This window comes from Papio anubis, chromosome 8 (assembly GCF_008728515.1).
Source record: "Papio anubis isolate 15944 chromosome 8, Panubis1.0, whole genome shotgun sequence".
Classification (NCBI taxonomy): Eukaryota; Metazoa; Chordata; class Mammalia; order Primates; family Cercopithecidae; genus Papio; species Papio anubis.
Genome location: NC_044983.1, coordinates 41689685 through 41761773, shown reverse-complemented (window position 1 = coordinate 41761773; position 72089 = coordinate 41689685).

Sequence of the window (72089 nt, the reverse complement as noted above, 5' to 3'; positions counted from 1 at the left end):
TTCAGATAGGAACTGGAGAAAAGCTTTCCAAAGAGTTGCTTTGTGACGTGTGCATTCCACTCACAGAGTTATACCTTTCTTCACTTAGAGGACTGGGGAATCCCTTTTCGAGAGAAAGTTACCAAGAGACATTCGAGAGTATATGGATGGCTATCGTGAAAAAGGAAATATCCTCAGACAAAAACTGGAAAGAAGCTTTCTGTGAAACTGCTTTGTGATAGATATGTCTATTCATATCATATAGATAAAACTTTCTTTCTATTACACAGCTTTGAAATTTTTGAGAAACAGCCTTGTGATGTGTGCATTCCACTCAGGGAGTTATACCTCTTTTCTCATAAGGCAGTGTTTGACCTCCGTTCCTGTAAAAATGAAAAAGTGATATTTAGGAATGCATTGAGGACTATGGCAAAAAGTGAACTATCCATAAAGCCCAGAAAGAAGCATTTCAAGAAACTACTCTCCTTTACGTGCATTCATGTCACAGAGTTAAAGATTACTCTACATTACCGTGTTTGGAAACTCTGTCTTTGAGGAATTTGCGAAGGGATATTAAGTGGCACCCAGAGGCCTGTGGTGAGCAAGGAAACGTCTTCCTATGAAAACTGCAGAAAAGCTGTCTGAGAAACTGCTTTGTGATGTGTGTATTCGTCTCATAGACTTAAACCATTTTGGGTTTGAGCAGTTTGAAATCACTATTTCTGTGAAATCTGAGGAAGGATATTTGTGAACGCTCTTTAGAATATGGAGAAAGAAATATCCTAAGATAAAAAACACAAGGAAACTCTCTGTGAAACTGCTCTGCTTCACGTGAGTTCCACTCTCACAGTTCAGCATCTCTTTACACTGAGCAGTATTCTAACACTGTGTTTAGTCTGTGAAGGGATATTCAGTAGCTCTTTTAAGCTTATGATCAACGGAAATATCTTCAGATAGAAACTGGAGAGAAGCTTTTTGAGGAGCTGCATGTGACATGTGCATTCCACTCACAGAATTATACCGTTCTTCTCATAGAGGATTGGGGAATCCCTTTTGGAGAAAAAGCTACCAAGGGACATTCGGCAGTATATGGACGACTACGGTGAAAAAGGAAATATCCTCAGACAAAAACTGGAAACAAGCTTTGTGTGAAACTGCTTCATGACAGATATGTTTATTCATCACACATAGATAAAACTTTGCTTATATTACACATCTTGGAAACGCTGTCATTGATGGATATGCGAAGGGATATTCGGGAGCACATTCTGGCTTATGGTGAAAAAGGAAATATCTTCAGATAAACACTTGAAAGATGCGTTCTGTGAATCTGCCTTTTGCAATGTTTATTCACCTCACATAGGTAAAGCTTTCTTTGGATTTCACAGCTTGGAAACTCCATCATGGATGGGTCTGCAAAGGAATGTTCGGGATCACATTCAAGTCTATTGTGAAAAAGGAAATATCTTCAGATAAAAACTGCAAAGAAGTGTTCTGTGAATCTATTTTTTGCTCCGTTTATTCATCTCACATAGAAAAAGCTTTCTTTACATTATGCAGCCTGGAAACGGTATCATGGATGGATGCATGATGGGATATTCGGGATCAAATTCCGGCCTATGGTGAAAAAGGAAATCTCTTCATATAAAAACTGGAGAGAAGTTTTCTGAGAAACTGCTCTGTGATGTGTGCATTCAACTCCTGGAATTATACCTCTTTTCTCTTAAGGCAGTGTTTTAACACTATTTGTGTAAAACAAAAAAGTGATATTTCGGAGTGCATTGAGGACTGTGGTGAAAATTGAAATATCCTCAAATAAAATCCAGAGAGCACCATTGCAAGAAACTGCTCTCTGATATGTGCATTCATTTCACAGAGTTCAAGCTTACTCTACATTGCCCACTTCGAAAACTCAGTCTTTAAGGAATCTGTGAGGGGTATTAAGTGTTGCCCAGAGGCCTGTGGTGAGCAAGGAAATGCCTTCTGGTGAAAACTGTAGAGAAACTTTCTGAGCAACTGCTTTGTGATGTGTGTATTAATCTCAAAGAGTTAAAGCATTCTTTGGATTCAGCAGTGTGAAATCATTATTTCTGTAGAATCTGATGAAGGGCATTTTAGAATGCTCTACAGAATATGGAGGAAGAAATATCCTCAGATAAAAACCAGAAGAAAGCTTTCTGTGAAACTGCTATGTAACATGTGAATTCCTCTTACTCATTTAAGCATCTCTTTTCATTGAGCAGTTTTTTAACATTGTTTATGTTTAGCATGCAAAGGGATATTCAGGAGTGCTTTGAAGCTTACGGTGAAAAAGGAAGTGTGTTCAGATAAAAACTGGAGAGAAGCTTTCCGAGGAATAGCTTTTGACGTGTGTATTCCACTCTCAGTGCTTTACCTCTCTTCTCATACAGCATCGAGGAAACCCTTTTAGAGAAACAGGTACCATGGGAAATTCAGGAGCATATTGACGCCTATGGTGAAAAGTGAAATCGCCTCACACAAAAACTGGAAAGAATCTTTCTGTGAAACTGCTCTGTGATATGTGTATTCATGTCACATAGTTAAAGCTTTCTTTACATTACACAGCAGGAAAACTGTCATGGACGGATACACAAAGGGACATTCGGGAGCACATACTGGACTATGGTGAAAAAGGAAATATCTTCAGATAAAAACTGGAAAGAAGCTTTCTGTAAATCTACTTTTTGCTATGTTTATTCATCTCACAAAGATGAAGCTTTCTTTACATTACTCAGCTTGGAAACTCCGTCATGGAGGAACTGCAAACGGACTTAGGGAGCACATTCAGGCCTATGGTGAAAAAGGAAATATATTCAGATAAAAACCGGAGAGAAGCTTTCTGAGAAACTGATTTGTGATATCTGCATTCCACTCAGGGAGTTATTCCTCTTTTCTCATAAGGCAGTGTTTGAACACTGTTCCTGTAAAACTGAAAAAGTGATATTTTGGAACACATTTAAGACTATGGTGAAAAGTGAACTATCCTCAAATAAAACCCAGAAAGAACCATTCCAAGAAACTGCTCTCTGATATGTGCATTCACTTGACAGAATTAAAGCTTACTCTACATTGCCCAGTTTGCAAACTGTGTCTTTGAGGAATCTTCAAAGGGATATTAAGTGGCGCCCGGAGGCCTGGGGTGAGCAAGGAAATGTCTTCCGTTCAAAACTGGAGAAAAACTTACTGAGCAACTGCTTTGGGAAGTGTGTTTTCATCTCATAGAGTTAAACCATTATTTGGAATGAGCAGTTTGAAAGTACTGTTTCTGTGAAATCTCAGGAAGAATATTGGGGAACTCTCTTTAAAATATCCTGAAACACTGCTTAAAATATGGAGAAAGAAATATCCTCAGATATAAACCAAAAGGAAGTTTTCTGTTAAACTGCTATGTGTTATGTGCACTCCACTCACAGAGTTATACTTTCCTTCTCATAGAGGATTGGGGAATTCCTTTTGGAGAAAAAGCTACCAGGGGACATTCGGGAGTATATGGACAGCAATGGTGAAAAAGGAAATATCCTCAGACAAAAACCAGAAAGAAGATTTCTGTGAAACTGTTCTGTGATAGATATGTTTATTCTTCTCACATAGATAAAGCTTTCTTTCTACTATGCAGTTTGAAACTCCGTCATGTTCGGATAGGCGAAGGGACATTCTGCAACACATTCAGGCCTATGGTGAAAAGGGAAATATCTTCAGAAAAAAACTCGGGAGAGGCTTTCTGAGAAACTCCTTTGTGATGTGTGCATTCTATTCAGGGAGTTATACCCCTTTTCTCATAAGGCAGTGTTTGAACACTGTACCTGTAAAACCGAAAAAGTAATATTTCAAAGCACATGGGAGACTATGGCAAAAGGTGAAATATCCTGAAATAAAACCCAGAGAGAAGCGTTCCAAGAAATTGCTTTCTGACATGTGCATTCATTTCAAAGAGTTAAAGCTTCCTCTACATTTCCCAGTTTGGAAAGTCTGTCTTTGAGGATTCTGCGAAAGGATATAAAGTGGCGACCAGAGGCCTGTGGTGAGCAAGGAAATGTCTTCTGTTGAAAACTGGAGAGAAGCTTTATGAACAACTGCTTTGTGATGTGTGTATTCACCTCATAGAGTTAAATCATTCTTTGGATTCAGCAGTTTGAAATCACTCTTTCTGTGGAACCAGAGAAAGGACATTTGGGAATGGTCTTAAGAATATGCTGAAAAAGAAATACCCTCCGATAAAAATCAGAAGGAAGCTTTCTGTGAAACTTCTCTGTGTCCTGTGAATTCCACTCACACAGTTAAGTTTCTGTTTTCATTGAGCAATATTCTAACACTGTTTTAGTTTAGTCAGCTAAGGGATACTTGGGAACGCTGTGAGACTTATGGAGAAAACGGAAATATCTTCAGATAGAAACTGGAGAGAAGATTTCCGAAGAGCTGCTATGTGACGTATGCATTACACACACAGAGTTATACTTTTCTTCTCATAGAGGATTGGAGAATCTCCTTTGGAGAAAACACTACCAGGGGACATTCAGGAGTATATGGACGGCTATGGTGAAAAAGGAAATATCCTCAGACAAAAACTGGAAAGAGGCTTTTTGTGAAACTGCTTTGTGATAGATATGTTTATTAATCTCACATAGATAAAACTATCTTTCTATTACGCAGTTTTGAAACGCCATCATGGATGGATTCACAAAGGGATATTCGGAAGCACTTTCAGGCCTGTGGTGAAATAGGAAATGTCTTCACATAAAAACTGAAGAGAAGCTTTCTGAGAAACTGCTTCATGATGTGTGCATTCCACCCAGGGAGTTTTACCTCTTTTCTCATAAGGCAGTGTTTGACCATTGTCCCTGTAAAACCAAAAAAGTGATATTTCAGAGCGCATTGAAGATTATGGCGAAAAGTGAAATACCCTCAAATAAAACCCAGAGACAAGCGTTCTAAGAAACTGCTCTCTGACATGTGCATTCATTTCAGAGAGTTAAAGCTTAGTCTACATTTCCCAGTTGGGAAAGTCTGTCTTTGAGGATTCTGCGAAGGGATATTAAGTGGTGATCGGAGGCCTGTGACGAACAAGGATGTCTTCTGTTGAAAACGGGAGAAAACCTTTCTGTAAAACTGCTTTTTGATGTATGTATTCATCACATAGAGTTAAATCATTCTTTGGATTGAGCAGTTTGAAATCACTCTTTCTGTGGAACCTGAGAAAGGACATTTTGGAACGCTCTTAAGAATATGCTGAAAAAGAAATACCCTCTGATAAAAACAAGAAGAAAACTTTCTGTGAAACTGCTCTATGTCATGTGAATTCCACTCGCACAGTTAACCTATTCTTCTCATTGAGCAGTATTCTAACACTGATTTACTTTAGTCTGTGAAGGGATATTCGGGAGCACTTTGAGGTTTATGGTGAAAACGGAAATATTTTCAAACACAAACTGCAAAGAAGCTTTCCGAGGAGGTTCTTTGTGATGTGTGCACTCCTCTCACAGAGTTATACCTTTCTTCTCATAGATCATTGAGGAATCTCTTTTGGAGAAAAAACTACCATGAGACATTCGAGAGTATATGGATCACTATGGTTAAAAAGGAAATATCATCAGACAAAAACTGGAAAGAAACTTTCTGTGAAACTGCTTTGTGATAGATATGCGTATTGATCTCACATAGATAAAAACTTTTTATATTACGCAGTTAGGAAACTCCATCATGGATGGATCCGTGAAGGGACATTCGGGAGCACATTCAGGCCTATGGTGAAAAAGGAAATATCCTCAGATAAAAACAGGAGAGAAACTCTGAGAAACTGCTTTGTAATGTGAGCATTCCACTTAGGTAGTTATAACTCTTTTCTCATAAGACAGTGTTTGAACACTGTTCCTGTAAAACCGAAAAAGTGATATTTCAGAGTGCTTTAAAGACTATGGCCAAAAGTGAACTATCCTCAAATAAAACCGAGAAAGAAGCGTTCTAAGAAAATGCTCTCTAATATGTGGATTTATTTCACATAGATAAAGCTTACCCTACGTTGCCCAGTTTGGAAACTCTCTCTTGAGGAATCTGCGAAGGGATATTAATTGGCATCCGGAGACCTGTGGTGAACAAGGAAATTTCTTCCATTGTAAACTGGAGAGACACTTTCTGAGCAACTGCTTTATGATATGTGTATTCATCCCATAGAATTAAACCACTCTTTGGATTGAGCAGTTTGAAATCACTGTTTCTATGGAATCTGAGGAAGGACATTTGGGAATGCACCTTAAAATATGGAGAAAGAAATATCCTCAGATAAAAACAAGAAGGAAGCTTTCTGTGAAACTGCTATGTGTTGTGTGAATGCCTCTCGCTCAGTTAAGTTATCTTTTCATTGAGCAGTTCTCTAACACTGTTTATGTTTAGCATTCGAAGGGATATTCAGAAACGCTTTGAGACTTATTGTAAAAAAGGAAATATGTTCAGATAGAAACTGGAGTGAAGCTTTAAGAGGAACTGCTTCGTGACGTGTGCATTCCACTCACAGTGTTATACCTCTCTTCTCATACAGCATCGGGGAAACCTTTTTGGGGGAAAAGGTATCAAGGGATATACAGGGGTATATTGATGAATATGGTGAAGAAGAAAATAGCCTCAGACTAAAATTGGAAAGAAGCTTTCTGTGAAACTGCTCTGTGATATGTGTATTCTTCTCATATAGATAAAGCTTTCTTTACATTACACAGGTTGGAAACTCTGCAACTGATCTCTGACATGTGCATTCATTTCACAGAGTTAAAGTTTACTCTACATTGCCCAGTTTGGAAACTCTGTCTTTGAGGAATCTGCAATGGGATATTATGTGGCTCCCGGAAGCATGTGGTGAGCAAGGAAATGTCTTCCCTTGAAAACTGAAGAGAAGCTTTTTGAGCAGCTGCTTTGTGATGTGTATATTGTTCTCATAGAGTTTAATCATTATTTGGATTAAAGAGTTTGAAATCACTGTTTCTTGGAATCTGAGAAAGGACATTTGGGAATGCTCTTTGGAATATGCTGAAAAAGAAATACCCTCAGATAAGAAACAGAACGAAGCTTTCTGTGAGACTGCTCTGTGTCGTGTGAATTCCCCTCACACAGTTCAGCTTGTCTTCTCAATTAGCAGTATTCTAACACTGTATTTCATCTGTGAAGTGATATTCAGGAGCACTATGGGGCTCCGTGAAAACGGAAATATCTTCATATAGAAACTGGAGAGAAGTTTTTCGAGGAGATGCTTGTGACGTGTGAATTCCACTCACAGAATTATACCTTTCTTCTCATAGAGGATTGGGCAATTCCTTTTGGAGAAAAAGCTACCAAAGGGACATGCGGGAGTATATGGACAGCAACGGTGAAAAGGAAATATCCTCAGACAAAAACTGGAAACAAGTTTCTGAGAAACTGCTTTGTGATAGATAGTTTATTCATCTCACATAGATAAAACTTTGCTTATATTACGCAGCTAGGAAATGCTGTCATGGATGGATACACGAAGGCACATTCTGGAGCATATTCAGGCCTGTGGTGAAAAAGGAAATGTCTTCAGATAAACACTGGGAAGAAGCTTTCTGTGAATCTGCCTTTTGCAATGTTTAATCACCACATATAGTTAAAGCTTTCTTTACATTGCACAGCTTGGAAACTCCATCATGGACAGGTCCTCGAAGGGATATTCGGGATCACATTCAAGTCTATTCTGAAAAAGGAAATATCATCAGATAAAAACTGGAAAGAAGCTTTCTGAGAAACTTCTTTGTGACGTGTGCATTGCACTCAGTAAGTTATACCTCTTTTCTCATAAGGCAGTGTTTGAACACTGTTCCTGTAAAACCCAAAAAGTGATATTTAGGGGCACAGTGAAGACTATGGTGAAAAGTGAAATATCCTCCAGTAAAACCTAGAAAGAAGCATTCCAGGAAACTGTTCTCTGATATGTGCATTGATTTATCAGAGTTAAAGATTTCTCTACATTGCCCAGTTCAGAAACTCTGTTTTTGAGGAATCTGCGAAGGGATATTAAGTGGCACTTGGAGGCCTGTGGCGAGAAAAGAAATATCTTCCGATGAAAACTGGAGAGAAACATTCTGAGCAATTGCTTCGTGATGGGTGTGGTCATCTCATAGATTTAAACCACTCTTTGGATTGAGCAGTGTGAAATCACTGTTTCTGTGGAATCTGAGGAAGGACATTTGGGAACGCTCTTTAGAATATGGAGAAAGAAATATCCTCAGATAAAAATCAGAAGGAAGCTTTCTGTGAAACGGTTATCTGTCATGTGAATTTCTCTCACTCAGTTAAGCTTCTCTTTTCATTGAGCTGTTTTCTAACACTGTTGGTGTTTAGCGTGTGAAGCGATATTCCAGAGCAATTTGAGCCTTACTGTGAAAAAGGATTTATGTTCAGATAGAAACTGGTGAGAAGCTTTCTGAGGAACTGCTTTGTGATGTGTGCATTCCACTCAAAGTTTTATACCTCTTTTCTCATACAGTATTGGGGAAACCCTTTTGGAGAAAAAGTACCAAGGGATATTCAGGGGCATAGTGATGCCTATGGTGAAAATGGAAATAGCCTCAGACAAAAACTGGAAAGAAGCTTTCTGTGAAACTGCTCTGTGCTATGTGTACTCGTCTCAAATAGATAAAGCTTTCTTTACATTAGGCAGCTCGGACTCTGTCATGGACGGAACCATGAAGGGACTTTCAGGAGCACTATCAGGACTGTGGAGAAAAAGGAAATATCTTCAGATAAATCTTTAAAGAAATTTCTATGAATCTGATTTTTGCTGTGTTTATTCATCTCACATAGATAAAGGTTTCTTTACCTTACAGAGCTTGGAAACTTTCTCATGGACAGATCTGCGAAGAGATATTCGAGATCACATTCAGGCCTATGGTGAAAAAGAAAATATCTTCAGATAAAACCAGGAGAGAAGCTTTCTGAGAAACTGCTTTGTGATGTGTGCATTCCAGTTAGGGATTTATACCTCTTTTCTTATAAGGCAGTGTTTAAACACTGTTCCTGTAAAACCGAAAAAGTGATATTTTGGAGCACATTTAAGACTAGGGCAAAAAGTGAAATATCCTCAAATACAACCCAGAAAGAAGTGTTCCAAGAAACTGCTCTCTGATACGTGCATTCATTTCAAAGAGTTAAAGCTTACACTACATTGCCCAGTTTGGAAACTCTGTCTTTCCAGAATCTGCGAAGTGGTAGTAAGTGGTGCCCGGAAACCTGTATTGAGCAAGGAAATGTCTTCTGTTGAAAACTGGAATCTTTGTGAGCAATGGTTCTGTGATGTGTGTATTCATCTCATAGGGTTAAATCATTCTTTGGTTTGAGTAGGCTGAAATCACTGTTTCTGTGCAACCTGAGAAAGGACATTTGGGAATGCTCTTAAGAATATGCTGGAAAGGAAAGACCCTCAGATCAAAACCAGAAGGAGGCACTCTGTAAAACTGCTCTGTGTTGTGTGAATTCCGTTCGTACAGCTAAGCTTCTGTTTTCACTGAGCAGTATTCTAACACTTTTAGATTAGTCTCCTAAGGGATATTCGGGAGCACTGTGAGGCTTACGGTGAAAAAGAAAATATGTTCAGACCAAAACTGGAGAGAAGATTTCCGAGGCACTGCTTTGTGACGTGTGCATTCCACTCACAGTGTTATACCTCTTTTCTCATACAGTATCAGGGAATCCCTTTTGAAGGAAAAGATACCAAGAGATATTCAGGGGCATATTAACACCTATGGTGAAAAGGGAAATAGCCTGAGACAGAAACTGGAAAGAAACTTTCTGTGAAACTACTCTGTGCTATGTGTATTCATCTCACATAGATAAAGCTTTCTTTAAGTTATGCAGTTTGGAATTTCCGTCATGCAAGCATCCGCAAAGGGACATTGGGGAGCACATTCAGGACTATGGTGAAAAAGGAAATATCTTCAGATAAAAACTGGAAAGAAGCTTTCTGTGAATCTTCTTTTTGCTATGTTTATTCATCTCACATAGATAAAGTTTTCTTTACATTACGTAGCTTGGGAACACCGTCATGGACAGATCCGCCAAGTTACATTCTGGAGCACCTTCAGGACTATGGTGAAAAAGGAAATATCTTCAGATAAAAACAGAAGAGAAACTTTCTGAGAAACTGCTTTGTGATGTGTGAATTCCAGTTAGGGATTTATACCTCTTTTCTCATAAGGCAGTGATTGAACACTGTTCCTGTAAAACCAAAAAAGTGATATTTTGGATCGCATATAGGACTATGGAGAAAAGTGAAATATCCTCAAATAAAACCCAGAAAGAAGCGTTCCTAGAAACTAATCTCTGACAATGTGCATTCATTTCATAGAGTTAAAGCTTACGCTACATTTCCCAGTTTGGAAACTCTGTATTTGAGCAATCTTCCAAGGGATATTAAATGGCACCCAGAGGCCTGTGGTGAGCAAGGAAACGTCTTCCATTGAAAACTGGAGAGAAGCTTTCTGAGCAACTGCTTTGTGACGTGTGTATTCATCACATAGAGTTAAATCATTCTTTGGATTAAGCAGTTTGAAATCACTGTTTCTGTGGAATCTGAGGAAGGACATTTGGCAATGCTCTTTACAATATGGAGAAAGAAATATCCTCACATAAAAACCAGAAGGAAGCTATCTGTGAAACGGCTATGTGTTGCATGAATTCCTCTCACTCAGTTAATCTTCTCTTTTCATTGAGCAGTTTTCTAACACTGTTTATGTTTAGCGTGACAAGGGTTTTTCAGGAGCACTTTGAGGCTTACGGTGAAAAATGAAATATGTTCAGACCGAAACTGGAGACAAGCTTTCCGAGGAACTGTTTTGTGATGTGTGCATTCCACTTACAGAGTTATACCTCTCTTCTCATAGAGCATCAAGGAAGCCCTTTCGGAGAAAAAGGTAAAAAGTGATATTCAGAAGTATGTTGATGCCTATGTTGAGAAGGGAAATAGCCTCATACAGAAACTGGAAAGAAGCTTTCTTTGAAACTGCTCTGTGATATGTGTATTCATCTCACATAGATAAAGCTTTCTTTACATTACGCAGCTTGGAAACTCTGTCATGGACAGATCTATAACGTGAAATTCGGGAGCACATTCAGGAATATGGAGAAAAAGGAAATATCTTCAGATAAAAACTGGAAAGAAGCTTTCTGTGAATCTGCTTTTTGCTATGTTTATTCATCTCACATAGATAAAGTTTTCTTTACATTACTCAGCTTGGAAACTCTGTCATGGATGGATCTGCGAAGGGATATTCGGGATCACATTCCGGCCTATGTTGAAAAAGGAAATATCATCAGGTAAACACTGGATAGAAGCTTTCTGAGAACCTGCTTTGTGATGTGTGCATTCCACTCAGGGAGTTATACCTTTCTTCTCATAAGGCAGTGTTTGAACACTGTTCCTGTAAAAGCTAAAAAGTAATATTTCGGATTGCATTGAAGACTATGGCAAAAAGTGAAATATCCTGAAATAAAACCCAGAAAGAAGCACTCCAAGAAACTGCTCTCTGACATGTACATTCATTTCAGAGAGTTAAAGCTTCCTCTACATTTCCCAGTTTAGAAAGTCTGTCTTTGCCGGGCGCGGTGGCTCAAGCCTGTAATCCCAGCACTTTGGGAGGCCGAGACGGGCGGATCACGAGGTCAGGAGATCGAGACCATCCTGGCTAACACGGTGAAACCCCGTCTCTACTAAAAAATACAAAAAAACTAGCCGGGCGAGGTGGCGGGCGCCTGTAGTCCCGGCTACTCGGGAGGCTGAGGCAGGAGAATGGCGTGAACCTGGGAGGCTGAGCTTGCAGTGAGCTGAGATCCGGCCACAGCACTCCAGCCTGGGTGACAGAGCGAGACTCCGTCTCAAAAAAAAATAAATAAATAAAAATAAAAAAAATAGAAAGTCTGTCTTTGAGGATTCTGCCAAGGGATATTAAGTGGCGACCAGAGGCCTGTGGTAAGCAAGGAAATGTCTTCCGTTCAAAACTGGAGAGAAGCTTTCTGAGCAACTGGTTTGTCATGTGTGTCTTCATCTTATAGAGTTAAATCATTCTTTGGATTGAGTAGTCTGGGATCACTCTTTCTGTGGAACCTGAGAAAGGATAATTGGAAATGCCGTTAAGAATATGCTGAAAAAGAAATACCCTCTGATAAAAAACAGAAGGAAGCTTTCTGTGAAACTGCTCTGCATCATGTAAATTCCACTCACACAGTTAAGCTTCCGTTTTCATTGAGCAGTATTCTAACACTGTTTTAGTTTAGTCAGCTAAGGGATATGCGGGAGCACTTTGAGGCTTATAGTGAAAAACGGAAATATCTTCAGGTAGAAACTGGAGAGAAGCTTTCCGAGGAGCTGCTCTGTGACCTGTGCGTTTCACTCACAGAGTTATACTTTTCTTCTCATAGAGGATTGGGGAATCCCTTTTGGAGAAAAAGCTACCAGGTAGTGGTACCTCTTTTCTCATAAGGCAGTGTTTGACGCCATTCCTGTAAAAGAGAAAGGGTGAAATTTTGGAACGCATTGAAGACTATGGCGAAAAGTGAAATATCCTCAAATAAAACCCAGAGAGAAGCGTTCCAAGAAACTGCTTTCTGATATGTGCATTCATTTCAGAGAGTTAAAGTTTACTCTACATTGCCCAGTTTGGAAACTCTGTCTTTTAGGAATCTATGAAGGGATATTAAGTGGCACCCAGAGAAGTGTTGTGAGCAAGGAAATGTCTTCCACTGAAAACTGGAGAAAAGTTTTCTGAGCAACTACTTTATGATGTGTGAATTCATCTCAGAGAGTTAAATCATTCTTTGGATTTAGCAGTTTGAAATCACTGTGAAACTGCTCTGTGTCAAGTGAATTCTTCTCACTCAGTGAGTTATATCTCTTTTCGCATAAGGCAGTGTTTCAACACTGTTCCTGTAAACCCAAAAAAGTGATATTTCAGAGCACATTGAAGACCATGGAGAAAAGTGAAATATCTTCCAATAAAACCAGAAAGAAGTATTCCAAGAAGCTGCATTCTGATATGTGCATTCATTTCACAGAGTCAAAGATTACTCCACGTTGCCCAGTTTGGAAACTCTGTCTTTGAGGAATCTGCGAAGGGATAGTAAGTGGTGCCCAGAGGCCTGTGGTGAGCAAGGAAATGCCTTCCGTTGAAAAGTGGAGAGAAGCTTTCTGAGCAACTGCTTTGTGATGTGTGCATTCATCTCATAGAGTTAAATCATTCTTTGGATTGAGCAGTTTGAAATCACTGTTTCTGTGGAAACTGACAGAGGACATTTGGGAACACTCTTTAGAATATGCTGTAAAAGTAATACCCTCAGATAAAAATCAGAAGGAAACTTTCCGTTCAACTGCTCTGTGTCATGTGAATTCCACTCACACTGTTCAGCTTCTCTTTTCATTGAGCAGTATTCTAACACCGTTTTCGTTTAGTCTTCGAAGGGATATTTGGGAGCACTTTGAGGCTTATGGTTAAAACGAAAATATCTTCAGATAGAAACTGGATAGAAACTTTCCAAGGAGCTGATTTGTGACGTGTGCATTCCACTCACAGAATTATACCTTTCTTCCCATAGAGGATTGGGGAGTTCCTTTTCGAGAAAAGGCTGCCAAGGGACATTCACCATATGGATGGCTATGGTGAAAAAGGAAATATCCTCAGACAAAAACTGGGAAGAAGATTTCTGTGAAACTGCTTTGTGATACATATGTTTATTCATCTCACATAGTTAAAACTTTCTTTACATTACACACTTTGGAGCTCCGTCATGGACAGATCCATGAAGGGACATTCAGGAGCACATTCAGGCCTATGGCGAAGCAGGAAATATCCTCAGATAAAAACTACAAAGAAGCTTTCTGAGACACTGCTTTCTGATATCAGAATTCATCTGACTGAGTTACACTTTCGTTTCATGTAGCAGTCTGTTATCATGGTTTTTGGGGAATCTGAAAAGGGATACTTTGAATCGCATTGAAGCCTACACTGACAAGGAAAATATCCTGAAATAAAAACGACAAAGAAGCTCTCTGAGAAAATTCTTTGTATGTGTGAATTCATCTCACAGTTTTCACCTTTCTCTTCACGAAGCAGTTTGCTAACATTATTTTAGTGCAACCTGCAAAGTGATATTTGGGAACACTTTGAGGCATATGTTGAAAAAGGAAATATTCTCAGATAAAAACTAGAAAGAAGCTTTCTGAGAAACTGCTTTTTGATGTGCGAGTTCTTCTCACAAAGTTACATTTTCTTTTCATGGAGCAATCTGTTACCCCTGTTTCTGGAGAATTTTTGAAGCCATATTTTGGATCACATTGAGACATATGTTGACAAAGGAAATATCCTCAGATAAAAACTAGAAAGAACCTTTCTGAGAAACATCTGTGTAATCTGTGAATTCATCTCACAGAGTTACACCTTTCTTTCAAGGAAGCAGTTTGCTAACACTATTTTCGTGGAATCTCCAAAGTGATATTTGGGAATGCATTAAGGCCAGTGCTGAAAAAGGAATTACGCTCAGATAAAAACTAGAAAGAAGCTTTCTGAGAAACTTCTTTGTGATGTGTGAATTCACCTCACAGAGTTACCCCTTTCTCTCAATGAAGCAGTTTGCTAACATGTTTTCTTGGAATCTGCAAAGTGATATTTGGGAGCACTTTGAGGGCTATGGTGAAAAAGGAAATATCCTCAGATAAAAACTAGAAAGATGCTTTTTGACAAAGTGCTTTATGATGTGTGAATTCATCCCACAGAGGTAAAATTTCTCTTCATGGGGCAGTCTGCTACCACTGTTTTTGGGGAATCTGAGAAGGGATGTTTTAGATTGCATTGAAGCTTATGCTGACAAAGGAAATATCCTCAAACAAAAACGAGAAAGAAGCTTTCTGAGAAAGTTCCGTGTGATGTGTGAATTAATCTCACAGAGTTACACATTTCTCTTCATGAAGCACTTGGATAACACTGTTTTCATGGAATCGGCAATGTGATATTTGGGAGCGCGTTGAGGCCTATGGTGAAAAAGGAAAAATACTCAGATAAAAACCAGAAAGAAGCTTTCTGAGAAACTGCTTTGTGCTGTGACAATGCATCTCTTAGAGTTGCACCTGTGTTTCGAGGAGCCGTTTGCTAGCACTGTTTTTCTGGAATCAGATAAGTGATAATTTGGATCGCTATGAAGACTCTATGGACAAAGGATATATCCTCAGATAAAAACCAGAATGAAGCTTTCTGAGAAACTGTTTGTGATGTGTGAATTCATTTCACAGTGATACCACCCTTTCATGGAGGGATTCGCTAGCACTGATGTTGTGGAATCTCAGAAGTGATATCTTGGATATTGTTGAATCCAAGGGTAGAAAAAGAAATATCCTCAGATAAAAACTGCAGAGAAGCCTTCTGAGAAACTGCTCTGTTGTAGGTGAATTCAGCTCACAGAGTTACAGCATTGTTTTCATTGAGAAGCTTGCTAACAGTGTTTTGGCAGAATCTGCCATAAGACACACGGGGGCGCTTTGAGACCACAAATAAACTCAGAAGAAAAAGGAAAGGAGCTTTCTGAGAAACTGCTTTGTGATATGTGAATTCAACTCACAGAGATACATCTGTCATTCGTGGAGCTGTTTGACAGCCCTGTTTTTGTGGAATCTGAGAACTGATATTTTGGATGGCTTTGAAGACTCTACGGCCAAGGGAAATATCCTCAGATAAAAACCAGAATGAAGCTGTCTGAGAAACTGCTTTGTGATGTGTGAATTCATTTCATAGAGTTACACCTGTATTTCATGGAGGCGTTTGCTACCACTGTTTTTGTGGGATCTGAAAAGTGATATTTTGGATCGCTATGAAGACTCTATTGACAAAAGAAATATCCTAAAATAAAAACCAGAAAGAAACTTTCTGACAAACTGCTTTATGATGTGTGAATTCATCTCACAGTGTTACACACTCTTTTGTGGAGGAGTTTGCTGGCACTATTTCTGTGGAATCTCAGAAGTGATAATTTGGATATCATTGAATCCCATGTTGAAAAACGAAATATCCTCAGATAAGCTTTCTCAGAAACTTCTTTGTGACCTGTGAATTCATCTCACAGAGTTACACATTTCTCTTCATGAAGCAGTTAACTAACACTGTTTTCGTGGAATCTGCAAAGTAATATTTGGGAGTGCATTGAGGCTATGGTGAAAAAGGAAATCTCTTCAGATAAAAACTAGAAAGAAGCCTTCTGAGAAGATGCTTTGTAATGTGTGAATTCATCTCAAGGAGTTAAAATTTCACTTCATGGAGCAGTCTGTTACCACTGTTTGTGGAGAATTTGTGATGCGATATTTTGGATCACATTGAAACCTATGTTGACAAAGGAAATATCCTCAGATAAAAACTTGAAAGAATCTTTCTGAGAAACTTCTTTGTGATGTGTGAATTCATCTCACAGAGTTACAAATTTCTCTCAATGAAGCAGTTTGCTAACATTTTTTTCGCGGAATCTGCAAAGAGATATTTGGGAGCACATTGAGGGCTATGGCGAAAAATGAAATATCCTCAGATAAAAACTAGAAAGACGCTTTCTGAGAAACTGATTTCTGATATCTGAATTCATCTCACAGAGTTACACTTGCGTTTCATGGAGCAGTGTCTTATCATTGTTTTTGGGTAATCTGAAAGGAATATTTTGGATCGCATTGAAGCCTACGATGAAAAAGGAAGTATCTTCAGATAAAAACGAGAAAGATGCATTCTGAGAAACTTCACTGTGATGTGTGACTGCAACTCAGAGTGTTGCACCTTTCTTTTCATTGATCAGTTTGCTAACACTGTTTTTTTGAAATCTGCAATGGGATATTTCTTAGCGAATTGAAACTTATGTTGACAAAGTATATCTCCTCAGATAAAAACTGGAAAGAAGCTACTGAGAAACTTCTTTGTAATGTGTGAATTCACCTCACAGAGTTATATGTTTCTCTTAATGAAGCAGTTTGCTAACATGTTTTCGTGGAATCTGCAAAGTGATATTTGGAAGTGCATTGAGGGCTATGGTGAAAAAGGAAATATCCTCAGACAAAAACTAGAAAGATGCTTTCTGAGAAACTGCTTTCTGACATCTGAATTCATCTCACAGAGTTACACTTTCATTTCATGGAGCAGTCTCTTACCATTGTTTTTGGGGAATCTGAAAGGGATATTTTGGATAGCATTGAAGCCTATGCTGACAAAGGACATATCCTCAAATAAAAATGAGAAAGAAGCTTTCTGAGAAACTTCTTTGTGAGATGTGAATTCATCTCACCGAGTCACACATTTCTCTTCATGAAGCAGTTTGCTAACACTGTTTTCGTGGAATCTGCAAAGTGATATTTGGGAGCGCTTTGAGAATTATGGTGTAAAAGGAAATATCCTCAGATGAAAACCAGAAAGAATCTTTCTGAGAAACTGCTTTTTGATGTGCGAATTCTTCTCACAGAGTTACAATTTCGATTCATGGAGCAGTCTGTTACCACTGTTTCTGGGGAATTTGTGAAGCGATATTTTGGATCTCATTGAGGTCTATGGTGAAAAAGGAAATCTCCTCAGATAAAAACCAGAAAGAAGCTTTCTGAGAAACTACTTTACGATGTGTGAATTCATCTCACAGAGTTAAAATTTCACTTCATGGAGCTATCTGTTAACACTGTTTTTGGGGAATTTTTGAGGCAATATTTTGGATCGCATTGAAACCTATGTTGACAATGGAAATCTCCTCAGATAAAAACTAGAAAGAAGTTTTCTGAGAAACTTCTTGGTGATGTGTGAATTCATCTCACAGAGTTTCACTTTTCTCTCAATGAAGCAGTTGGCTAATATGTTTTCGTGGAATATGCAAAGTGATATTTAGGAACGCTTTGAAGCCTATGGTAAAAAAGGAAATATCCTCAGATAAAAACCAGAAAGAAGCTTTCTCAGAAACTGCTTCTTGATGTGTGAATTCTCCTCACGGAGTTATACTTTTGTTTCATGGAACAATCTGTTACCACTGTTTCTGGGGAATTTATGTAGCAATATTTTGGATCGCATTGAAACCTATGTTGACAAAGGAAATATCGTCAGAAAAAATCTAGAAATAATCTATATGAGAAACTTCTTTGTGACGCATGAATTCATCTCACAGAGGTACACTTTTCTCTCAATGAGGCAGTTTGCTAACAGAGTTTTCGTGGAATCCATAAAGTGATATTTGGGAACGCATTGAGGCCTATAGTGAAAAAGGAAATATCCTCAGTAAAAACAAGAAAGAAACTTTCTGAGAAACTTCTTGTGATGTGTGAATTCATCTCACACAGTTAAAGTTTCACTTCATGTAACAGTCTGTTACCACTGTTTTTGGGGAATTTGTGAGGCGATGTTTTGGATCACATTGAAACCTATGTTGACAAAGGAAATCTCCTCAGATAAAAACTAGAAAGAAACTTTCTAAGAAACTTCTTTGTGATGTGTGAATTCATCTCACAGAGTTCCACCTTCCTCTCAATGAAGCATTTTGCTAACAGGTTTTCGTGGAATCTGCAAAGTGATATTTGGGAGAACATTGAGGGCTATGGTGAAATAGGAAATATCCTCAGATAAAAACTAGAAAGATGCTTTCTGAAAAACTGCTTTCTGATATCTGAATTGATCTCACAGAGTTACACTTTCATCAGTTACACATTTCTCTTCATGAAGCAGTTTGCTAACACTGTTTTCGTGGAATCTGCGACGTGATATTTGTGAGCGGTTTGAGACCTAGGGTGTAAAAGGAAATATCCTCAGATGAAAACCAGAAAGAAGCTTACTGAGAAACTGTTTATTGATGTGTGAATTCTTCCCACAGAGTTACACTTTCGTTTCATGGAGCAGTCTGTTACCACTGTTTCTGGGCAATTTGTGAAGCGATATTTTGGATCTCATTGAAACCTATGTTGACAAAGGAAATAGTCTCAGATAAAAACTAGAAAGAAGCTTTCTGAGAACTATTTTGTGATGTGTGAATTCATATTGCAGAGTTAAACCTTTCTCTCCATGAAGGAGTTTGCTAACACCGTTTTCTTGGAATCGGCCAAGATGTATTTGGGAGCGCATTGAGTCCGACGGTGAAAAAGGAAATGCCTCAGATAAAAACTAGAAAGAAGCTTTCTGAGAACCTACTTTGTGAAGTGTGAATTCATCTCACAGAGATAAAGTGTCCCCTTCATGGAGCAGTTTACTCACACAGTTTTCCTGGAATGCGTAAAGTGATATTTGGGAACGCATAGTGATATTTGGGAACGCATGGTGAAAAAGGACATTTCCTCAGATAAAAACTAGAAAGAAGCTTTTTCAGAAACTGCCTTATGTTAATGTTAAAATGTCACTTCAAGGAATAGTCTGTTACCACTGCTTTTGGAAAATCTCAGAAGGGATACTTTGGATTGCAATGAAGCCTACGATGACAAAGGAAATATCCTCAAATAAAAACGACAAAGAAGCTTTCTGAGAAACTTCTTTGTGACGTGTGAATTCAACGCACATAGTTACACATTTCTCTTCATGAAGCAGTTTGCTAACACTGTTTTCGTGGAATCTGCAAAGTGATATTTGGGAGCACTTTGAGGCCTATGGTGAAAAAGGAAATATCCTCAGATAAAAACTAGAAAGAAGCTTTCTGAGAAACTTCCTTGTGACGTGTGAATTCATCTCACAGAGTTACACCTTTCTCTCAATGAGGCAGTTTGCTAACACAGTTTTCATGGAAAACGTAAAGTGATATTTCAGAAGGCATTGAGGCCTATAGTGAAAAAGGAAATATCCTTAGATAAACCTAGAAATAAGCTTTCCGAGAAACTTCTTGGTGATGTGTGAATTCATCTCACAGAATTACACCTTTCTCTCAATGAAGCAGTTTGCTAACACGTTTTCTTGGAATATGTAAAGTGATATTTGGGAGCACATTGAGAGCTATGGTGAAAAAGAAAATATCCTCAGATAAAAACTAGAAAAAAGATTTCTCAGACACTGCTTTCTGATATCTGAATTCATCTCACCGAGTTACACTTTCGTTTCATGGAGCAGTCTCTTACTATTGTTTTTGGGGAATCTGAAAGGGATACTTTGGATCGCATTGAAGCCTATGCTGACAAAGGAAATATCCTCAGATGAAAACTGGAAAGAAGCATTCTGAGAAACTGCATTGTGATGTGTGACTGCAACTCAGAGAGTTACACCTTTCTTTTCATTGATCAGTTTGCTAACATTCTGTTCTTGAAATCTGCAATGGGATATTTAGCACAGTGAAGCTTATGGTGACAAAGGAAATCTTCTCAGATAAAAACCAGAAAGAAGCTTCCGAGAAACTGCTTTATGACACGAGATTGCATCTCTTAGAGTTACACCTGTGTTTCGAGAAGCCGTTTGCTAGCACTGTTTCTGTGGAATCTGAGAAGTGATAATTTGGATCGCTGTGAAGACTCTATGGACAAAGGAAATATCCTCAGATAAAAAGCAGAATTAAGCTTTCTGAGAAACTGATTTGAGATGTGTGAATTCATTTCACAGTGACACCAGTCTTTCATGGAGGAGTTTGCTGGCACTGATTTTGTGAAATCTCAGAAGTGATATTTTGGATATCATTGAATCCCAGGGTGGAAAATGAAACATCCGCAGATAAAAACTGCAGAGAAGCCCTCTGAGAAACTGCTTTGTTGTAGGTGAATTCAGCTCACAGAGTTACAGCACTGTTTTCATTAAGAAGCTTGCTAACAGTGTTTACGCAGAATCTGCAATGAGACACAAGGGAGCGCTTTGAGACCAGAAATAAACTCAGATGAGACAGGAAAGAAGCTTTCTGAGAAACTGCTTTGTGATGTGTGAATTCAACTCACTGAATTACACCTGTATTTCGTGGAGGCGTTTACTAGCCCTGATTTTGTGAAATCTGAGAACAGATACTTCGAATCGCTTTGAAGACTATTCGGACAAAGGAAATATCCTCAGACAAAAACCAGAAAGAAGCATTCTGAGAAACTGCTTTGTGATGTGTGATTTCATCTCTCAGAGTTACACCACTGGTTCATGGAGGAGTTTGCTAGCAGAAACTACTTGGTGGTGTGTGAAATCATCTCACAGAACTACACTTTTGTCTTCATGAAGCAGTTTGCTAACACTGTTTTCATGGAATCCGCATAGTGGTATTTGGGAGCACGTTGAGGTCTACAGTGAAAAAGAAATATTCTGAGATAAAAACTGGAAAGAAGTATTCTGAGAACCTGCATTGTGATGTGTGAATGCAAGTCACAGAGTTACACATTTCTTTTCATTGATCAGCTTGTTAACACTGTTTTCTTGAAATCTGCAATGGGATATTTCTCAGTGCCATGAAGCTTATGGTGACAAAGGAAATATCCTCAGAGGAATACTAGAAAGAAGCTTTCTGAGAAACTGCTCTGTGGTGTGTGTATTCATCTTGCAACTCTGTGACATGAATCCACACATCACAAAGTAATTTCTCAGAAAGCTTCTTTCTACTTTTTATCTGAGGATGTTTCTTTTTTCTCTATATTCCTCAATGCTCTCTGGAATATCTCATTGCATATTCCAAGGAAAAGATGCTAGCTAACTTCTCAATGAAAAGAATGGTGTAACTCTGTGAGATGAATTCACACATCACAAAGCAGTTTCACAGAAAGCTTCTTTCTTGTTTTTCTACGAGGATATTTCCTTTTTCACCATATTGCTCATTGCACTCACGAATATCCCTTCACAGATTCCCCAAAAGCAGTTCTACAAAACTGATTTATGAAAACAATCATGTGACTCTGTGAGATGAAGTAACACATCAAAAAGTCGTTTCTCAGGAAGCTTTTGTCTAGTTTTACATGAGGATATTTTCTTTGTAAAAATAAGCTTCAATGAGCTCCGAAATATCTCCTTGCAGATTCCAAGAAAACACTGCTAGCCAACTGCTCAATGAAAAGAACAGTGTAACCCTGTGAAATGAATTCACACATCATAAAGCAGGTTCTCAGAAAGTTTATGTCTACCTTTTATATGAGGATATTTCCTTTTCCACCATAGGCCTCAACTCACTCCCAAATATCCCTCTCTATATTCCACAAAACAGTGTTTGCAAACTATTACATGAAAAAAAGTTACTACTCTGTGAGATGAATAGACACATCACAAAGAAGTTTGTGAGAAAACCTCCTTCTAGTTTTTTTCTGAGGGTATTTAATTTGTCAGCATATGCTTCAATGAAATCCAAAATATTTTTCTTCAGATTCCCCATAAACAGTGCTACCAAACTGCTCCATGAAAAGAAAAGTGTAACTCTGTGAGGTGAATTCACACATCACAAAGCAGTTTCACAGAAAGCTACTTTTTGGTTATTTTTCTGAGGATAAATAGTTTGTCACCATAGGCTTCAATGTCCTCCCAAATATCCTATTGCAGATCCCACAAAAGCAGTGTTAGCAGACTGCTATAAGGAAACTAATGTGTAACTCTGTGAGGTGAATTCACCCATCACAAAGCAATTTCACAGAAATCTTTCCATTAGATTTATTGGAGGATATTTCCTTTTTCACTGTAGGCCTCAATGTGCTCCCAAATATCACTTTGCAGATACCACGAAAACAGTGTTAGTAAACTGCTCCAGGAAGAGAAAGGTATAACTCTGAGAGCGGAATTCACCCATCACAAACAATTTTCTCAGAAAGCTTCTTTCTAGTTGTTATCTGAGGATATGTCCTTTGTCACCATAAGCTTCAAGGCAGTTTAAATTATCCCTTCTCAGATTCCCCCAAAACAGTGCCACAAAACTGCTCCATGAAAGAGTGGTGTAACTCAGTGAGATGAATTCACACATCACAGAGTAGATTTTAAGAGAGCTTCTTTCTAGTTTTTTTTAGAGGATATTTCCCTTTTCACCATAGGCCTCAACTCTCTCCCAAATATCCCTCTGTAGATTCCAAGAAAATAGTGTTAGGAAACTGATGCATGAAAAGAAAGGTGTTATTCTGGGAGATGAATACATACATTGCAAAGCAGTTTCTCAGAAAGCTACTTTCTAGTTTTTGCCTAAGGATGTTTCCTTTGTCAACATAAGCTTCAATGCGCTTGGAAATATCCCATTGCAGATTCCACGAAAATTCTGTTAGAAAACTGCTCAATGAAAACAACAGTGTAACTCTGAGAGATGAATTCACACAACGCAAAGCAGTTTCTCAGAATCTGCTTTTTGGTTTTTATCTGAGGATATTTCCTTTGTCACCATAGGCTTCAATACGCTCCAAAATATATCATTGCAGATTCCACAGAAACAGTGTTATCAAACTGCTCAATGAAAAGAGGGGTGTAACTCTGTGAAATGAGTTCACATGTCACAAATAACTTTCTCAGAAAGCTTCTTTCTTGTTTTTATCTGAGGGTATTTAATTTTCAAAATAGACTTCAATGCGATGTCTACTACAACTTTTCAGATTCCCCAAAAACAGTGATACTAAACTGATCCATTAAATGAATCCTGTAACTCTGTGAGATGCATTCACAAATCACACAACAGTTTCTCAGAAAGCTTCTTTCTAGTTTTTGTCTGAGGATATTTCCTTTGTCACCATAAGCTTCAATGCCCTCTGAAATATCCCATTGCAGATTCCAAGAAAACAGTGTTAGAAAACTGCTCAATGAAAAGAACAGTGTAATTCTGTGAGGTGAATTCACACACCAAAAAGTATTTTCTCAGAAAGTTTCTTTCTAGTTTTTATCTGAGGATATTTCCTTTTAAATCATAGGCCTCAATGTGGTCCCAAATATCCCTTTGCAGATTCCACGAAGACAGTGTTAGCAAACTGCTGCAAGAAAATAAAGGCGTAACTCTGTGAGATGAATTCACACATCACAAAGCAGTTTCTCAGAAAGTTTCTTTCTAGTTTTTATCTCAGGACATTTCCTTTTTCACCATGGGCTTCAATATGATCTAGAATATCATTTCTCATAATCCTCAAAAACAGTGCTACAAAACTGCTCCATGAAAAGAATCAAGTAACTCTGTGAGATGAATTCACAAACCACAATGCAGTTTCTCAGAAAGCTTCTTTCTTTTTTTGTCTGAGGATATTTCCTTTTTCACCATAGGCCTCAATTCTCTCCCGAATATCCCTTTGTAGAAAACATGAAATTAGTGTTAGAAAAGTGCTCCATGAAAAGAAAGGTGTAAATCTGTGAGGTGAATTCACATATCCCAAAGCTGTTTCTCAGAACGCTTCTTTTTGTTTTTTGTCTGAGGACATTTCTTTTGTCATTTTAGACTTCAACACACTCCCAAATATCCTATCGTAAATTCCACGGAAACACTTTTAGCAAACTGTTCCAAGAAAAGAGTCATGAAATCTGTGAGATGAATTCACACATCACAAAGCAGTTTCTCAGAAAGTTTCTTTCTAGTTTTTAGCTGATGATATTTCCCTTTTCAATATATGCTTCAATGCTATTCAAATTTTCCCTTCTCAGATTCTCCAAAAAGAGTGCTACCCAACTGCTTTATGGAAAGAGTGGTGTAACTCTGTGAGATGAATTCACACATCCAAAGCTCTTTCTCAGATAGATTCTTTCTGGTTTTTAACTGAAGATATTTCCTTTTCACCATATTCCTCAATGTGTTCCGGAATATCCCATTGTAGATTCCACAAAAAAGGTGTTAGCAAACTTCTCAATGAAAAGAATGGTGTAACTCTATAAGATGAATTCACATACCACAAAGCAGTTACACAGAAAGTTTATTTTTGGTTTTTATCTGAGGATATTTCCTTTGTCACCATAGGCTTCAATACTTTCAAAAACACCCTATTGCAGATTCCACGAAAACAGTTATCAAAAAGTTCAATTAAACGAATGGTGTAACTGTGTATGACGAATTCACACGTCATGGCACAGTTTCTCAGAAAGACTCTTTCTAGTTTTTATCTGAGGATACTTCTTTTTTCAGTATTGGACTCAATTCACTCCCAAATATCCATTTGCAGATTCCTCAAAAGCAGTGTTATCAAACTCTTCCATGAAAAGAAAGCTGTAACACTGAGAAGTGAAATCACACATCAAAAAGAACTTTCTCAGAAAGCTTCTTTCTGGTTTTTATCTGAGGATATTTCCTTTGTCATGATAGGCTTCAAGGTGATCCAATATATCCCTTCTCATATTCCCCTAAAACAGTTCTACCACACTGATCCATGAAAAGAATGATGTAACTTTTTCACTATAGACCTCAAGGCACTCCCAAATATCCCTTTGCAGATTCCAGGAAAAGAGTGTTAGGTAACTGCTCCATGAAAAGAAAGGTGTAACTGTGTGAGATGTATTCACACATCACAAAGAGTTCCTCAGAAAGATTCTTTCTAGTTTTTATCTGAGGATATTTCCTTTGTCACTGTAGGTTTCAATGCAATCCAAAATATCCCTTCTCAGTTTCAAAAAAATCAGTGCTACCAAACTGCTCCATGAAAAGAATCGTGTAACTCTGAGAGATGAATTAACACATCATAAAGTGGTTTCTCAGAAAGTTTGTTTCAAGTTTTTTTTTTATGAGGATATTTCCTTCGTCACCATAAGCTTCAATGCAGTCTGAAGTATCCCATTGTAGAATCCAGAAAAACGGTGTTGGCAAGGTGCTCAATGAAAAGAACAGTATAAGTCTCAGAGATGAATTCACACATCGCAAAGCACTTTCTCAGAAAGCTTCTTTCTAGTTTTTATCTGAGGATTTTTCCTTATTAACCATGGGCATCAATGCACTTCCAAATATCCCTTTGCTGATTCCACGAAAACTGTGTTAGCAAACTTCTCTATGAAAAGAAAAGTGTAACTCAGGGAGATAAATTGACACATCACAAAGAAGTGTCTCAGGAAGCTTCTTTCTAATTTTTATCTATTGATATATCCTTTGTCATCCTAGACTTCAATGTGATCCAAAATATCCCTTCTCAGATTCCCCAAAAACTGTGCTACCAAAACTGCTCCTTGAAAAGAATCATCTAACTCTGTGAGATGAATTAACAAATCACAAATCAGTTTCTCAGTAAGTTTCTTTCTAGTTTCTGTCTGAGGATATTTACTTTGTTACTGTAAACTTCAATGCGCTTCGAAATATCCTTTTACAGATTTAAAGAAAACAGTGTTATCATTCTGCTCAATGAAAAGAATGGTGTAACTCTGTGAGATGAATTCACACATCACAAAGCAGTTTCTCAGAAAGTTTCTTTATAGTTTTTATCTGAGGATATTTGCTTTGTTACCATAGGCTTCAATGCACTCCAACATACACTATAGAAGATCCACAACAACCGTGTTATCAAACTGCTCCATGAAAAGAACAGCCTAACTCTGTGAGATGAATTCACACATCACAAAGCAGTTTCTCAGAAAGTTTATTTTTAGTTTTTCTATGGGGATATGTTCTTTGTCAAAATAGGTTCAATGCACTGCCAAATATCCTATAGCAGACTCCATGAAAACCATGTAATCAAACGGCTCAAAGAAAAGAATAGTGTAGCTCTGTGAGATGAATTCACCCATCACAAAGCAGTTTCTCTGAAAGCTTCTTTCTACTCTGTATCTGAGGATATTTGCTTTTTCACCATAAGCCTCAATGCGCTCCCAAATATCCCTTTGCAGATTCCTCAAAAACAGTGTTAGCAAACTTTTCCATGAAAAGAATGTTGTAACTCTGTGAGATGTATTCACACATAAAAAACCTTTCTCAGAAAGCTTCTTTCTGTTTTTCTTTCTGATGATATTTCCTTTGTCACCATAGGCTTCAATATGATTGAAAATATCCCTACTCAAATAACCCAAAAACACAGCTATCAAACTGATCCACTGAAAACATTGTGTAACTCTGTGAGATAAATTCACAAATAACATAGTTTCTCAGAAATTTCTTTCTAGTTTTTGTCTGAGGATATTTAATTTTTAATAATAAGCTTCAAAGCTCCGAAATATACCATTGCAGATTCCAAGAAATCAGTGCTAGCAAACTACTCAATGAGATGATCAGTGTAATTTTGTGAGTTGAATTCACCCATCACAAGGAAGTTTCTCAGAAAGCTTCTTTCTAGTTTTTATCTGAGGATATTTCCTTTCTCACCATAGGCCTCAGTGCACTCCCATATATCCCTTTGCAGATTCCTTGAAAACAGTGTTAGCAAACTGCTCCATGAAGAGAACGGTGTAACACTGAGATGAATTCACACATCTCAAAGCAGTTTCTCAGAAAGCTTGTTTCTAGTTTTTATCTGAGGATGCTTCCTTTTTAACTGTAGGGCTCAATGTGCTCCAAAATATCCCTTTGCAGATTCCACAAAAAGAGTATTAACGAACTGCTCCATCATAAGAATGCTGTACTTCAGTGAGATGAATTCACACATCACAAATAATTTTATAAGAAAGCATCTTTCTAGTTTTTATCTGAGGATATTTCTCTTGTCACTATAGGCTTCAATGCAATCCAAAATATCCCTTCTCAGATACCACAAAAACAGTGCTACCAAACTGATCCATGAAAAGAATCATGTAACTCTGTGAGAAGAATTCACGAATCACAAAGCAGTTTTCCATAAAACTTCTTTCTACTTTTTCTATGAGGATATTTTTTTGCCACCATAAGCTTCATTGCGCTCTGAAATATCCCTTTGCTGATTCCGAGAAAACAATATTAGCAAACTACTCAATGAAAACAACAGTGTAACTCTGTGAGACGAATTCACACATCACAAAGCACTTTCTCAGAAAGCTTCTATCTAGTTTTTATCTGAAGATATTTCCTTTTTCACTATAGGCCTCAATGTGCTCCCAAAAATCCCTTTGCAGATTACACGAAAACAGTGTTAGTAAACTGCTCCATGAAAAGAAAGCTGCGACTCTGTGTGACGAATTCACACATCACAAAGAACCTTCTCAGAAAGCTTCTTTCAACTTTTTATCTGAGTATATTCCCTTTTTCTCTATAGGCCTCCATGTGCTTCCCAATATCCCCTTGTAGATTCCACGAACACAGTGCTAACAAACTGATCCATTAAAAGAATCTTGTAACTCTGTGAGATGAATTAACACATCAGAAAGCGTTTATTCAGAAAAATTTCTTCTAGTTTTTATATGAGGGTATTTCCTTTGCCATCTTAAACTTCAATGTTCTCCAAAATAACCCTTTGCAGATTCCACGAAAACAGTGTTAACAAACTGTTCAAAGAAAGGAACGGTGTATCTCTGTGAGATGAATTCCCATGCCACATAGCAGTTTCTCAGAATTTGCCTTTCTAGTTTTTGTCTAAGGATATTTCCTTTTAAACCATAGGCTCCAATGTGTGCAAAAATATCCATGTGCAGATTGTTCGAAAACAGTGTTAGGAAACTGCTCCATTAAAGGAAAGATGTAACTCCTTGTAATGAATTCACACGTCATGAAGAAGTTTCTCAGAAAGCTTCTTTCTAGTTTTTCTCTGATGGTATTTCCTTTGTCACCATAGGTTTCAATGCACTCCCAAATATCCTGTTGCAAATTCCTTGAAAACAATGTTATCAAACTGCTCAATGAAAATAACGTTGTAACACTGTGAGATGAGTTCATACATCACAAAGGACTTTCTCAGAATGCTTCTTTCTACTTTTTATATGAGGATATTTCCTTTTCACCATTGGCTTCAAGGTGATCCTAAATATCCCTTCTCATAATCCCCCAAAACAGTGCTACCAAACTGATCCATGAAAAGAACCCTGTACCTCTGTGAGGTGAATTAACACATCACAAAGCAGTTTCTCAGAAAGCTTCTTTCTAGTTTTTATATGAGGATATTTTCTTTGAAACAATAAGCTTCAATGGACTCCGAAATATCCCATGCTGATTCCACAACAACAGTGTTAGTAAACTGCTCCATGAAAAGGAAGGTGTAACTCTGTGAGATGAATTCACACATCACAAAGGACTTTCTCAGAAAACTTCTTTCTAGTTTTTATCTGAGGATATTCCCTTTGTCACCTTAAGCTTCAATGCACTCCAAAATACCTGATTGCAGATTCCAAGAACACAGTGTTAGCAAACAGCTCAATGAAAACAATATTGTAACTCTCTGAGATGAATTCCCACATCACAAAGCAGTTTCTGAGAAAGCTTCTTTCTAGTTTTTATGTAAATGTATTTCCTTTTTCACCATAGAACCCAATGCATCCCAAATATTCCTTTACAGATTCCACAAAAGCAGTGTTAGCAAACTGCTCCATTAAAAGAAATGTGTAGGGGCGGAGCAAGATGGCCGAATAGGAGCAGCTCCAGTCTTCAACTCCCAGCGCCAGCGACACAGAAGACCGGTGATTTCGGCATTTTCAACTGAGGTACTGGGTTCATCTCACTGGGGAGTGCCGGCAGATCGGTACTGGTCAGCTGCTGCAGCCCGACCAGCGAGAGCTGAAGCAGGGCGAGGCATTGCCTCACCTGGGAAGCGCAAGGGGGAAGGGAATCCCTTTTCCTAGCCAGGGGAACTGAGACACACAACACCTGGAGAATCGGGTAACTCCCACCCCAATACTGCGCTTTGAGCAAACAGGAACACCAGGAGATCATATCCCACACCTGGCTGGGAGGGTCCCACACCCACGGAGCCTCCCTCATTGCTATCACAGCAGTCTGTGATCTACCGGCAAGGCAGCAGCGAGGCTGGGGGAGGGGCGCCCGCCATTGCTGAGGCTTAAGTAGGTAAACAAAGCTGCTGGGAAGCTCGAACTGGGTGGAGCTCACAGCAGCTCAAGGAAACCTGCCTGTCTCTGTAGACTCCACCTCTGGGGGCAGGGCACAGTAAACAATAACAAAGCAGCAGATACCTCTGCAGACCCAAACGACTCTGTCTGACAGCTTTGAAGAGAGCAGTGGATCTCCCAACACGGAGGTTGAGATCTGAGAAGGGACAGACTCCCTGCTCAAGCGGGTCCCTGACCCCTGAGTAGCCTCACTGGGAGACGTCCCCCACTAGGGGCAGTCTGACACCCCACACCTCACAGGGTGGAGTACACCCCTGAGAGGAAGCTTCCAAAGCAAGAATCAGACAGGTACACTTGCTGTTCAGAAATATTCTATCTTCTGCAGTCTCTGCTGCTGATACCCAGGCAAACAGGGTCTGGAGTGGACCTCAAGCAATCTCCAACAGACCTACAGCTGAGGGTCCTGACTGTTAGAAGGAAAACTATCAAACAGGAAGGACACCTACACCAAAACCCCATCAGTACATCACCATCATCAAAGACCAGAGGCAGATAAAACCACAAAGATGGGGAAAAAGCAGGGCAGAAAAGCTGGAAATTCAAAAAACAAGAGCGCATCTCCCTCGGCAAAGGAGCGCAGCTCATCGCCAGCAACGGATCAAAGCTGGACGGAGAATGACTTTGACGAGATGAGAGAAGAAGGCTTCAGTCCATCAAATTTCTCAGAGCTAAAGGAGGAATTACGTACCCAGCGCAAAGAAACTAAAAATCTTGAAAAAAAAGTGGAAGAATTGACGGCTAGACTAAATAATGCAGAGAAGGTCATAAACGAAATGAAAGAGATGAAAAGCATGACACGAGAAATACGTGACAAATGCACTAGCTTCAGTAACCGACTCGATCAACTGGAAGAAAGAGTATCAGCGATTGAGGATCAAATGAATGAAATGAAGCGAGAAGAGAAACCAAAAGAAAAAAGAAGAAAAAGAAATGAACAAAGCCTGCAAGAAGTATGGGATTATGTAAAAAGACCAAATCTACGTCTGATTGGGGTGCCTGAAAGTGAGGGGGAAAATGGAACCAAGTTGGAAAACACTCTTCAGGATATCATCCAGGAGAACTTCCCCAACCTAGTAGGGCAGGCCAACATTCAAATCCAGGAAATACAGAGAACGCCACAAAGATACTCCTCGAGAAGAGCAACTCCAAGACACATAATTGCCAGATTCACCAAAGTTGAAATGAAGGAAAAAATCTTAAGGGCAGCCAGAGAGAAAGGTCGGGTTACCCACAAAGGGAAGCCCATCAGACTCACAGCAGATCTCTCGGCAGAAACTCTCCAAGCCAGAAGAGAGTGGGGGCCAATATTCAACATTCTTAAAGAAAAGAATTTTAAACCCAGAATTTCATATCCAGCCAAACTAAGTTTCATAAGTGAAGGAGAAATAAAATCCTTTACAGATAAGCAAATGCTTAGAGATTTTGTCACCACTAGGCCTGCCTTACAAGAGACCCTGAAGGAAGTACTAAACATGGAAAGGAACAACCGGTACCAGCCATCTCAAAAACATGCCAAAATGTAAAGACCATCGAGGCTAGGAAGAAACTATATCAACTAATGAGCAAAATAACCAGTTAATATCATAATGGCAGGATCAAGTTCACACATAACAATCTTAACCTTAAATGTAAATGGACTAAATGCTCCAATTAAGAGACACAGACTGGCAAACTGGATAAAGAGTCAAGACCCATCAGTCTGCTGTATTCAGGAGACCCATCTCACACGCAGAGACATACATAGGCTCAAAATAAAGGGATGGAGGAAGATTTACCAAGCAAATGGAGAACAAAAAAAAGCGGGGGTTGCAATACTAGTCTCTGATAAAACAGACTTTAAACCATCAAAAATCAAAAGAGACAAAGAAGGCCATTACATAATGGTCAAGGGATCAATTCAACAGGAAGAGCTAACTATCCTAAATATATATGCACCCAATACAGGAGCACCCAGATTCATAAAGCAAGTCCTTAGAGACTTACAAAGAGACTTAGACTCCCATACAATAATAATGGGAGACTTCAACACTCCACTGTCAACATTAGACAGATCAACGAGACAGAAAGTTAACAAGGATATCCAGGAATTGAACTCATCTCTGCAGCAAGCAGACCTAATAGACATCTATAGAACTCTCCACCCCAAATCAACAGAATATACATTCTTCTCAGCACCACATCGTACTTATTCCAAAATTGACCACGTAATTGGAAGTAAAGCACTCCTCAGCAAATGTACAAGAACAGAAATTATTACAAACTGTCTCTCAGACCACAGTGCAATCAAACTAGAACTCAGGACTAAGAAACTCAATCAAAACCGCTCAACTACATGGAAACTGAACAACCTGCTCCTGAATGACTACTGGGTACATAACGAAATGAAGGCAGAAATAAAGATGTTCTTTGAAACCAATGAGAACAAAGATACAACATACCAGAATCTCTGGGACACATTTAAAGCAGTGTGTAGAGGGAAATTTATAGCACTAAATGCCCACAAGAGAAAGCAGGAAAGATCTAAAATTGACACTCTAACATCACAATTAAAAGAATTAGAGAAGCAAGAGCAAACACATTCGAAAGCTAGCAGAAGGCTAGAAATAACTAAGATCAGAGCAGAACTGAAGGAGATAGAGACACAAAAAACCCTCCAAAAAATCAATGAATCCAGGAGTTGGTTTTTTGAAAAGATCAACAAAATTGACAGACCACTAGCAAGACTAATAAAGAAGAAAAGAGAGAAGAATCAAATCGACGCAATTAAAAATGATAAAGGGGATATCACCACCGACCCCACAGAAATACAAACTACCATCAGAGAATACTATAAACACCTCTACGCAAATAAACTGGAAAATCTAGAAGAAATGGATAATTTCCTGGACACTTACACTCTTCCAAGACTAAACCAGGAAGAAGTTGAATCCCTGAATAGACCAATAGTAGGCTCTGAAATTGAGGCAATAATTAATAGCCTACCAACCAAAAAAAGTCCAGGACCAGATGGATTCACAGCTGAATTCTACCAGAGGTATAAGGAGGAGTTGGTACCATTCCTTCTGAAACTATTCCAATCAATAGAAAAAGAGGGAATCCTCCCTAACTCATTTTATGAGGCCAACATCATCCTGATACCAAAGCCTGGCAGAGACACAACAAAAAAAGAGAATTTTAGACCAATATCCCTGATGAACATCGATGCAAAAATCCTCAATAAAATACTGGCAAACCGGATTCAACAACACATCAAAAAGCTTATCCACCATGATCAAGTGGGCTTCATCCCTGGGATGCAAGGCTGGTTCAACATTCGCAAATCAATAAACATAATCCAGCATATAAACAGAACCAAAGACAAGAACCACATGGTTATCTCAATAGATGCAGAAAAGGCTTTTGACAAAATTCAACAGCCCTTCATGCTAAAAACGCTCAATAAATTCGGTATTGATGGAACGTACCTCAAAATAATAAGAGCTATTTATGACAAACCCACAGCCAATATCATACTGAATGGGCAAAAACTGGAAAAATTCCCTTTGAAAACTGGCACAAGACAGGGATGCCCTCTCTCACCACTCCTATTCAACATAGTGTTGGAAGTTCTGGCTAGGGCAATTAGGCAAGAGAAAGAAATCAGGGGTATTCAGTTAGGAAAAGAAGAAGTCAAATTGTCCCTGTTTGCAGATGACATGATTGTATATTTAGAAAACCCTATTGTCTCAGCCCAAAATCTCCTTAAGCTGATAAGCAACTTCAGCAAAGTCTCAGGATACAAAATTAATGTGCAAAAATCACAAGCATTCTTATACACCAATAACAGACAAACACAGAGCCAAATCATGAATGAACTTCCATTCACAATTGCTTCAAAGAGAATCAAATACCTAGGAATCCAACTTACAAGGGATGTAAAGGACCTCTTCAAGGAGAACTACAAACCACTGCTCAGTGAAATAAAAGAGGACACAAACAAATGGAAGAACATACCATGCTCATGGATAGGAAGAATCAATATCGTGAAAATGGCCATACTGCCCAAGGTAATTTATAGATTCAATGCCATCCCCATCAAGCTACCAATGAGTTTCTTCACAGAATTGGAAAAAACTGCTTTAAAGTTCATATGGAACCAAAAAAGAGCCCGCATCTCCAAGACAATCCTAAGTCAAAAGAACAAAGCTGGAGGCATCACGCTACCTGACTTCAAACTATACTACAAGGCTACAGTAACCAAAACAGCATGGTACTGGTACCAAAACAGAGATATAGACCAATGGAACAGAACAGAGTCCTCAGAAATAATACCACACATCTACAGCCATCTGATCTTTGACAAACCTGAGAAAAACAAGAAATGGGGAAAGGATTCCCTATTTAATAAATGGTGCTGGGAAAATTGGCTAGCCATAAGTAGAAAGCTGAAACTGGATCCTTTCCTTACTCCTTATACGAAAATTAATTCAAGATGGATTAGAGACTTAAATGTTAGACCTAATACCATAAAAATCCTAGAGGAAAACCTAGGTAGTACCATTCAGGACATAGGCATGGGCAAAGACTTCATGTCTAAAACACCAAAAGCAACGGCAGCAAAAGCCAAAATTGACAAATGGGATCTCATTAAACTAAAGAGCTTCTGCACAGCAAAAGAAACTACCATCAGAGTGAACAGGCAACCTACAGAATGGGAGAAAATTTTTGCAATCTACTCATCTGACAAAGGGCTAATATCCAGAACCTACAAAGAACTCAAACAAATTTACAAGAAAAAAACAAACAACCCCATCAAAAAGTGGGCAAAGGATATGAATAGACATTTCTCAAAAGAAGATATTCATACAGCCAACAAACACATGAAAAAATGCTCATCATCACTGGCCATCAGAGAAATGCAAATCAAAACCACAATGAGATACCATCTCACACCAGTTAGAATGGCGATCATTAAAAAGTCAGGAAACAACAGGTGCTGGAGAGGATGTGGAGAAATAGGAACACTTTTACACTGTTGGTGGGATTGTAAACTAGTTCAACCATTATGGAAAACAGTATGGCGATTCCTCAAGGATCTAGAACTAGATGTACCATATGACCCAGCCATCCCATTACTGGGTATATACCCAAAGGATTATAAATTATGCGGCTCTAAAGACACATGCACACGTATGTTTATTGCAGCACTATTCACAATAGCAAAGACTTGGAATCAACCCAAATGTCCATCAGTGACAGATTGGATTAAGAAAATGTGGCACATATACACCATGGAATACTATGCAGCCATCAAAAAGGATGAGTTTGTGTCCTTTGTAGGGACATGGATGCAGCTGGAATCCATCATTCTTAGCAAACTATCACAAGAACAGAAAACCAAACACCGCATGTTCTCACTCATAGGTGGGAACTGAACAATGAGATCACTTGGACTCGGGAAGGGGAACATCACACACCGGGGCCTATCATGGGGAGGGGGGAGGGGGGAGGGATTGCATTGGGAGTTATACCTGATGTAAATGACGAGTTGATGGGTGCAGCACACCAACAAGGCACAAGTATACATATGTAACAAACCTGCACGTTATGCACATGTACCCTACAACTTACAGTATAATAATAATAAATAAATAAATAAATAAATTAATTAATTAATTAATTAAAAAAAAAATAGCAAAAAAAAAAAAAAAAAAAAAAAAAAAAAAAAATAAAAGAAATGTGTAAATATTTGAGAAGAATTCACACACCATGAAGAAGTTTCTCAGTAAGCTTCTTTCTGGTATTGATCTGAGGATATTTCTTTTGTCACCATAGGCTTCAAAGCAATCGATTATATCCCTTCTCTGATTCCCCAAAAACAGTGCTACCAAACTGATCCATGAAAAGAATACTGTAACTCTGTGAGATGAATTAACCCATCACAAAAGGGTTTCTCAGAAAGAATTCTTCTAGTTTTTAAATGAGGATATTTACTTTGTCACCATAAGCTCCAATGCACTCCAAAATATCACATTACAGATTCCTGTAAAACTGTGTTAGCAAACTCCTCAATGAAAAGAACAGTGTAACTCTGTGAGATGAATTCACACATCACAAAACAATTTCTCAGAAAGCTTCTTTCTAGTTTTTGTCTGAGGATATTTCCTTTTAACCCCAGGCCTCACTGCACTCGGGCATATTTCTTTGCAGAGTCCACAAAAATAGTGTTTGCAAAGTTCTCCATGAAAAGAAAGTTATGAATCTGTGAGATGAATTCACACATCACAAAGCAGTTTCTCAGAAAGCTTTTTGGTTTTTGTCTGTGGATATTTTCTTTGTCACCATATTTATCAATGCACTCCCAAATATCCTATTGAAGATTCCACTGAGAGTTACAGGAAGCTTCTATAAGAAAAGAATCATGCTACTCTGTGAGACGAATACACACATCACAAAGCAGTTTCTCAGAAATCTTCTTTCTAGTTGTTATTTGAGGATATTTTCTTTGTCACCATAGACTTCAATGCGATCCAAAATATCCCTTCACAGATTCCTCAAAAACATTGCTACCAAACTGCTCCATGAAAAGAATCGTGTAACTCAGTGAAGTGAATTCACAAACCACAAAGTAGTTTCTCAGAAAGGTTCTTTCTAGTTTTTCTCTGGGGATATATCCTTTTTCACCATAGGCCTCAATGCACTCACGAAAATCCCATTGAAGATTCCACGAAAATAGTGGTAGCAAAATGCTCCGTGAAAATAAAGGTGTAAACCTGTGAGATACATTCACACATCACAAAGGAGTGTCTCAGAAAGATTCTTTCTAGTTTTTATCTGAGGATACTTCCTTTTTCACCACAGGCCTCAACTCACTCCCAAATATCCTTTTGTAGATTCTATGAAAACAGTGTTAGCAAACTGCTCCATGAAAAGAAAGGTGTTTCTCTCTGAGATGAATACACACATGACGAAGAAGTCTCTCAGAAAGCTTCTTTCTTGTTTTTATTGCAGGATATTTCCCTTGTCATCATGGGCTTCAATGAGATCCAAAATATCCCTTCCCAGATTTCCCAAAAACAATGCTACCAAACTGCTCACTATGAGATGAATTCAGAAATCACAAAGCCATTCTCAGAAAGGTTCTTTCTAGTTTTTGTCTAACGATATTTCCTTTGTCACCATAAGCTTCAGTGTGCTCCGAAATACCCCATTGCTGATCCAAGCAAACAGTGTTGGCAAACTGCTCAATGAAAAGAACAGTGTAACCCTGTGAGATGAATTCACACATCACAAAGTAATTTCTCAGAAAGCTTCTTTTTGGTTCTATCTGAGGGTATTTCCTTTGTCACCATAGGCTTCAATGCGATCCCAAATATCCTATTGGAGATTACACAAAAACAGTGTTATCAAACTGCTCAATGCAAGGAACGGTGTACCTCTGTGAGATGAATTCACACATCACAATGCAGTTTCTCAGAAAGCTTCTTTCCAGTTTTTATCGGAGGATATTTCCTTTGTCACCATAGGCTTCAATGCGATCCAAAATATCCAACTGCAGATTCCCCAACAACAGTGCTACCACACTGCTGCATGAAAAAAAAAAATAGTGTAACTCTGTGAAATGAATTTACACATCACAAAGTTGTTTCTCAGTAAGATTCTTACTAGTTTTTATCTGAGGCTATTTCTTTTTTCACCATATTCCTCTATGTGTTCCTGAATATCCCAATGTAGATTCCACGAAAAAAGTGTTAGCAAACTTCTCAATGAAAAGACGGTGTAAAGTTCGGAGATGAATTCACACGTCAGAAAGCAGTTTCACAGAAAGGTTGTTTTTGGTTTTTATCTGAGGATATTTCCTTTGTCACTATAGAGTTCAATGCGCTCCAAAATATCCTATTGCAGATTCCACGAAAACAGTGTTATCAAACTGATCAGTGAAAAGAACAGTGTAACTCTGTGAGATGAATTCACACATCATAAAACAGTTTCTCAGAAAGCTGCTTTCTAGTTTTCATCTGAGGATATTACCTATTTCAACATAGGCCTCAAAGCACTCCCAAATATCCCTTTGCAGATTCCATGAAAATAGTGTTAGCAAACTACTAAATGAAAAGAAAGGGTTAACTCAGTGAGTTGAATTCACACATCACAAAGTTGTTTCTCAGAAAGCTTCTTTTTAGTTTTTATCTGAGGATATTTCCCTTGTCACCATAAGCTTCAATGTCATCCAAAATATCCCACCTCAGATTCCCCAAAAACAGTGCTACCAAACTGCTCTATGATACAATGGTGTAACTCTGTGAAATGAATTCACAAATCATAAAGCAGTTTCCCAGAAAGCTTCTTTCTAGTTTTTGTCTGAAGATATTTCCTTTGTCAACATAAGCTTCAATTCTCTCCGAAATATCCCATTGCAGATCCATGAAAAAAGTGTTAGCAAACTTCTCAATTAAAAGAATGGTGTAACTTTGTGAGATGAATTCACGTATCACAAAGTAGTTTCACAGAAAGCTTCTTTTTGGTTTTTATCTGAGGATATTTATTTGTTACCAGAGGCTTCAATGTGCTCAAAAATACCTTATTGCAGATTCCACTAAACAGGGTTATCAAATTGCTCAATGAAAAGAATGGTGTAACTTTGTAGATGAATTCACACATCACAAGGTAGGTTCTCAGAAGGCTCTTTCTAGTTTTTATCTGAAGATATTTCTTATTTCACCATAGGCCTCAATGCACTCCCAAATATCCCTTTGCAGATTCCAAGAAGACAGTGTTATCAAACTGCTCCACCAAAAGAAAGTTGTATCTCTGAGAGACGTATTCACACATCACAAAGCAGTTTTTCAGAAAGCTTCATTTTGATTAAGCTGAGGATGTTTTGTTTGTCACCATAGGCTTCAAAATGCTCCCAAATAGCCTACTGCAGATTCCTCAAAAATAGTGTTATCGAACTGCTCAATGCAGAGAATGGTGTAACTCTGTGAGATGCATTCACACATCACAAAGCAGTTTATCAGAAAGATTCTTTCCAGTTTTTATCTGAGGATATTTCCTTTTTCAACATAGGCCTCAACTCTCTCCCAAATATCCCTTTGGAGATTCCATGTAAATAGTGTTATAAAACTGCTCCATGAAAAGAAAGGTGTTACTCTGTGAGATGAATACACACATCACACAGTAGTCTCTTAGAAAACTTCTTTCTAGTTTTTATCTGATGATAATTCCTTTGTCACTATAGGATTCAATGTGATCAAAAATATCCCTCTCAGATACCCCAAAAACAGTGCTACCAATCTGCTCCATGAAAAGTAAGGTGTAACTCTGTGATATGAATTCACTAATCACAAAGCAGTTTCTCAGGAAGATTCTATCTAGTTTTTGTTTGAGGATATTTCCTTTGTCACCCTAAGTTTCAATGCATTCCAAAATATCCCACTGCAGATTCCAAGAAAACAGTGTTAGCAAACTGTTTAATGAAATGAACAGTGTACCTCTCTGAGAAGAATTCACACATCACAAAGCAGTTTCTCAGAAAGTTCTCTGTGGCTTTATTCTGAGGATATTTCCTTTGTCATCATAGGCTTCAATGCCCTCCCAAATATCCCTTTCGAGGTTCCACAAAAACAGCATTAGCACACTGCTCCATGAAAAATAAAGGTGTAACTCTGTGAGATGAATTCAAACATCACAAAGCAGTTTATCAAAAGGCTTATTTTTGGTTTTTATCTGAGGATATATCCTTTGTCACCATTTTTTTCAATGCATTCCTAAATATCCTATTGCAGATTCCACGAAAACAATGTTATCAAATGGGTCATTGAAAAGAACAGTGTAAGTGTGTGATATGAATTCACACATCACACAGCAGTTTCTCAGAAAGCTTCTTTCTAGTTTTTATCTGAGTATATATCCTTTATCACTATAGGTCTCAATGTTCTCCTAAATATCCCTCTGCAAATTCCACGAAAACAGTGTTAGCAAGCTGCTCCATGAAAAGAAAGCTGTAACTCTGTGAGATGAATTTACACATCACAAAGCAGTTTCTCAGAAAACTTCTTTATAGTTTTCATCTGAGGATATTTCCTTTTTCACTATAGATCTGAAGACGCTTGCAAATATCCCTTTGCAGTTTCCACAAAAACAGTGTTAGCAAACTGCTCCATGAAAAGAAAGGTGCAGCTCTGTGAGATGAATTCACACATCACCAAGAACTTTCTCAGAAAGCTGCTTTATAGTTTTTATCTGAGAATACATCCTTTGTAGGCTTGAATTAGATCAAAAATATCAATCCTGAGATTCCCCAAATACAGTGCTACCAAACTGCTCCATGTAAAGTATAGTGTAACTGTGTGAGATGAATTAACATATCTCAAAGCGGTTTCTGAGAAAGCTTCTTTCTCGTTTTTATATGAGGGTATTTCCTTTGTAGCCATAAGAAAAAATTGCTCTCCAAAATATCCCATTGTGGATTCCAAGAAAACAGAGTTAGCAAACTACTTGATGAAAAGAGCAGTGTAAATCTGTGACATGAATTCACATATCACAAAGAAGTTTCTCAGAAAGCTTCTTTCTAGTTTTTATCTGAGGATATTTCTTTTTCATCATAGGCCTCAATGTGCTCACATATGTCCCTTTGCACATTCCATGAAAACAGTGTTAGATAACTGCATCATGAAAAGAAAGGTGTAACTCTGTAAGATGAATTCACACGTCACAAAGCAGTTCCTCAGAATGCTGCTTTTTGGTTTTTATCTGAGGACATTTCCTTTCTCACCATAGGCTCTAATGTGCTCCCAAATATCCTATTGCCCATTCCACAAAAACAGTGTTATCAAACTGCTCAATGAAAGAAGTAATGTTTAACTCTGTGGGGATGAGTTCAAACGTGACAAAAACTTTCTCGGGAGGCTTCTTTCTATTTTTTTTTTTATCTGAAGATATTTCCGTTTCACCAACAGATTCAACGTGATCCCAAATATCCATCTCAGATTCCCCAAAGAGTGCTACCATTGAACCATGAAAGAGATCGTGTATCTGTGAGATGAATTACCACATCCACAGAAACGGACTTCTTTCTAGTTTTTATATGGGATACTTCCTTTGTCACCATAAGATTCAATGCGCTCTGATATATCCCATTGCAGTTTCCAGAAAACAGTGTGAGCAAACTTCTCAATTCAAAAAAACTGTGTAAGTATGTTAGATGAATTCACACATCACAAAGCAGTTTCACGGAAGGCTTCTTTTTCACTTTTATCTGAGGATATTTCCTTTGTCACCATAGGCTTCAATGCATTCCCAAATATGATATTGCAGATTCCACAAAAACAGTGTTATCAAACTGCTCAATAAAGAGAATGGCGTGGCTCTGTAAGATGAATTCACACATCACAAAGCAATTTCTCAGAAAGCTTCTTCCTAGTTTTTGTCTCAGGATATTTCCTTTTTACCATTGGCCTCAACATGCTCCCAAATATCCCTTTGCAGAGTCCATGAAAACAGTGTTAACAAACTGCTCCATGAATAGAAAGGTGTAACTCTGTGAGATGAATTCACACATCACAAAGAACTTTCTCAGAAAGCTCTTTCTGGTTTTTATCTGAGGATACTTTCCTTGTCACTATAGGCTTCATAGCAATCCAAAATATCCCTTCTCAGATTCCCCAAAAACACTGCTCCCAAACTGATCCATGAGAAGAATCGTGTAACACTGTGAGATGAATTCACAAATCACAAAGCAGTTCCTCAGAAAGCTTCCTTCTAGTTTCTGTCTGAGAATATTTTCTTTCTCACCATAAGCTTCAATGAACTCTGAAGTATCTCATTGCATATTCCAAGAAAACAGTGTTTCCAAACTGCTCAATGAAAAGAAGAGTGTAACTCTATGAGTTGAATTCACACATCAAAAAAGAGTGTCAGAAAGTTTCTTTGTAGTTTTCATCTGAGGATATTAACTTTTCACCATAGGCATCCAGGTGCTCCCAAATATCCCTTTGCAGATTCCACGAAAACAGTGTTAGCAAACTGTTTTCTATTTTTTATCTGAAGATATTTCCATTTCACCAAAGGATTCAGTGTGATCCCAAATATCCATCTCAAGATTTCCCCAAAGAGTGCTACCAAGAGTGAACCATGAAGAATCGTGTAACTCTGTGAGATGAATTACCACATCACAAGTAATTTCTCGGCTTCTTTCTGGTTTTTATATGAGGATATTTCCTTTGTCACCATAAGATTCAATGTGCTCTAATATACCCTATTGCAGTTCCAAGAAAACAGTGTGAGCAAACTTCTCAATTCAGAAAAACAATAAGTATGTTAGATGAATTTCACACATCACAAAGCAGTTTCACGGAAGGCTTCTTTTTCATTTTAATCTGAGGATATTTCCTTTGTCACCATAGGCTTCAATGTGCTCCCAAATATGATATTGCAGATTCCATGAAAACAGTGTTATCAAAATGCTCAATAAAGAGAATGGAAAATAGAAACTGCTAGTTTTTATCTGAGGATATTTCCTTTGTCACCTTAGGCTTCAAAGCATTCCAAAATATCCTATCTCAGATTCCCCCAAAACACCGCTACCTAACTGATCCATGAAAAGAATCATGTAACTCTGTGAGAAGAATTCAGAAATCACAAAGCAGTTTCTCAGAAAGCTTCTTTCTAGTATTTGTCTGAGGGTATTTCCTTGTTCACCATAGGCTTCTATGCATTCACGAATATCTCTTTGCTGATTCCACAAAAATAGCATTAGCAAACTGCTCCATGAAAAGAAATGTGTAAATCTGTGAGAGGAACTCATCATCACAAATCCCTTTTCAGAAAGCTTCTTTTCGATTTCTGTCTCAGGATATTTCCTTTGTCACCATAGGCTTCAATGCAATCCTAAGTATCCTGTTGCTTATTCCAGGAAAACAGAGTTAGCAAATTTCTCCAAGAAAAGAATCATGGAACTCTGTGAGATGAATACACACATCCCAAAACAGTTTCTCAGAACATCTCTTTCTAGTTTTTATCTGAGGATGTTTCCTTTTTCACCATAGGTTTCAATGTGATCCAAAATATGTCTTATCAGATTCCCCAACAATAAGGCTACCAAACTTCCCCATGAAAAGTATGCTGTACCACTGTGAGATGAATTCACACATCACAAAGCTGTTTCCTGGAAAGCTTCCCTCTAGTTTTTATCTGAGGATATTTCGTTTTTCACCATGTTCGTCAAAGCGTTCCCAAATATCAATTTTCAGATTACACGAACAAAGTGTTGACAAATTTCTCAGTGAAAAGAACAGTGTAAGTCTGTTAGATGAATTCACACATCACAAAGCAGTTTCACAGAAAGTTTCTTTTTTGTTTTTATCTGAGGATATTTCTTTTGTAACCATAGACTTCAATGCACTTCCAAATTAATATTGCAGATTCAATGAAAACAGTGTCATCAAACTGCTCAATGAAGAGAATGGCGTGGCTCTGTAAGATGAGTTCACACATCAAAAAGCAGTTTTTCAGAGATCTTCTTTCTAGATCTTGTCTGACAATGTTTTCTTTTTCACCACCAGCCTCAATTCCCTCCCAAATATCTCTTCAGATTCCATGAAATCAGTGTTAGTAAACTGCTCTATGAAAAAAGAAAGTGTAACTCTGTGAGATGAATTCACACATTCCAAAGAAGTTTCTCGGAAAACTTCTTTCTAGTTTTTATCTGAGGATATTTCCTTTTTCACCATAGGCTTCAGTGCGATCTAAAATATCCCTTCTCAGATTCTCCAAAAAAAGGGTTCCCAAACTTCTCCATGAAAAGAACGGTGTAAGCCTGTGAGATGAATTCAGACATCACAAAGCTGTTTTTCAGAAAGCTTCTTTCTAGCTTTAATCTGAGGATATTTCCTTTTTCACCATATTCATCAATGCTCTCCCGAATATCCCATTGCTGATTCCATGAAAAAAGTGTTAGCAAACTTCTCACCAAAAGAATGGTGTACCACTTTAAGATGAATCCACACAGCACAAAGAATTTTCTCAGAAAATTTCTTTCTAGTTTTTATCTGAGAATATTTCCTTCGTCAATACAGGCTTCAATGTGATCCAAAATATCTCTTCTCAGATTCCCCCAAAACAGGGCTACCAAACAACTCCATGAAAAGAATCATGTTACTCTGGGAGATGAACTCACAAATCACAAAGTAGTTTCTCATAAAGATTCTTTCTAGTTTTCGTGAGGATATTTCCTTTTTCACTATAGGCCTTAATACTCTCGGGAATATCACTTTGCAGATTCAGCGAAAATAGTGTTAGCAAACTGCTCCATGAAAAGAAACGTGTAAATACATAAGATGAATTCACACATCACAAAGCAGTTTCCCAGAAAGCTTCTTTTTAGTTTTTGTCTGAGAATATTTCCATTGTCACCATAATCTTCAATGCATTTCAAATATTCTATTGAAAATTCCATGAAAAAGCGATATCAACCTGCTCATTGAAAAGAATGGTGTAAATCTGTAAGATGAATTCACACGTCACAAAGCAGTTTTTGAGAAAGCTTCCTTCTCATTTTTATCTCAGGATAATTCCTTACACACTATCGGCCTCAATGCACTTCCAAATATCCCTTCGCAGGTTCCACGAAAACAGTGTTAGGAAACTGCTTCATGAAAAGAAAGGTGCAAATCTGTGAAAAGAATTCAAACATCACAAAGAGCTTTCTCAGAAAACTTCCTTCTAGTTTTTTTCTGAGAATATTTCCTTTTTACCATAGGTTTTAATGCAATCCAAAATATCCTTTTTCAGATTCCCCAAAAACAGGGCTGCCAAAATGTTCTCTGGAAAGAATCGTGTGACTCTGTGAGATGAATTAACACATCACAAAGCGTTTTCTCAGAAAGTTTCTTTCTAGTTTTTAACTGACGATATTTCCTTTTTCACCATAGACCTCAATGTGCTCCCAAACAGACCTTTGCCAATTCCACAAAAAGAGTGTTAGCAAACTTCTCCATTAACAGAAAGGTGTTACTCTGTTTGATGAATCCATAAATCACAAAGAAGTTTTGCAAAAAGTTCTTTCCAGTTTTAATCTGAGGTTATTTCCTTTGTCACCATAGGCTTCAATGTGATCAAAAATATCCCTTCACAGATCCCCAAAAACAGTGCTACCAAACTGCATCATGAAAAGAATGGTGTAACTCCGTGAGATGAATTCACGCATCACAAAGCTGTTTCTCAATAAGATTCTTTCTAGTTTTCATCTGGGCATATTTTCTTTTTCAAAATATTCCTCAATGAACTCCCGAATATCCCATTGCAGATTCCACGGAAAAAGTGTTAGCAAACTTATCAATGAAAAGAATGGTGTAACTCTGAGAGATGAATTCACACATCACAAAGAGGTTTCTCAGAATGATTCTTTCTAGTTTTTATCTGAGGATGTTTTCTCTGCAACCATAGGATTCAATGCGATTCAGATGATCCCTTCTCAGATTCCCAAAAACAGTGCTACCAAAGTGATCCATGAAAAAAATCCTGTAAAACTCTGAGATGAATTCACAAATAAAAAGCAGTTTCTCAGAAAGCTTTTTTCTAGTTTTTATCTGAGGCTATTTCCTTTGTCATCATAAGCGTCAGTGCACTCTGAAATATCCCATTGCAGATATCAAGAAAACAGAGTTAGCACACTGCTCAGTGAAAAGAACAGTGTTACTCTGTGAGATGAATTCACACATCAAAAAGCGCTTTCTCAGAAAGCTTCTGTTTGGTTTTTATCTGAGGATATTTCCTTTGTCACCATAGGCTTCATTGAGCTACCAAATATCCCATTGCAGATTCCACGAAAATGGTGTTAGCAAACTGCTCCGTGAAAAGAAAGGTGTAAATCTATGAGACGAATTCAAACATCACAAAGAACTTTCTCAGAAAGCTTCTTTCTAGTTTTTTTCTGTGGATATATCCTTTTTCACCATAGACCTCAAAACTCTCCTAAATGTCCTTTTGTAGATTCCACGAAAACATTGTTAGCAAACTGTTCCATGAAAAAAAGGTGTAACTCTGTGAGATGAATTCACACATCACAAAGAATTTTCTCAGAAAGCTTCTTTCTAATTTTTATCTGAGGATATTTCCTTTGTGAAAATATTCTTCAATGCACTCCAAAATATCTCTTCTCAGATTCCCCAAAAACAGTGTTGCCAAAATGCTCCATGAACAGAAATGTGTAACTCTGTGAGATGAATTCACAAATCACAAAGCAGTTTCTCAGAAAGTTTATTTCTAGTATTTGTCTCAGGATATTTCCATTTTCACCATAGGCCTCAATGTGCTGAAGAATAGCCCTTTGCACATTCCACGAAATAGTGTTAGCTAACTGCTCCATGAAAAGGAAGGTGTATATTAGCGAGACGAATTCACACATCACAAAGCAGTTTCTCAGAAAGCTTCTTTTGGGTATTTGTCTGAGGATATTTCCCTTGTCAACATAGGCTTTAGTGTACTCCAAAATATCCTATTGAAGATTCCCCAGAAACAGTGCTACCATACTGATCCATGAAAAGAGTGGTGTAACTCTGTGAAATGATTTCACACCTCACATTTCTGTTTCTGAGAAATCTTCTTACTAGTTGTTATCTGAGAATATGTCCTTTTGCAGCATACTCCTCTATGCACTCCCAAATATCGCATTGCAGATTCCATGAAAAAAGTGTTAGCAAACTTCTCATTGAAATGAATGGTGTAATGTTGTGAGAGGAGTTCACACATCACAAAGAAGTTTCACGGAATGATTTTTTTTTTTTTTGGCCTGTATCTGAGGACACTTCCTTTGTCTCCAGAGGCTTCAGTGGACTCCCAAATATCCTATTGCAGATTACAAAAAAAAAAAAAAGTGTTATCAAACTTTTCAATGAAAACTATGGTGTAACTGTAAGATGTATTCACACATCACAAAGCAGTTTCTCAGAAAACTTCTTTCTTTTTATCTGTGTATATTTCCTTTTACACCTAAGGTTTCAATGCACTCCCAAATATCCCTTTGCAGATTCCACAAAAACAGTGTTAGCAAACTGCTCCATGAAAAGAATGATGTAACTCTCAGAGATGAATTCACACATCACAAAGAACTTTCTTAGAAAGATTCTTTCTAGTTTTTATCTGAGGATATTTCTGTTGTCACCATTGTCACCGTAGGCTTCAATGTGATCCAAAATATCCCTTCTCAGTTTCCCCAGAAACAGAGCTATGAAACTTTCCATGAAAAGAATCATGTAACTCTGTGAGATGAATTCGCAAATCAGAAAGCAGTTTCTCAGAAAGCTTCTTTCTAGTTTCTGTATGAGAATATTTCCTTTATAACTATAGGCCTCAATGTGCTCGCGAATATGCCTTTGCAGATTACACAAAAATAGTGTTAGCAAACTGCTCCAGTAAAAGAAAAGTGTAAATCTGTGAGATGAATTCACACATCACAAAGAAGCTTCTCAGAAAGCTTCTTTTTGGTTCTTGTGTGAGGATATTTAATTTGTCACCATAGGCCTCAATGTGCTCCCAAATATCCCTTTGCAGATTGCACAAAAACAGTGTTAGCAAACTGCTCCATGAATGAAACGTTTATCTCTGTAGGATGAATTCACACATCACAAAGCAGTTTCTCAGAAATCTTCTTTCTATTTTTTATCTGAGGATATTTCCTTTTACAGTATAGGCGTCAATGCACTCCCAAATATCCCTTCACAGATTCAAAGAAAACAGTGTTAGTGAATGGCTCCAAAATAGAAATGTGTAAATCTGTGACAGGAATACATACATCACAAAGAACTTTCTCAGAAAGCTTCTTTCTAGTTTTTACCTGAGGATATCTCGTTTGTCACCATAGGCTTCAACGAGATCCAAAATATCCTTTCTCAGATTTCCCAAAAATAGTGCTACCAAACTGATCCATGAAAAGAATAGTGTAACTCTGTGAGATGAATTAACATATCACCAAGTAGTTTCTTCGAAAATTTCTTTCTAATTTTTATTTGAGGATATTTCCTTTGTCACCATAAGCTTCAATGAGCTCCAAAATATCCCATTGATGACTCCAGGAAAACAGTATTAGCAAACTGCTCAATGAAAAGAACAGTGTAAATCTGTAAGATGAATTCATGCATTAAAAAGGAGTTTCTCAGAAATCTTGTTACTAGTTTTTAATGCAGGATATTTCCTTTTTCATCATAGGCCTCAATGTGCTCCCAAATATCCTCTTGTAGATTAAACAAAAACAGTAATATCAAAAAGCTCAATGAAAAGAACTGTGTAATTTTCTGAGATGAATTCACACATCATAAAGCAGTTTCTCAGAAAGCTTCTTTCTAGTTTTTATCTGAGGGATATTTCCTTTTTCACTATAGACCTGAATGCCCTCCCAAATATCCCATTGCAGATTCAATGAAAACAATTTTAGCAAACTGATCCATGTAAAGAAAGGTGTAGCACTGTGAGATGAATTCACACATCACAATGTCCTTTCTCAGAAGGCTCTTTCTACTTTTTTTCTGAGGATCTTTCCTTTGTCACTATAGTCTTCAATGCCATCCAAAATATCCCTTCTCAGATTCCACAAAAACAATGCTACCAAACAGCTCCATTAAAAGAATCGTGTCACTCTGTGAGATGAATTCACTAATCACAAAGCAGTTTCTCAGAAAGCTTCTTCCTAGTTTTTATCTGAGGATACTTCTTTTGGCTGCCAGCTTCAATCATCCTAAAATATCGCATTTCAGATTCCAAGAAAACAGTGTTAGTAAACTGTTCAATGGAAAGAACAATGTAACTCTGTGAGATGAATTCACACATCACAAAGCAGTTACTCAGAAAGCTTCTTTTGTTTTGTATCTGAAGGTATTTCCTTTGTTATCATAGGCTTCAATGCACTCCCAAATATCCTATTGCAGATTCCACCAGTACAGTGTTATCAATCTGCTCAAAGAAAACAATGGTGTAAAATTAGAAAGAAGTTCCTCAGAAGGCACCTGTCTAGTTTTTATCAGAGGATATTTCTTTTTTCACCATAGGCCTCAATGTGCTCCCAAATATCCCTTTACAGATTCCACGAAAACAGTGTTAGCAAACTGCTCAGTGAAAAGGAAGGTGTAACTCTGTGAGATGAATTCACATATGACAAAGAAGTTTCTCAGAAAGCTTATTTCTAGTTTTTAGCTGAGGATAGTTCCTTTGTCACCATAGGCTTCAATGCAATATATAATATCCCTTCTTGATTCTCCAAAAACTGTGCTACCAAACTGCTCAATGAAAGGAATCATGGAACTCTGTGGGATGAATTCAGAGATCACAAAGTAGTTTCTCAGAAAGCTTCTTTCTAGTTTTTCACTTAGGATATTCCCTTTTTTTCCCATAAGCTTAAATGAGCTCTGAAATATCCCATTGCAGATTACAAGAAAACAGTGATAGTAAGCTACTCAATTAAAAGAACAGTGTAGCTCTGTGAGATGAATTCACACCTCGCAAAGCAGTTTCTAAGAAAGCTTCTTTTTGATTTTTACCTGAGGATATTTTCTCTGTCAACATAGGCTTCAGTGTCCTCCCAAATATCCTATTGCAGATACCATGAAAGCAGTGTTAGAAAACTGCTCCATGAAAAGAACGGTGTAACTCTGTGAAATGAATTCACACACCACAAAGCAGTTTCTGAGAAAGCTTCTTTCTAGTTTTTATCTGCAGATATTTTCATCTTCATTTTCGGCCTTTATGCACTCCCAAATATCCCTTTGTAGATTCCACGAAAACTGTTAGCAATCTACTCCATTAAAAGAAAGGTGTAACTCTGTGAGATAAATTCACACATCTCAAAGCATTTTCTCAGAAACCTTCTTATTATTTTATCTGAGGATATTTCTCTTTTCACTATAGACGTCAATGTGCTCCCAAGTATCCCTTTGCAAATTCTACAATAGCAGTGTTAGCAAACTCCTCCATGAAAAGAAATTTGTAACTCTGTGAGATGAATTCAGACATCACAAAGAAGTTTCTCAGAAATCTTCAATCTATTTTTTTATCTGATGATATTTCCTTTGTCACCATAGGATTCTCTGCAATCCAGAATATCCTTTCTCGGATTCCCCAAAAACAGTGCTAACCAACTGATCCATGAAAAGAATCATGTCACACTGTGAGAAAAATTAACACATCTCAAAGTGGTTTCTCAGAAAACTTCTTTCTAGTTTTTATAGGAGGATGTTAGCTTTGTCACCACAGACTTCAATGCAATCCAAAATAGTGCTTCTCAGATTCCCCAAAAACAGTGCTCCCAAACTGCTCCATGAAGAGTATCATGTAACTCTGTGAGATGAATTAACACATTACAAAGCAGTTTCTCAGAACTTCATTCACAGCTTTTAACACAAGGATATTTCTTTTCATAGACCACCATGCGTTCCCAATATCCCTTTGCAGATTCCACGAAAACAGTGTTAGCACATTGCTCCATTAACAGAATGGCGAAACTCTGTGAGATGAATTCACACACTACAGAGCTGTTTCTCAGAGTGCTTCTTTCTAGTTTTTATCTGAGGATATTTCCTTTTTCATTATATTTTTCAATGCACTCTGGAAAATCCCATAACACATTTCACGAAAAAATTGTTAGCAAAGTTCTAATGGAAAGAATGGTGTAACCCTGTGAGGTGAATTCACAAATCACAAAGGAGTTTCTCAGAATGACTCTTTCAAGATTTTATCTGAGGATACTTCCGTTGTCACCATAGGCTTCAATGCAATCCAAATTATCCCTTATCAGATTTCCCAATAACACTGTTACCAAACTTCTGCATGAAAAGAATCATGTAACCCTGAGAGATGAATATGCAAATCACAAAGATGTTTCTCAGAAAACATCTTTTTAATTTTTATCTGAGGATATTTCCTTTTTCACCATATTCCTCAATACATTCCCGAATATCCCATTGCAGATAAAACTTAAAATTGTTAACAGACTTCTCAATGAAAAGAATGGTAAAACTCTATGAGATGAATTCATACATCACAAAACAGTTTCACAGAAATCTGCTTCTTGGTTGTTATCTGAGGACATTTCCTTTGTCACTAGAGGCTTCAATGCACTCCCAAATAACTCCTCTCAGGTACCACAAAAAGGGCAATGCTGAAATGCTCATCAGAAAAAAAGTTTAAACTCTATGAGATGAATACACACATCCTGGAAACCGTTTTTCAAAAAGCTCTCACCAGATTTTACCTGAAGGTATTTACTTTTTAACCCTAAGCCACTAGGAGCTCCCGAATATAACTTTGCAAATTCCATAAAAACAGGGCTACCACGCTGCTCAAAGAAAACAAAGGTGTAACTCTGTGTGATGAATTCACCCATTAGAAAGAAATTTCTCAGAAAGCTTCTTTCTAGTTTTTATCTCAGGATATTTCCTTTTTCACCATCAGCTTCCATGCTCTCCCAAATGTCCCTTTGCAGATTCCACAAAAACAGTGTTAGCAAACTGCTCCATGAATAGAAAGGTGTAAATCTGCAAGATGAAACCACACATCACAAAGCAGTTTCTCAGAAAGCTTCTGTCTAGTTTTTGTCTGAGTTTTTCCTTTGTCACTATAGGCTTCAATGCGATCCAAAATATCCCTTCTCAGATTCCCCAAAAACAGTACTACCCAACTTCTCCATAAATAGAATCGTGTAACTCTGTGAGATTAATTCACACATCACAAAGCAGTTTCTCAGAAAGCTTCTTCCTAGTTTTTGTCAGAGGATATTTCGTTTGTCATCATAAGCTTCAATGTGCTCCCAAATATCCCAGTGCAGATTCCAACAAAACAGTGTTAACAAACTGCTCAATGAGAAGAACAGTGTAACTCTGTGAGACGAATTCACATATCACAAAGCAGTTTCTCAGAGAGCCTCTTTTCAGTTTTTATTTGAGGATATTTTCTTTTCAACTACAGGCCTGAATGCACGCCAAAATATCCCTTTGTAGATTTCAGGGAAAACGTGTTAGCAAACTGCACCATGAATTGAAAGGTGTAAATCTCTGAGACAAGTTCATACATCAAAAAGCAGTTTCTCAGAAAGTTTCTTTTTTTGTTTTCATCTGAGGATATTTCCTTTGTCACCATAGGCTTCAATGCATTCCCAAATATCCTGTTGCAGATTACCCGAAAACAGTGCTACCAAACAGATACATGATAAGAATCGTGTAACTCTGTGAGATCAATTAACACATCAGAAAGCAGTTTCTCAGAAAGCTTCTTTGTTGTATTTGCGTCATGTTGATAATTCCTTGTCACCATAAGCTTCAATGCGGCTCAATATATTGTTAAAGTCTCAAGGCGTGGTAGACTGCTCAATGAAAAAAACAGTGTAAATCTGTAAGATGAATTCACACATCGAAAAGGAATTTCTCAGAAAGCTTGTTTCTCGTTTTTTTCTCAGGATATTTTCTTTTTCACCATAGGCCTCAATGTGCTAGCAAATATCCTATTGCAGATTAAATGATAACAGTGTTATCAAACTGCTCAATGAAAAGAACCATGTAATTCTCTGAGATGAATTCATACATCATGAAACAATTTCTCAGAAAGCTTCTTTCTAGTTTTTATCTGAAGATATTTCCTTTTTCACTATAGGCCTCAATGCACTCCCAAATATCCCATTGCAGATTCAACGGAAATAATTTTAGCAAACTGCTCCATGTAAAGAAAGGAGTATCGCTGTGAGATGAATTCACACATCACAATGTCCTTTCTCAGAAAGCCTCTTTCTACTTTTTTTCTGAGGATATTTCCCTTGACACCATAGTCTTGAATGCGATCCAAAGTATACCTTCTCAGATTCACCAAAACAATGTTACCAAACTGCTCCATGAATAGAATCGTGTAACTCTGTGAGATGAATTAACACATTACAAAGTAGTTTCTCAGAAAGCTTCCTTCTAGTTTTTATCCAGGTATATATTTTTTTCCACTCTAAGCCTCAATGCGCTCCCAAATATCCCTTTAAAGATTCCATGAAAACAGTGTTAGCAAACTGCTCCATGAAAATAAAGGTGCAACCCTGTGAGATGAATTCACACATCACAAAGCGGTTTCTCAGAAAGCTTCTTTCTATTTCATACATGGGGGTATTTCCTTTGTCACCATAAGCTTCAAAGCATCCCAAATATACCTTTGCAGATTCCACAAAAACAGTGATAGCAAATTGCTCAATGAAAAGAACAGTGTAACTCTGTGAGACAAATTCACGCATCAGAAAGCAGTTTCTCAGCAAGTTTCTTTCTAGTTTTTATCTGATTATATTTCCTTTGTAACCATAGACTTCAATGCAATCCAAAGTATCCCTTCTTGGATTCCCCAAAAACAGTGCTAAGAAACTAATCCATGAAAGGAATTGTGTAACATTGTGAGATGAATTCATACATCTAGTTTTTATCTAAGGATATTTCCTCTTTCACCATAGGCCTCAAGTTGCTAACAAATATCCCTATGCAGATTCCACGAAATCAATGTTAGTAAAGTGCTCCAAGAAAAAAAAGGTGTAACTCCATCAGATGAATTCCCAATATGCAAAGCAGTTTCTCAGAAATGTTCCTTCTAGTTTTTGTCTGAAGATATTTCCTTTGTCACCATAAGCTTCAGTGCACTCAGAAATATCCCATTGCAAATTTCAAGGAGATGAATTCACACATCAGAAAGCAGTTTCTCAGAAAGTTTCTTTTTGTTTTTATCTGAGGATATATCATTTTTCACTGGAGGCTTCAATGCACTCTAAAATATCCTACTGCAGATTCCGTGAAAACAGTGTTAGCAAACTGCTTCATGAAAAGAAAGGTGTGACTCCGTGAGATGAATCCACACATCACAAAGAACTTTCTCAGAAAGCTTCTTTCTAGTTTTATCTGAGGATAATTCCTTTGTCACCATAGGCTTCAATGAGATCCAAATTATTAGTTCACAGATTTCCCGAAATAGCTAAGAAAATGATCCATGAAAAGAATCGTTTATCTGTGTGAGATGATTTAATATATCATAAAACAGTTTCTCAGAAAGCTTCTTTCAAGTTTTTATATGAGGTTGTTTCTTTTGTCACCTTAAGCTTCAATGCACTACGAAGTATCCCTTTGCAGATTCAACAAAAACAGTGTTAGGAAACTGCTCACTGAAAAGAATGGTGTGACAATATGAGGTGAATTCACACATCACTAAGCAGTTTCTCAGGACGCTTCCTTCTAGTATATATCCAAGTATATTTCCTTTTTCACTAAAGGCCTCAAAGCACTCCCAAATATGCCTTTGCAGATTCCACGAAAACAGTGTTAGCAAAGTTCCCCATAAAAATAAAGGTGTAACCTTGTGAGATGAATGCACACATCCCAAGGAGCTTTCTCAGATAGCTTCTTTCTAGTTTTTTTTCTGAGGATATGTCCTTAGTCACCAATGGCTTCAATGTGATCCAAAATATCCCTTATCAGATTCCCCAATAGCAGTGCTACAAATCTGATCCATTAAAACAATCGTGTAACACTGTGAGATGAATTAACACATCACAAAGTGGTTTCTCAGAAAGTTTCTTTCTAGTTTTTATATGAGAATATTTCCTTTGTCACTACAAGCTTCAGTGCGCTCTAAAATATCCCATTGCAGATTCCAAGAAAACAGTATTAACAAGCAGCACAATGAAAAGAACTCTGTAATTCTGTGAGTTGAATTCACACACACAGAAAGCAGTTCCTCAGAAAGCTTCTTTCTAGTTTTTATCTGAGGATATTTCCTTTATCAACATAGGCCTCAATGCCTTCCCAAATATCCTTTTGCAGATTCCAGGAAAACAGTGCTAGCATACTGCTGCATGAAAAGTAAGGTGTGACTCCGTGAAATGAATTCACACATCACAAATAACTTTCTCCAAAAGCTTCTTTGTTGTTTTTATCTGGGATATTTCCTTTTTCATCAGAAGCCTCAATGCGCTCCCAAATATCCCTTTGCAGATTACACAAAAACAGTGTTAGCAATCTGGTCCATGAAAAGAAAGGTGTAACACTGTCAGATAAATTCACACATCACAAAGAACTTTCTCAGAAAGCTTCTTTCCAGTTTTTGTATGATTATATTTCTTTGTCACCACAGACATCAATGCGATCCAAAATATCCCTTCTCAGATTCTTCAAAAACATTTCTATCAAACTGATCCATGAAAAGAATCGTGTAACTCTGTGAGATGAATTAACACATCACAAAGCAATTTCTCAGAAACCTTCTTTCTTGTTTTTATATGAGAATATTTCCTTTGTCACTATAAGTTTCAATGCTCTCTGAAATATACCATTGCAGAATCCAAGAAAACAGTGTTAGCAAACAGCTCAATTAATAGAACAGTGTAACTCTGTGAGGTGAATTCACAAATTACAAAGCAGTTTCTCAGAAAGCTTCTTTCTAGTTTTTATCTGAGGATGTTACCTCTATCACTGTAGTCCTCAAAGCACTCCCCAAATTTCCTTTGCAGATTCCACGAGAACACTGTTAGAACACTTCTCCATGAAAAGAATCATGTAAATCTGTGAGACGAATTGACATATCAAAAAGAACTTTCTCAGAAACCTTCTTTCTAGTTTTCGTATGAAGATATTTCCATTGTCACCATAGGCTTCAATTAGGTCCAAAATATCCCTTCTCAGATTCCCCAAAAACAGTGCTACCAAACATTCATGAAAAGAATCGTGCAACTGTGTGAGATAAATTAACACATCTCAAAACAGTTTCTCAGAAAGCTTCCTTCTGGTTTTAATAAGATGATATTTCCTTTGTCACCACAAGCTTCAATGCACTCTGAAATATCATGCTGCAGATTCCAAGAAAACAGAGTTAGCGAACTCCTCAATGAAAATAACAGTGTAAGTCTGTGAAATGAATTCACACATCAGAAAACAGTTTCTCAGAAAGCTTCTTTATTATTTATCTGAGGATATTTCCTTTGTCAACATAGGCTTCAACGCAATCCAAAATATCCCTTCTCAGATTCCCCAAACACAGTGCTACCAAACTGTTCCATGAAAAGAATTGCACAACTGGTGAGATGAATTAACACATCTCAAAGCAGTTTCTCAGAAAGCTTCCTTCTGGTTTTTATATGATGATATTTACTCTGTCACCACAAGCTTCAATGCACTCCAAAATATGACATTGCAGATTCCAAGAAAACAGTGTTAGCAAACTCCTCAATGAAAAGAACAGTGTAAGTCTGTGAAATGAATTCACACATCAGAAAGCAGATTCTCAGAAAGCTTCTTTTTAATTTTTTTAATTTATCTGAGGATATTTCCTTTGTCACCACTGGCTTCAATGCGATTCAAAATATACCTTCTCAGATTGCCCAAAAACAGTGTCACCAAACAGCTCCATGAAAAGAATCGTGTACCTCTCTGAGATGAATTCACAAATGACAAAAAAGTTTCTCAGAAAGCTTCTTTTTGCTTTTTCTGTGAGGATATTTCTTTTGTCACCATAGGCTTCAATGCACTCCCAAATATCCTATTTCAGATTCCATGATAACAGTGTCACCTAATGGACCGTGAAAAGGTAACATGCACTGTGAGATAAATTCACACATCACAGAGCAGATTCTCAGAAAGCTTCTTTCTAGTTTTTACCTGAGGATATTTCCTTTCTCACTATAGGCAACATTGCGCTCCCAAATATTCCTGTGCAGATTCCATAGAAACAGTGCAAACAAAGTACTGCATGAAAAGAAAGTTTTAACTCAAGTGAGGATGGTGTTAACGCATCATGAAGTAGTTTCTCAAGCTGCTTTGAGGTTGTTACATGAGAATATTTTCTTTGTCACCATGGGCTTCAATGTGACTCGAAATATCCCTTCTCCAGATTCCCCAAAACACTGCTACCAAACTGATCCATGAAAAGAATCAGCTGTAACTCTGTGAGATGAATTGACATCATAAAGAACTTTCTCAATGACTTTCTTTCTAGTTTTATCTGAGGATATTTCCTTTGTCACCGCAGAGCTTCAATTAGATTACGATATCCCTTCTCAGGTCCCCAAAACAGTGCTACCAAACTGCTCCACATGAAACTAATCGTGCCAACTCTGAGATGAATTCACATCACAAAGCAGTTTCTCAGAAACCTTCTATTTTTTTCTCTGAGGATATTTCCTTTGTCACCACATAACGCTAATGCACTCCAAAATATTGTATTGCAGATTCCAAGAAAACAGTGTTAGCAAACTGCTCAATGAAAGAAGTGTAACTCTGTGAGATGAATTTACATCGAAACAGTTTCTCAGAATGTTCTTTTTTGTTTTTATCTGAAGATATCCTTTGTCACCGTAGAGTTCAATGCTCTCAAATATCCTAATGTAGATTCCTCAAAAACAGTGTTATCAAACTCCTCAGTAAGAAAGAACAGTGTAACTCTTTGAGATGAATTCACACATCATAAAACCGTTTCTCAGAAGGTTCTTTCTAGTTTTTATAGGTATATTTGTTTTTTTTTCCACTCTAGGCCTCAATGCACTCCCAAATATCGTATTGTAGTTCTCAAAACAGTGTTATCCAAACTCCTCATTAGAAAAAAGAACAGTGTAACTCTTTTAGAGATGAATTAACACATCATAAAACCGTTTCTCAGAAGGTTCTTTCTAGTTTTATATGGTATATTTGTTTTTCACTCTAGGCCTCAATGCACTCCCAAATATCCCTTTAAAGATTCCACAAAAACAGTGTTAATAAACTGCTCCATGAAGAAGGAAAGGTGCAACTCTGTGAGATGGTCCGCATCTAAAGAACTTTGTCGAGCTTCTTTCTAACTCTTATCTGAGACTATTTCGTTTGTCAACCTATTCTTCAATGTGATCCAAAATATCCCTTCTCAGATTTCCCAAACCGTACTTCGCCACTTGATCCAGGAAAGAATCGTGTAACTCTGTGAGATGAATTAGCACATCTAAATCAGTTCCTTAGGAAACCTTCTATCTAGTTTTGATGAGGATATTTCTTCTGTCACCCTAAGCTTCAATGCGCTCCAAAATATCAGATTACAGATTCCAAGAAAACAGTAGTAGCAAACTAATCAATGAAAATAACAGTGAAAATTTGTGAGATGAATACACATCACGAAGCAGTTTCTCAGTAAGCTTCTTTTTTATTTTTTCTAAGGATATTTCCTTTTTTACGATCGGCCTCAACTCACTCCCAGATATCCCTTTGCAGATTCCATGAAAACAGTGTTAGCAAACTGCTCCATTAAAAGAAAGGTGTAACTCTGAGAAATGAATTCACATGTCACAAAGAAATTTCTCAGAAAGCTTCTTTCTAGTTTTTATCTGAGGATATTTCCTTTGACACCATAGGCTTCAATGTGCTCCCAAATAACTCTTCTCAGGTAGCACAAAAACAGTGATGACATACTGCTCAATCAACAAAAAGGTTAAACTCTATGACATGAATACACGTATCACAAAACTGTTTCTTGAAAAGGTTCTCTCCAGTTTTTATCTGAAGTTATTTCCTTTTTCACCATAGGCCCTTGGAGATCCTGAGCATCCCCTTGCAGATTCCTTAAAAACAGTGCTACCAAACTGCTCAAATAAAATAAAGGTGTAACTCTGTGTGATGAACTCACCCATCAAAAAGAAATTTCACATAAAACTTCTTTCTAGTTTTTATCTCAGGATATTTCCTTTTCCACTATCAGCTTCCATGTGTTCCCAAATATCCCTTCTCATACCCCACAAAAACAGTGCTACCAAACTGATCCATGAAAAGAATCATGTATCTCTGTGAGATGAATTAACACAACACAGAGTGGTTTCTCAGAAAGGTTCAGTCTAGTTTTGATATGAGGATATTTCCTTTGTCACCATAATCTTCAATGTGTTCCACAATATCCCATTAGAGATTAAAAGGAAACAGTCTTAGCCCTCTGCTCAATGAAAAGAACAGTGTAACTCTGTGAGATGAATTCAAACATCACAAAGCAGTTTTTCAGAAAGCTTCTGTGTGGTTTTTATGTGAGGATATTCCCTTTTTCACTCTAGGCCATAATGTGCTCCCAAATTTCTCCTTGTGGATTCCACAAAAGCCGTGCTAGTAAACAGCTCCATGAAAAGAATGGTGTAAACCTGTGACATGAATTCACACATCTAAAAGAACTTACTCAGAAAGATTCTTGGTAGTTTATATCTGAAGATATATCCTCAGTCACCAAGGGCTTCAATGCGACACAAAATATCCCTTCTAGGTTTCCCCAAAAACAGTGCTCCCAAACTGATTCATGAAAAGAATCATGTAACTCTGTGAGATGAATTAACACATCAAAAAGCAGTTTCTCAGAAAGTTTCTTTCTATTTTTCATATGAAGATATTTCCATTGACACCATAAACTTCAATGTGCTTCCAATTATCCCATTGCTGGTTCCAAGAAAACAGTGTTAGCAGACTGCTAAAAGAAAAGAACAATGTAACTCTGTGAGATGAATTCATACATCACAAAGCAGTTTGTCTGAAAGCTTCTTTCTAGTTATTATCTGAGGATATTTCCTTTTACATCACAGGCCTCAATGCGCTCCCAAATAAACCTTTGCAGATTCGACGAAAACTGTTTTAGGAAACTACTCCATAAAAAGAAAAGGTGTAACACTCTGAGATAAATTCCCACGTCACAGTGAATTTTCTCAGAAATCTTCTTTATAGTTTTTGTCTGAGGATATTTCCATTGTCACCATAAGCTTCAATGTGATCCAAAATATCCCTTATAAGATTCCCCAAAGTCAATGTGAACAAACTGATCCATGAAAAGTATTGTGTGACTCTGTGAGATGAATTAACACATCACAAAGCAGTTTCTCAGAAAACTTCTTTCTAGTTTTTGTAGGAGGATATTTCATTTGTCAACATAAACTTCAGTGTGCTCTGAAATATCACATTGAAGATTCCAAGAAAGCAGTTTTAGCTAAGTACTAAATGAAAACAATAGTGTAACACTCTGAGATGAAATCACACATCACAAATCATTTTCTCTGAAATCTTCTTTCTAGTGTTTATATGGGAATATTACCTTTTTCAAAGGAGGCCTCAATGCACTCCCAAATATCCCTTTGAAGATTCCACAAAAACAGTTACCAAATTGCTCCATGAAAAGAAAGTTGTAACTCTGTGAGATGAAATCACACATCACAAAGAACTTTCTCAGAAAACTTCTTTCTACTTTTTATCTGAGGATAATTCCTTTGGCACCATAAGCTTTGAAGTGATCCAAAATATCCCTTCTCAGATTCCCCATAAACAGTGCTACCAAACTGCTCCATGAAAAGATTCGTGTAACTCTGTGAGATGAATTCACAAATCACAAAGCAGTTTCTCAGAAAGTTTCATTCTTGTTTTTATATGAGGATATTTCCTTTGTCACCATAAACTTCAATGCACTCTGAATCATCTCATTGCCTATTCCAAGAAAAGGTGTTAGCAAACTGCACAATGGAAAGAGCAGTGAAACACCGTGAAATGGATTCACACATCACAATGCAGTTTTTCAGAAAGCATCCTTCTAGTATTTATCCGACGATATTTCCTTTTTCCCCATAGGCTTCAATCCACTCCCAAATATCCCTTGCAGATTAAAAGAAAAGAGTGCTATTCAACTGCTCCATGAAAAGAAAGGTGTAACTGTGTGAAATGAATTCACACATCAAAAAGAACTTTCTCAGAAAGCTTCTTTCTAGTTTCTATCTGAGGATATTTCTTTTCTCACTATAGTATTGAATGCGATCCAAAATATCCATTCTCAGATTCCCCAAAAACAGTGCAACCAATCTGCTCCATGAAAAGAATTGTTTAACTCTTTGAGAAGAATTCACAAACCACAAAGCAGTTTCTCAGAAAGCTTCTTTCTAGTTTTTGTCTGAGAATATTTCCTTTGTCACCATAAGCTTCAATACACTCCGAAATATCCCATTGCAGATAGCAGGAAAACAGTGTTAGCAAACTAATCAATGAAGAGGACAATCTGACTCTGTGAGATGAATTCACACATCGCAAAGCAATTTTTCAGAAAGCTTCTTTCTAGTTTTTATCTGAGGAAATTTCCTATTTTACCGCAGGCCTCAATGCGCTCCCAAATATCCCTTCACAGATTCCACGAAAACAGTGTTAGCAAACTGCTCAGTGAAAAGAAAGCTGTAACTCTGTGAGATGAAATCACACAACACAAAGAACTTTCTCAGAAAGCTTCTTTCTAGTTTTTATCTGAGCATAATTCCGTTTTCACCAGGGGCCTCAATGTGCTCCGAAATATCCAGTTATAGGTTTCAAGAAAACAGTGATAGTAAATTGCTCATTAAAAAGTATAGTGTAACTCTGTGAGATGAATTCACACATCACAAAGCAGTTTCTCAAAAAGCTTCTTTCTAGTTTTTATCTGAGGATATTTCCTTTGTCACCATAGGCTTCAATACGATCCAAAATATCCCTACTCAGATCCACCAAAAACAGTGCTACGAAACTGTGCCATGAAAAGAATCATGTCACTCTGTGACATGAATTCCCTAATCATAAAGCAGTTTTTCAGAAAGCTTCTTTCTAGTTTTTCTCAGAGGATAGTTCCTTTGTCACCATAAGCTTCAATGCCCTCTTTAATATCCCATTGCAGATTCCAACAAAACAGAATAGCAAATTGCTCAATGAAAATAACAGTGTAACTCTCTGAGGTGAATTCACCTGTCACAGAGTCTCGCTCTGTCGCCCAGACTGGAGTGCAGTGGCCGGATCTCAGCTGACTGCAAGTTCCGCCTCCCGGGTTTATGCCATTCTCCTGCCTCAGCCTCCCGAGTAGCTGGGACTACAGGCGCCCGCCACCTCGCCCAGCTAGTTTTTTTTTTTTTTTTTTGTATTTTTTAGTAGAGATGTGATTTCACCGTGTTCGCCAGAATGGTCTCGATCTCCTGACCTCGTGATCCGCCCGTCTCGGCTTCCCAAAGTGCTGGGATTACAGTCTTGAGCCACTGTGCCCGGCCCACCATAAGCTTTAATGCAGTCTGAAGTATCCCCTTGCAGATTCCGAAAACACGGTGTTAGCAAACTGCTCAATGAAAAGAACAATATAAGTCTCAGAGATGAATTCAAACATCACAAAGCACTTTCTCAGAAAGCTTCTTTCTAGTTTTTATCTGAGGATTTTTCCTTCTTCACCATAGGCATCAATGTACTTCCAAATATCTCTTTGCTGATTCCATGAAAACTGTGTTAGCAATCTTTTCTATGAAAAGAAAGGTGTAACTCTGTGAGATAAATTCATGCATCACAAAGAAGTGTCTCAGAAAGCTTCTTTCTAACCTTTATCTGATGATATATCCTTTGTCAACATAGGCTTCAATGAGATCCAAACTATCACTACTCGGATTCTCCAAAAACAGTGCCACCAAACTGCTCCATGAAAAGTATCATCTAACTCTGTGAGATGAATGAACAAATTACAAAGCTGTTTCTCAGAAAGTTTCTTTCTAGTTTCCGTCTGATGATATTTGCTTTGTCACTGTAAACTTCAATGCGCTCCGTAATATCACTTTGCCGATTTAAAGACAACAGTGTTAGCAATCTGCTCAATGAAAAGAATGGTGTAACTCTGTGAGATGAATTCACATATCACAAGGGATTTTCTCAGAAAGTTCTCTATAGTTTTTATCTGAGGATATTTCATTTGTCACCACGGGCTTCAATGCACTCCAACATACATCATTGCAGATTCCATGACAACAGTGTTATCAAACCCCTCCATGAAAAGAATGGCCTAACTCTATGAGATGAATTCACACATCACAAAGCAGTTTCTCAGAAACTTTCTTTCTAGTTTTTATCTGGGGATATTTAGTTTTTCACCATAGGACTCAATGCCATCCCAAATATCCCTTTTCAGATTCCACGAAAACAGTGTTAGCAAACTGCTGCATGAAAAGAAAGTTGTAACTGTGCGAGGTGAATTCACACATCACAAAACAATTTCTCAGAAAGCTTCTCTCTAGCTTTTATCTGAGGATATTTCCTTTGTGACTATAGAGTTCAATGTGATCCAATATATCCATTCCCGGGCTCCCCAAAAACAGTGCTACCAAACTGATCTTTGAAAAGCATTGTGCAACTCAGTGATATGAATTAGCATATCTCAAAGCAGTTTCTCATAAAGCTTCGTTCCACTTTTTGTCTGAAGATATTTCCTTTTTCTCCATCTTCCTCAATGCACTCTGAAATATCCCATTGCAGATTCCAAGAAAACAGTGTTGGCAAATGCTCAATGAAAAGAACAGTGTAATTCTGTGAGATGAATTCAAACATCACAAAGCAGTTTCTCAGAAGGCTTCTTTCTTGTTTTTAACTGAGGATATTTCCTTTTTCACCTTAGGCCACAATGCGTTCCCAAATATCCAATTGCAGATCCCAGTTAAAAAGTGTTAGCAAACTGCTCTATGAAAATAAAGGTGTAACTCTTTGAGCTGAATTAACACATCAGGAAGAACTTTCTCAGGAACCTTCTTTCTAGTTTTTATCTGAGGATATTTCCTTTGTCGCCATAGGCTTCAATGAGATCCAAAATATTCCTTCTCTGATTCCCCAAAAACACTGTTACCAAACTGATCCATGAAAAGGATTGGGTATCCCTGTTAGGTGAATTAACACATCACAAATCGGTTTCTCAGAAAGATTTTTTCCAGTTTTTATTTGAAGGTATTTCTTTTGTCACCAAAAGCTTCAATGTGCTATGAAATATCCCATTCAAGATTCCAAGAAAACTGTGTTAGCAAACTGCTCAATGAAAAAGAACAATGTAATTCTGTGAGATGGATTCACTCATCACACAACAGTTTCTCAGAAAACTTCTTTTTGGTTTTTATCTGAGGATATTTCCTTTGTCATCATAGTCTTCAATGCATTCCCAAATATCCTATTGCAGATTACATGAAAACAGTGTTAGCAAACTCCTCAATGAAAAGAAGAATGTAACATTTTGAGCTGAATTCACACATCACACGGCAGTTTCTCTGAAATCTTTCTCATTTTTATCTGAGAATATTTCCTTTTTCACCATAGGCCTCAATGCACTCTCAAATATCCCTTTACAAATTCCATGAAATCAGTGTTAGCAAACTCCTCCATTTAAAGAATCATGTAACTCTATGAGATAAATTCACACATCACAATGAAGTTTCTCAGAAAGCTTCTTTGTGGTTTTTCTCTGAGTATATTTCCTTTGTTACCCTAGGCTTCAATACAATCCAAAATATGCCTTCTCAGATTCCCCAACAACAGTGCTACCAAACTGCTCCATGTATGCAGTGGTGTAATTCTGTGAGAGGAATTCACACATCACAAAGCAGCTTGTCAGAAAGCTTCTTTTTGTTTTTATCTGAGGATAATTCCTCTGTCACCCTAGGCCTCAATGCACTCCAAACTACACTACTGAAGATTTCACGAAATCATTTTTAGCAAATTGCTAAATAAAAAGAACAGTGTAACTCTGTGAGATGAATTCACAGGTCACAAAGCTGTTTCTGAAAAAGCTTCTTTCTAGTTTTTATCTGAGGATATTTCCTTTTTTCACTATAGGCTGAATGCACTCCCAAATATCCTTTGCAGATTCCATGAAAGAGTGTTAATGCTGCTCCAGAAAAGAAAGGTCTTAACTCTGTGAGATGAATTTTCACATCAAATAGCTTTCTCAGAAGCCTTTCTAGATTTTATATGAGGATATTGACTTTGTGACCGTTGGCTTCAATGCGAACCAAAATATCTCTTCTCAGATTCCCCAAAAAGAGTGCTTCCAAACTGATTCATGGAAAGAATCATGTAACTCTGTGAGATGAATTAACACATCACAAAGCAGTTTCGAAGAAAGCTTCTTTCTAGTTTTTATATGAGGATATTTCCTTTTCCACCATAGGCTTCAATGCACTCCCAAATATCCATTCTCCGACGCAAGTGATGCCAAATGCTCCTCAACAGAAATGTTCAGCTCTATGGGTGAATGCACATCTAAAGAGTTTCTCCTGAAAGTTTCTCTCAGTTGTTGCAACAGAATTTCTTTTTCACCTTAGGCCTTTATGTGCTGCAAATTATCCCTCTGCAGATGCCACTAAAGCAGTGCTAACAGACTGCTCCATGAAAAGAATGATGTAACTCTGTGAGATAAATTGACACATCACAAAGCAGTTTCTCCAAAGCTTTTCCTAGTTTTTATCTGAGGACATTTACTTTTCCACCATAGGCTTCAATGCGCTTTGAAGTATCCCTTCTCAAACACCACAAAAAAAGTGATATCAAGGTGCTCCCTCAACAGAAACGTTTGGCTCTATGACATGAATGCACACATCATGAAGAGTTTCTCAGGAAACTTCTATCCAGTTTTTACCTGAAGAATGTTCTTTCACCTTATCTCTATACACTCCCAAATATCCCTGCATGGTCCACAAAACAGTGATAATAAACTGCTCCGTGAAAGAAAGGTGTGACTCTTTGGGGATGAGTTCCGCATCACAAAACAGTTTTTCTCAGAAAGCTTTTTTCGTTTAGAATCTGAATACATTTCCTTTTCACCATAGACTTCAATGTGTTCCTAAATACCTCCTTTCAGATAGCACAAAAACAGTAATTTAAACTGTTTAATCAACAAGAGGTTAAACTCTGTGAGATGAATATACACAACAAAACTGTTTCTCGAAAGCTTCTCTCAGTTTTATCTGAAATTATCTCCTTGCTTACCACCGTAGTCCTTGGATGGCTCCTGAATATACCTTCACAGATTCCCTGAAAACAGGGCCACCAAACTGCTCTATGAAAAGGATCATGTAACTCTACAAGATGAAATCACAAATCGCAAGGCAGTTTCTCAGAAAGCTTCTTTCTAGTTTTTATCTGAGGATGTTTAATTTCTCACCCCTAGTATGCATAAAATATCCATTGCAGATTCGAAAACAGTGGTAGCATACTGATCAATGAAAAGAATAGTTACGACTCTGTTGAGATGAATTTTACATGTCGCAAAAGCAGTTTCTCAGAAAACTGCTTTTGGTTTTTTAATTGAGGTATTTCCTATGTCACCGTGAAGCTAATGCATGCCAAAATATCCTATTGAGGATTCCATGGCTGTGGTACCAAACTGCTCAATAGAAAGAGCAGTACCAATTGTGAGATGAATTCACACATCATGAAAGCAGTTTCTCAAGCTTCTTTCTAGTTTTTATCTGAGGATATTCCCTTTTCACTATAGACCTCAATGCGCTCAGAAAATATCACTCTTACAGATTCCACAAAAACAGTGTTAGCAAACTGCTCCATGAAATAAAGGTATAACTCTGTGAGATGAATTCATACAAAGAACATTATCAGAGAAAGCTTCCTTCTACTTTTAATCTGAGGATATTTCCTTTGTACATTACCATAGGCTTCAATGCAATCAAAATATCACTTCTCAGATTCAAGAAAATCAGTGCTACCAAACTGCTAATCATGTAACTCTGTGAGGTGAATTAACACATTACAAAGTGGTTTCTCAGAAAGCTTCTTTCTAGTTTTTATATCAGGATATTTCCTTTTCCACAATATGCTTCAATGCGCTCTCAAATATCCCTTCTCAGACACCACAAAAACAGTGCTACCACAGTGCTCCCTCAACAAAAACGTTTACCTCTATGAAATGAATGCACACCTCACAAAGGAGTTTCTCAGAAAGCTTCTCTCCAGTTTTTACCTGAAGAATTTTCTTATTTCACCTTAGGCCTCTATGTGCTCCCAAATATCCCTCTGCCAATTCCACAAAAACAGTGCTACCAAACTGTGCACTGAAAAGAAAGGTTTAATTCTGTGAGATAAATTCACCCGTCACAAAGTTGTTTCTCAAGAAGCTTGTTTCTAGTATTTATCTGAGTATATTTCCTTTGTCAGCATAGGCTTGAATGTGATCCTAAATATCCTTTCTCAGATCCACAAAAACAGTGTTAACAAACTGATCCATGAAAGGAAATTGTAACTCTGTGAGATGAATTCACCAATTAGAAAGCAGTTTCTCAGAATGCTTCTTTCAAGTTTTTATCTGAGCATATTTCCTTTCCCACCATAGGCTTCAATGGGCTCCCAAACATCCCTTCTCAGACACCACAAAAACAGTGAAGCCAAAGTGTTCCCTCAACAGAAACGTTTAGCTCTATTAGATGAATGCACACAACATAAAATGGTTTCTCAGAAAGCTTCTCTCCAGTTTTTACCTGAGGACCTTTCTTTTTTCACCTTAGGCCTCTGTGTGCTCCCAAATATCCCTCTGCAGATTCCACAAAAACAGTGCTACCAAACTGCTCAATGAAAAGAAAGGTGTAACTCTGTGAGACAAATTGACCCATCACAAAGCAGTTTCTCAGAAAGCATCTTTCTAGTTTAAATCTGACGACATTTCCTTTTTCACCATAGGCTTCAATGTGCTCCCAAATACATCCTCTCAGAATCCACAAAAACAGTGATGACAAAGTGCTCAATCAACAAAAAGTTAAACTCCATGAGTTGAATAAACACATCAAAAACTATTTCTAAAAAAGCTTCTTTCCAGTTTTTATCTGAAGTTATTTCCTTTCTCACCATAGGCCTCTAGGAGCTCCCGAATGTTCCTTTGCAGATTCCATAAAAAAAGTTGTAACACTCTGTGTTACAATCGTAAAACTCTGTGAAATGAATTTGCAAATCACAAAACAGTATCTCAGAAAGATTCTCTCTAGTTTTTATCTGAGGACATTTCCTTTGTCACCATAGGTTTCAAGGTGATCCAAAATATCCTTTCTCAGATTCCCCAAAAACAGTGTTACCAAACTGCTCCATGAAAAGAAAGGTGTAACTCTGTGAGATGAATTAACACATCACAAAGCAGTTTCTCAGAAAGCTTCTTTTGATTTTTATCTGAGGATATTTCCTTGGTCACAATAGGCTTCAATGCACTCCCAAATATACTATTGCAGATTCCACGAAAACAGTGTTATCAAACTGCTCAACCAAAAGAACAATGAAACAAAGGTGAAACATGGTGAGATGAATTCATATATCAAAAAGAACTTTCTCAGAAAGCTTCCTTCTAGTTTCTACCTGAGCATATTTCCTTAGTCACCAAAGCCTTCAATGCAACCAAAAATATCCCTACTCTGTTTCCTCAAAAACAGTACTACCAAACTGATACATGAAGGGAACTGTGTAATTCTGCGAGATGAATTAACACATCACAAAGCAGTTTCTCAGAAAGCTTCTTTCTAGCTTTTATATGATGATTTTTTTTTGTCACCATTAGCTTCAAAGTGCTCCCCAATATCCCTTTGCAGACTCCACAAAAGCACTGTGAGCAAACTGCTCCATGAAAAGAAAGATGTAACACGGTGAGGTGAATTCCCACATCACAAGGAAGTTTCTCAGAAAGCTTCTTTAGAGTTATTACTTCAGGATATTTTCTTTGTCACCCTAGGCATCAATGTGATCAAAAATATCCATTCTCAGATTCCTCAGAAACAGTGCTACCAAACTGATCCATGAAAACAATCATGCAACACTGTGAGCTGAACTAATACATCACAAAGCGGTTTCTCAGAAAGCTTCCTTCTAGTTTTTTATGAGGATATTTATTTTGTGAAAATAAGCTTCAATACACTCCATAGTATCCCATTGCAGATTCCACAAAAACGGTGTAAACAAACGGCTCCATGAAAAGAAAGGTAAAACTCTGTCAGATGAATTAACACATCACAAAGCAGTTTCTCAGAAAGCTTCTTTCCAGTTTTTATGTGGATATTTCCTTTGTCACCATAATCTTCAATGCGATCCAAAATATCCCTTATCAGATTCCACAAAAGCAGTGCTACCAACTTGCTCCATGGAAAGAATCGTGTAATGCTGTTAGACGAATTAACACATCTCAAAGCAGTTTCCCAGGGAGCTTCTTTGCAGTTTTTATATGAGGGTATTTCCTTTGTCACCATAAGCTTCAATGCGTTTCAAAATATTCCATTGCAGATTCTAAGAAAATAAGGTTAGCAAACCCCTCAAGGAAAAGAACCATGTACCTCAGTGTGATGAATTCACACAACACAAAGCAGTTTCTCTGAAAGCTTCCTTCTAGTTTTTCTATGAGGATGTTTCCTTTTTCACCGTATGCCTCAATGCACTCCCACATATCCTCTTGCAGATTCCATGAAAACAGTGTTATCAAACTGCACAATGAAAAAAAAAAAGGTGTAACTCTGTGAGATGAATTCACACATCACAAAGCAGTTTCTCAGAAAGTTTCTTTCTAGGTTTTGTCTGAGGATATTTACTTTTTCACTATAGGCCTCAATGCACTCCCATATATCCCTTTGCAGATTCCACAAAAACTGTTAGCAAACTGCACCATGAAAATAAAGGTGTAACACAGTGGGAAAAATTCACACACCATGAAGAACTATCTCAGAATGTTTCTTTCTAGTTTTTATCTGAGGATATATCCTTAGTCACCATAGTCTTCAAAGTGATCCAAAGTATCTCTTCTCAGATTCCCCAAAAACATTGCTATAAATCCAATCCATGAAAACAATCATGTAACTATGTGAGAATAATTAACACATCACTAAGCAGTTTCTCAGAAAGCTTCTTTCTAGTTTTCCTCAGAGGAGATTTCCTTTGTCACCAAAAGCTTCAAAGCACTCTGAAATATCCCATTGCAGATTCCAAGAAAACATAGCAAACGACTCAATGAAAAGAACTGTGTAACTCTCTGACATGAATTCACACATCACAAAGCAGTCTGAGAAAGTTTCTATCTAGTTCTTGTCTGAGGATATTTCCTTTTTCACAATAATCTTCAATGCACTCCCAAATATGTGACTGTAGATTCCAAGAACACAGTGTTAGCAAACTGCTCAATGAAAAGAATAGTGTAACACTGGGACATGAATTCACACATCACAAAGCAGTTTCTCAGAAAGCTTCTTTCTAGTTTTTAGCTGATAATATTTCCTTAGTCACCATAGCCTTCAATGCGATCCAAAATATCCCTTCTAATATTCTCCAAAAGCAGTGCTACCAAACGGATCCATGAAATGAATCGTGTAACCCTGTGAGATGAATTAACACATCCAAAAACGGTTTCTCAGGAAGCGTATTTCCAATTTTTATATGAGGATATTTCCTTTGTCACAATAAGCTTCAATGTGCTCCAAAATATGCAATTGCAGATTCCAAGAAAACAGTGTTAGCAAGCTGCTCAATGAAAAGAACCGTGTAACTCTGCGAGCTAAATTCACACATCACAAAGCAGTTTCTCACAAAGCTTCTTTTTGGTTTTCTTTTTTGTTTTCTTTGTTTTTGTTTTTTGTTGTTTTTTTAATTATTATTATTATACTTTAAGTTCTAGGGTACATGTGCGTAACGTGCAGGTTTGTTACATATGTATACTTGTGACATGTCGGTGTGCTGCTCCCATCAACTCGTCAGCACCCATCAACTCGTCATTTACAACAGGTATAACTCCCAATGCAATCCCTCCCCCCTACCCCCTCCCCATGATAGGCCCCGGTGTGTGATGTACCCCTTCCTGAGTCCAAGTGATCTCATTGTTCAGTTCCCACCTATGAGTGAGAACATGTGGTGTTTGGTTTTCTGTTCTTGTGATAGTTTGCTAAGAATGATGGTTTCCAGCTGCATCCATGTCCCTACAAAGGACACAAACTCATCCTTTTTTATGGCTGCATAGTATTCCCTGGTGTATATGTGCCACATTTTCTTAATCCAGTCTGTCACTCATGGACATTTGGGTTGATTCCAAGTCTTTGCTATTGTGAATAGTGCCGCAGTAAACATACGTGTGCATGTGTCTTTATAGCAGCATGATGTATAATCCTTTGGGTATATCCCCAGTAATGGGATGGCTGGGTCATATGGTACACCTAGTTCTAGATCCTTGAGGAATCGTCACACTGTTTTCCATAATGGTTGAACTAGTTTACAATCCCACCAACAGTGTAAAAGTGTTCCTATTTCTCCACATCCACTCCAGCACCTGTTGTTTCCTGACTTTTGAATGATTGCCATTCTAACTGGTGTGAGATGGTATCTCATGGTGGTTTTGATTTGCATTTCTCTGATGGCCAGTGATGATGAGCATTTTATCATGTGTCTGTTGGCTGTATGAATGTGTTCTTTTGAGAAATGTCTGTTCATATCCTTTGCCCACTTTTTGATGGGGTTGTTTGTTTTTTTCTTGTAAATTTGTTTGAGTTCTTTGTAGGTTCTGGATATTAGCCCTTTGTCAGATGAGTAGATTGCAAAAATTTTCTCCATTCTGTAGGTTGCCTGTTCACTCTAATGGTAGTTTCTTTTGCTGTGCAGAAGCTCTTTAGTTTAATGAGATCCCATTTGCAAATTTTGGCCTTTGCTGCCGTTACTTTTGGTGTTTTAGACATGAAGTCCTTGCCCATGCCTATGTCCTGAATAGTACTACCTAGGTTTTCTTCTAGGGTTTTTATGGTATTAGGTCTAACATTTAAGTCTCTAATCCATCTTGAATTAATTTTCGTATAAGGAGTAAGGAAAGGATCCAGTTTCAGCTTTCTACTTATGGCTAGCTAATTTTCCCAGCACCATTTATTAAATAGGGAATCCTTTCCCCATTTCTTGTTTCTCTCAGGTTTGTCAAAGATCAGATGGCTGTAGATGTGTGGTATTATTTCTGAGGACTCTGTTCTGTTCCATTGGTCTATATCTCTGTTTTGGTACCAGTACCATGCTGTTTTGGTTACTGTAGTCTTGTAGTATAGTTTGAAGTCAGGTAGCGTGATGCCTCCAGCTTTGCTCTTTTGACTTAGGATTGTCTTGGAGATGCGGGCTCTTTTTTGGTTCCATATGAACTTTAAAGCAGTTTTTTCCAATTCTGTGAAGAAACTCATTGGTAGCTTGATGGGGATGGCATTGAATCTATAAATTACCTTGGGCAGTATGGCCATTTTCACGATATTGATTCTTCCTATCCATGAGCATGGTATGTTCTTCCATTTGTTTGTGTCCTCTTTTATTTCACTGATTAGTGGTTTGTAGTTCTGCTTGAAGAGGTCCTTTACATCCCTTATAAGTTGTATTCCTAGGTATTTTATTCTCTTTGAAGCAATTGTGAATGGAAGTTCATTCATGATTTGGCTCTCTGTTTGTCTGTTACTGGTGTATAAGAAGGCTTGTGATTTTTGCACATTAATTTTGTATCCTGAGACTTTGCTGAAGTTGCTTATCAGCTTAAGGAGATTTTTGGCTGAGA